Source organism: Panicum virgatum, chromosome 7K (assembly GCF_016808335.1).
Source record: "Panicum virgatum strain AP13 chromosome 7K, P.virgatum_v5, whole genome shotgun sequence".
Taxonomy (NCBI): Eukaryota; Viridiplantae; Streptophyta; class Magnoliopsida; order Poales; family Poaceae; genus Panicum; species Panicum virgatum.
The window spans coordinates 10,794,499-10,866,587 of NC_053142.1; the positions used below are offsets into that span (position 1 = coordinate 10,794,499).

Below are 72,089 nucleotides of genomic sequence, written 5' to 3' on the forward strand. Positions count from 1 at the left end.
CCACTAGTCCTGCTTCATAGTCGCCGATCCACCCTCGCGGTTACTCCTTACCAACGAGATTCTTTGTAAAGGCCTCGTAGTGTGCTTGCTAGCCATCTCACCTAAGGAAGTGTGATGAACAGCTAGCGTAGCCCACGACTTGTGGGTAAAGATGTGCAACCTCTGCAGAGTGTAAAAGTGGTACACTAGCCGTGCTCACGGTCATGAGTGGCCCAGATCCTCCTTTTGATTAGTGGGGTTTACCTTGGTGGTTTCAGTTTGGTTCTCAGTAGTTCATGGTTAATTTTGATTAATTACTATGTAACTGGGTTATGCTAATTCATCCACTTGTAGTAAATAGGTTTAATAAAATTTTGCCAAGATTAAAAGCTAATGCAGTTAAGTCAGCCAACCTTAGAGCCTCATAGTTTGTGTTATACTTGTTGAGTACAAGTTGTGTACTCACACTTGCCTTCTCTACTCTTTTTCCTCTTGTCCTTTTTGGGGATACTCTACTGCTGCTCAGTTCCTGCCGACGCGAGGGAGTTCACCCGGAGCTACTAGGATTACGAGGACTTCTAGGCGTTCATCTCCCAGTCGACGTCCCTGTGGCGCCCTGCTTCCGAGAGTTTCTCGTATATGTTTTTACGCTTCCGCTGTATTAGACATTTTTGTCATTAATGTAATAAATAACATTTGTACTCGCTTTATTATATCTTTTTACGTGATATGTGCTGTGATATACTATTCATTCTGCTATATATACATGTGACTTGATCCTGGCACGTATATGGGTTTATGTCCTTTTATAAACCGGGTGTTACAGCCAAGGTGGTCAGTGGCAGCGGCGGTTTGGTGTGGCTGACAGGTGGGGACCACCTGTCAGTTGCGGTGAAGGGAAGAGGCGTGGGCGCGGAGCTGGGCTGGCGAGCACGCGCGTCCGCGTGGGCGAGCTGGGCCAGGCCGGTGCGGAGCAGGCTGAAAGGAAAGGGTCCGGCTGGGTTGGCAGGCTTGCGGGTTGGGCTGAGCATGTGGAGCAGGCCGGGCTTGAGGCGTGCTCGGGCCGGGCTGAAGGAGGAGAAGGGTTAACTGGGCTGGCTTGGTTGGGTTGGTTAGCAGGCCGGTTGGCTAGCTGGGTTAGATTGGGTCTAGGTAGGTTTGGACTTGGGTCGGACTGGGTAGCAGGCTCGTCCGTGTTGGGGTCGGGGCTAGGATAGGTTAGCAGGTTGTTAGAGGTGGTTAGCGGTTTGAAATTAAATTGGGAGGGGCACACCTCAATTTAATTTCCACATAATTTTCACACAATAAAATAAATCCAATTTGAATTCGAATTAAACAAGGGAGAGCCAAATATATCCAAACAACTCCAAATATTCTCACACTAGCAAATATTATCCTTAATTATAAACAAAAATTTTAATTACTAGGATTATTGAGAAGGCAGAAATCCTACTTAGGTTGATAATTACAGCATTGCCACGAAATTTTTTTGAAATTCACATTTTTCGACTTTATAACATTCCGGGAAAATCCGGGATGTTACACGAAGGGTGAGGGATCCGTGGGCACTAGGGTAGTGACCTCATATGCGGACATGGTGCCCGAGTATGCGGGATCCCTCGGATATGATGGTGCTCCACAGTTTGACAGGGGTAGACCGCAGGTGGTGACAGCCCCGTTGGTCCGCCGGGAAGCTGCTTCTCGGTTAGCGTACTCCCCGATGTTCGGGTATCGTGTAGGAGTTCATGCAAAGATGAAACACGACTGGATGTTCTCCAGTGCGGGTCATTCTCCCCGATGTTCCTAATTTCCCGGCACCTGCAGCTCTAAGCATGTGACTAACATAACTCTTTGCTTAAATGACCTTAGGTGTATTCGTTTATTCTTTATTCACGAGAGTTGGTTGATCTATGTGTGTCACATTACCCTCGATTATCATTTATTATCACTTACCTCTGTATAATCAGCAGTCTGCACCATATCTCATACTGTTATGGTTATGTATTTCATGAGCCACGAATAAATCCGCAAACGCATGGAATACTGCTATAGCATTTTATGGTGGGGACACGCCAGAATGTACTCCTGAAGTCTCTCCCAAGCTTCAGGAATCGACTCATTTGATGCCTGCTAGAAATTCAAAATCTGTCCACGAAGAGCATTGGTTTTGCCTGTCGGGAAGAACTTCGCGAGGAACGCCTTGGCACATTTGTCCCAAGTGTCCACAGCAGCCTTGTTAGCGTAAAACCATTGCTTTACTCTCCCCAAGAGAGAGAACGAAAACAAATGGAGACGGATTGCATCTTGAGATACACCCTTGATAACAAAAGTACTGCAGAGCTCCAGGAACTGCTGGAGATGAGCGCTGGCATCCTCATTGACCTTGCCAATGAAAGGGCTGGCCTGCACCATCGTAATGAGACCCGTCTTGATCTCGAAATTTTCTCCTCGGGTGTTGACCTCGGGCCCGGTGGGGACCTGGTTAGTAGACGGAGCAGAGTAGACAGAGAGTGTCTTCTGGGCCATAGCTTGAGAAGCTGATGACGATGCAATGACTAGTTCGGCTGCGGAGAGTGGTCTCCGAGGTGATACGAGACGAGCTCGAGTCCTCCTCAGAAGTGACTCTGGATCAGAATGAAAGTTTTGCGGCAAGTCGAAACCGGTCATACACTACCTTGTTTCCATATCAATAAAGACAAGAAAACAAAGCCAAGTTAGCCTGTTTAGCAAGCGAATACCAATTTCGATTTTGTTCATAACTTTGTCTATATACTTCAATTTGTGCCTTCCCCAGCAACGGCGCCAAAAATGCTTGTTGGCGCCTACCAGCGTTACCACCGGGAAACATCTATGATGCCCGTAGACGCCAATTGGGGTGGCAGGTATTTCATGAAACACGAATAAATCCGCAAGCGCACGAAATCCCGCTGTAGCATTTTACCTGGGAGTATACCGGGGTGTCATTTATATTTCCGCAGGGAAGACGATGAGTGAAGAGATATAGACTAGTTGATGAACTTTATCTAGATTGAATATTTGAATGTATAAACAGGGGTAAGATATATAACATGGTAGGAGGTAGTGTGACACACACACACAACTGCCTTCAAGGTAAATAAAAGAAAAGAAGATGCTAAAGGCCGGGAGCAAGGTAGAAGTTAGAGCTCAATTTAACTATGCTAGGCTAGCTATATCTATGCTATCTTATGGTTAGATCGTTGGAGATTAAACTACACGACAGGGAGACCGCTATCGAAGTAACGAGAGAAGCCCGTACACCCCGACTGCTTTATGCACCTCCTACCCCCCATACCGAACATGGAGGATTACTAGGGCTCGAACAGGGCTGTCACCACCTACCGGCTACCTCTACAAATTGTGAGTATAGTTGTCATCTAGCAACTCTTAGCTAATCTGGACACCATGTCTACCTTAGTAAGCGATACTCTAGCATCCTGTGCAGAGCCCCCACCCTCCGGATGGACAGACATCACACTAGAGCAAACATACGAATACTGGAGCAGTTGATAGAGTTCTAAGGCCGATATGTTAACTATTGCAAGCACAGGACGATCATGCAATATAAACAAACGACCGAATATTACAAGAGAGAACTAGAGATGAACCCATACTAGAACTCTTGAGCAACTCCGGCAACTCGATGACTCCTAAACTTCTCCTAAACTCCACTAGGCCTAAAGACTATGCAAGATGAACTTGAGAAGAGGTGAGTGAGGTGGGTGTGTGTGTGTGTGTGTGTGTGTGTGTTCTCATTGTCTACCCCCCTTGTATTTATAGCAGGGAGCCACGGGGTTTCTGCAGCTGATCCTCGGTGAACCGCCATTGGGAGACAATGCCAAGCCTCCACGTGGCTGGTCGGCCGACCACGGTGGTCGGCCAACCAGGGTGGTCGGCCAACCGGCCCATGATGCCAACCGCCCCCAACCGCCGGGGGCTGGGCTGTCCTGGGCCTCCTCTTGTCTGATCATCGGGGATTGCCTTGTCTTGACTTGATTAGAAGTGGTTCTTGGGCTACACTTGTCCATTTGAGCCTGAATCTGTGCTCTAATATTTTCTGTGATTTTATGTCATGCCAAAGTGTGCTTGCGACCTGCATATTAGCTCAAAAACACAACTTGCATTTTCTAGAAGGTAAAGTGTGGTTTAGGGACTTTATTGGATAGAGATTTGTGTAAGAAATGCAAACTCTCATGATTTTCTGATCAAGTTGACGCCTGAAAATGGTCATTAGTGAGCGTCAACAAGATTGACGCCTGAAAATGGTCATTAGTGAGCATCAACAAGATCCCCCAAGTTGTCCTTTGCTCATCCCGAGCAAAGTAGGACAAATCAAGTTGTTGATCAGAAAATCACTTTGACTCATTGTTGACGGTCATTAATGACCAATTTTGACCGTCAACTCCTGCACAAAAGGGAACCATAAAGTGGAATAAATGCTAGCATAGGGTTTATTTATTAACAAATTCCACATATGGTGCTTGAGAATGTGTGCAGGTGGTTTTGACCTAATTTCGCAGGTTTCAAGTACACTTTGGCCCGACATAAATTGCAGAAATTACCAGAGCACCGATTCAGGCTCAAATGGAACAAGTGTAGCCCAAGAACCCAGTTCAGACCACTCAAGACAGGCCAAGACCAACTGGGTTAAGACAAGGAGGCCCAGGGCATGCTGCTGGACGAAGCTAGGGGCAGTTGTCCCACCTAGCAGGCCGACCGACCTACTGGTCGACCGACCAGGCCCATGGGCCCCACCGCCTCTGCTTCGACACGTGGCACCTCCCTGCTGGTTGCTTAAGTCGGTTCCAGTTGCTTCAGCCCGTGGCTCCCTCCTATAAATACAAGGGGAGGGGTTAGAGGAATGGACACACACACACACATCACACCCTCTCAACTCACCTTTCTCCCTTGGAGCTTGAGGCCTTCATCCTAGATGCTTAGGTAGACTAGGAGGTGTAGAAGAAGAGGAGGAGAGTGAGGAGGAGTCGGGAGAAGTGCCGGGTCTGTCGGCACTCTTCTCCGCTTGTACCTCGACGGATGCTTATTCGGTTGTAAGTGTTCGAGACTTTCTTTGTTTGTTTATTTGGAATTAGAGTTTAGATCGCAAGTTATCATCTCTGCCTTATATTAGTTGATGTGTATGCTAACGAGTAGCATTTGATCTTAGCTTAAGAACCCGGATAGAAAAGGGTAGTGTTGGCCAGGGCTAAGGTTAGTAGGGAAAGGCGTAGACGTGGTGTCTAGGCTGGACTAATCCACTCAGTTGTCTGATAGTCCCATGGTTTGTAGAGGTAGCCGGCAGGTGGTGATAGCCCTGTTCGAGCCTTTTAGTAATCCTCCACGTTCGGATATCAGATAGAGCACATATTGGAACTACCGGTTTGCATAAGTCGGTCGATACCTTTAGCTCGAAGTATAACGACGACGTGATCTCTTCTCCTAGGCATAGATTCTAGATATAGAAAGTCCTCTCTTCTGTCTTCTCCACACCGGCGCGTGTGTCCTTGGATGAGCCTGAACCTGTAGATAGCGTACTCAAGTTCCTCAGTGGATACATTACCCTGGAATACTCTTGGGTGAAAGCTACAGCGGTATCCGTGCGCTTGTGGATTTTATTCGTGATGTTGCAAAATACCAACAAGCTTTCTGGCGCCGTTGCCGGGGAACGGTATCTACATTATCTACGGACTCAGTTGTTCTCGTATCTTTTTTCTCTTTTTCCTTGATTCTACCTCAACCCCCGCTACTCATGGAGTAGCTATCCCTTTTATAGCTCTCTTCACCCAAGAGCGAGTTCTACGAGCCAGCACCCTCTGCTGACCCAATTCTTTCTACTAGCTATGAACTTGACTCAGGCTACATAGCCTTTGTTCAGGAAAATTCCTTTTCAGGAAGGGATTGTGAAAATACCTACCATCATCTGCCCGAGTTCGAGCAAGTATGTTCATGCAAGAAAATTTCGGCCATGACACACGAAACTCTTAAATGGAGTCTGCACTTATTGGTCCAGCATTTTTATGCTGGTCTTGACAAGGAGTCTGCACACCATCTCGATCTTACCTCTGGAGGATCTTTCACTCATCTTACCCCAACCGAAAGTAGGGAAGTCCTCGACAAAATCTTGACAAGGAGTGTGCACACCATCTTGATCTTACCTCTGGAGGATCTTTCGCTCATCTTACCCCAACTGAAAGTAGGGAAGTCCTCGACAAAATCTTGGACTGAACCTCTTTCGTTTATATCCACGAGCCAGTCCCCACAGAGGCTGAGATGCATCAAGCGGAGCCTTCAGAAATCGAATCGGAATCCCCTGAAAGCCAATCAGTAGATTCAATCTATGAGACCGCCCCTGGACATAAATCCGAAACATCGGAGGAAGAAGACCCTCAACCTTCGGAATTTCTCCGAAGTATCGAGCTAGATGTCTTTGAAGATTTCGGAAACACCTCAAGATACTTCTGCCAGAAGCGACCAACAAGCCCTGTCACTCCTACAGATCCCTTAGAGGAGAATTTTCTTCGGGAGACAGTTCAAGAGTTGACAACATTGATCAGGAATGAATGGCTGCAGGAAGGAGAGTCATCCGTATCTCCAATTTATCTAAACTCTCTCTCCACATCATTCCGTTGCCGTCTCCAAAATCAAAATGTGGACGCTCTCTATAGTCCCACTGTCGGAGCTAATCTCATGTCAGATGAGCTTGCCTTAGCTTTTCTAGGCAATTGCAAACTCACTCCAACAGACAGACAGCTCAAGAGACCTTCAGGTTCTCTTACAAGCAGCTATGGGATAATCACCGATGTGCCATTATGGCACAATGATGTTAAAATCTGTCGGAACTTCCATATCTTCGAAGATCTCAACTTCGACTTCTTGATAGGACATCCCCTTAAAGCTCTCTTTTCGGATGTTCCAAAGGACGGATGTTTAAACATCAAGTTAGGGAAGGACATATTCCACATCCCCGTGGATCGAGCATTGACATGCTCAGTGGAGGATCTCCCTATTCCAGAGCCGATCGAGGAAATAATGGCCACTTCCACCTCCGAGTTTTTTTGACTTGGGCCTAGAGGAGGATATCGAGGAAATGCTAGAAGAAGTCAGCGATGCAGAAGAAGAATCCGGTGAAACTTCTGAACTGCTCGCGACTGAGAAGCCATCATGACCTCCGATTGAGGTAAAGCCTTTACCTTCAGGGCTTAGATACGCCTTTCTAAATAGCGATGTAGAGTCTCCCGTGATCATCAGCAACAAACTCTTAGAAGAGGAGACGAATAAGCTCATCGCTGTTTTAGAGAAGCATCGATCGGTCTTAGGCTATACCCTACAAGACCTCAAGGGCATCAGTCCTGCCCTCTACACCCACTGAATCTCATTGGATCCCACAATAGCACCTTCTAGGGAACCCCAAAGAAGGTTGAACAATGCTATGAGGGAGGTGGTAAAGAAAGAGGTTCTTAAACTCCTAGATGCCAAAATTATCTATCCTGTTCCGCATAGTGAGTGGGTAAGCCCAGTCCAAGTTGTGCCCAAGAAAGGAGGCATGACGGCGGTGGAAAATAAGAAGAACGAGCTAATTCCCCAACAAACCGTCATGGGATGGAGGATGTGTATAGATTACAGAAAACTCAACAAGGCCACTAAGAAGGATCACTTCCCACTACCTTTCATCGATGAGATGTAGGAGCGGTTGGCGAAGCACTCCTACTTCTGTTTCCTTGATGGTTATTCTGGTTACCATCAAATACCCATCCATCCCGAAGATCAGAGCAAGACCACTTTCACATGCCCCTATGGAACATATGCCTACCTACGAATGTCGTTTGGGTTATGTAACACTCCCGCGTCGTTCCAAAGATGCATGATGTCCATTTTCTCCGACATGATCGAAGAAATTATGGAAGTTTTCATGGACGACTTCTCAGTCTATGGAACGACCTTCGATCATTGTCTAGAAAATTTAGACAGAGTCTTGCAGAGATGCCAAGAGAAGGACCTGATCCTCAACTGGGAGAAATTTCAGTTCATGGTCCGTGAAGGCATCGTTTTAGGACACTTAGTGTCCAAAAGAGGGATAGAAGTGGATAAGGCGAAGATTGAAGTCATTGAACAACTTCTTCCTCCCATCAATGTGAAAGGAATCATAAGCTTCCTTGGCCATGCCGGATTCTATCGAAGGTTCATCGCAAACTTCTCCCAGATTGCTAGACCCCTCACAAGTCTCCTAGCCAAGGATGCTCCTTTCCAATTCATAGATGACTGCCATAAAGCCTTTGACACGCTCAAAAAGGCACTCATCTCGGCTCCAATCATTCAACTCCCATATTGGAAGCTCCCGTTCGAGATCATGTGTGATGCTAGTGATTATGCGGTGGGGGCCGTACTTGGTCAAACCAAGGATAAGAAGCATCACGCGATCGCGTATGCAAACAAAATACTTACTGGAGCTTAGCTCAATTATGCCACAACAGAAAAAGAGCTCCTAGCAGTTGTCTTCGCTATCGACAAGTTTAGATCCTATTTAGTGGGTACCAATGTCATCGTCTATACAGACCATGCCGCACTCAAGTACCTCTTCACTAAAAAGGATGCTAAACCGAGGTTGATCAGATGGATTCTTCTACTCCAAGAGTTTGATTTGGAAATTAAAGATAAGAAAGGAGTAGAGAATTCAGTGGCGGATCATTTATCGCGTATGACCAATACGAATACCCAAGATTCGCCGATAAATGACTTCCTACGGGATGATATGCTTCTCAAGGTAACAGCTTCGCACCCCTGGTATGCGAATATCATAAACTTCATGGTTTCGGGGTATATACCTGTGACACCCCGGCCTACAAATAGTACAAGAGAAGTTGAGAATCTCTCAGACGAAACAGAAGAGTTATGCTCCAGTTCCTTTTTCCCGGATTTATGTAACACCTATCTGGAGTTAGCAGTAGTGATGCATGGGCAGTGTTGTCTAAATAAAATAGAACCTTAAATAGTGGAGTTTTTCTCTCTTCCTTGACCTTACTTGTGTTTCCTCTTTACCCAGCTCAGATGTCGGCAGAACAAAAAGACCTTGGAGACAGTGCAATGGGTGATGGTGAGAAAGCTTGCCCGTGTTGCCAATTCTATGGCGTTCCTTGTCGTCAAGTTCGTGCCACTAAAGATGAAGCCACAACTAGGAGGAACCAGAGGTTGTTCTCCAGTACAAAGAGGAAGAGGTCTCATCAAGAGCAGCTAGTAGAGGATTCCCTTTTCCTCGACAGTCCATCGGTCGATGAGCTACATACCATCCAGAAGAGAAAGGATCCTGAGTGCTCTAGAGATACACATGTCGAGAATCAAGCTCTCTATGATTATGTTGATGGGTTGACTATCACTATGAAGGTGATTCAGCCACGTGGCCGCAAGGAGCCCAAAAGGCAAGCAGCAGAAGTAATACAAGATGTGATGTTAAGTTCACAGGGAGGTCAACCAAGTAGCGTCATTCAACTCCACCGCAAGTGCTACAAATGCAGACAAAAAGGTCATTATGCCAAAAGTTGTCCTCAGAATCAGCTGTCACCAGTAGCACCAGTCCAGGACCTTTCAACAATCCTGCGTACCAGTGATGACAAGACCCACCTTATTTCTGGGAACTGCTCCAAGCAAGATGCCCAGAATGATCAGGCTCAGTAGCAGGTGATACCGGTGTGCAGTGATCGTACAAAGAGTGAGCAATCCAAGAAGGGACCAAAAGGGTACCTCCAGGGTAGAGTTCACCATGTGTCAGCAGAAACCATTCGGGATAATAGTCCAGTCATTCTTGGTATGCTTCTGGCCAACTCTTTCCCAGCCTCAGTGTTGATAGACCCTCGTGCTACACATTCATTCATCAGCACGCAGTTTGCTGCTAGGCATGAGATGTTAAAGCTGCCCATGAAGAATAGAATGGTCGTCAAATCATCAAGAAAAGAACAGATCTCCAATTACTTATGTCCTCGAGTCAGCATAAGGATAGGCGAGGCAACCTTCCCTGAGAACCTTATTGTAATGGAGTCAACAGGGATCGACATCATTCTTGGTCAAGATTGGTCAGCTCGAAACAAACTTGTGATGCAACCTACCAAAAGAATGGTAAAGGTCCAGACCTCGTTAGGAGAGCAGATGGAGCATGAGGTGCAACGTGTGTCCAACTCAAGACATATGGGTATGAGAATCTGACTCAAGCATGAGTAGAACTTAATCCCATCCTTTTTCACTTTGCTAGCCGGCCCAGAATCTCGAGACGAGATTCCTGTAAGGGGGTAGGATTTGTAACACCCTAACTTAATTTTCCTAGTTAATAATAAATTTAATTGGTTTATATAATTTTCTAAGGATTTAATTTGCTTAGCTTGCATTTTAATCTAATTTTGTTGCATAAGTAATTAAAAATTATTTTAGGGTCAACATGTTTGTGCATTCATGCTGGTGCATACTGTTAATTGATTGAGTGTGGTTTGAATTCAAAGTCAAATTTGAATTCAAATGGTTTGAGTTTGGTTTGAAATAGGAATAGAATAGAAAAAGGAAGAGGAAAACCCTTAGCTAAAACCCCACTCAGGAAACCCAGCCCAGCCGCGGCCCGAACCCCATCCCGCGCCGAGCGGCCCAGCCTCTCCCAATCCCGCGCTCAGGCCACAGGCTCTTCCCCGCACTGACAGGCCGGCCCCACGCCTCGCTCGCCCCACCTGGCAACCACCGCAGCCCAGCTCTCCTCCTCTCCCGGGTCTGTCCCGCACAGCAGCTAGCGAGCCGCTCGCCGCTCGGTCTGGCCCACTTCCTCCCGCATCACGGCCTAGCGACCCCGTAGCGAGCCGCTCAGCCCAACGCCGCGGCCTTCCCTGCTCGCTCACCCCGCGCTCCACTTGGCCCGCTTCCCCTCCCCGCACGGCCGCTCCACCACACGCTCGCTCTCTCTAGCCCCGCAGCTAGCAAACCTCGCTAGCGCCGCTCCCGCTGACGAGAAGGGCCCACGAGTCAGGTCCTTCCCTTTCCTCCGCCCGTGATCTTCGGCCGTGCTCTGTTTCGCTCCGCTCGAGTGCCTCGCCGAGCAGTGGGCCACATCGCTCGAGCCCGACCGCCGCGAGCCCGCCTGCAGGACCCCCCTCACCAGTGCACGCGCGCACATCCAGGACTCCGAACGGCGCTGCGCTGATTTCGGATCAGAGACGGAACCAGTACACGCGCACAGCGGCCGTGTCGTGATCCCCGTGATCCAAATGCCGAGATCACCGGCCCTTCCCCTACCTTATAGACCCCGGCCTTCCCCCTCTACGCCCATCTCGCCACGCCGAAGCCGCCCGCGAGCCCTAGAGCCACCTCCGCCTCGCCATTGCTGGCACGGAGCTCTGCGTCACTGTGGAGCCACTGTCCAGCTGCATCCAGAGCCACCACGACCCCCCCCCCCCCGCTTTAGCTTCGCCCCCGTCCGGTGGAACTCCTCGCGACCTCAGCACCGAGCCTGCGGCGCTGCATCACCGGATTTGCGCCCGAACCGCCGCAGCAGGTAGTTCGGTCCGCCGCCGTGATTTCACGCCGCCGGCGAAGCCCAGGCCCTTCTGACCCCTTGTAGAACTTCACAGGACCCGTGCGAACCTCCTTTGTGGATCAGTAGGCCCGGCGCACCCCTTCAGCGGCCACCTCTGCGAGCGCCGCCAGCGACCGCCGCTCGACGTCGACGACCGCCGCGCCCTGCACGGCCGCCTTGCTCGATTTCGAGCTTTGGTAAGCACCCCAAGCCCCACCGTCCCTTTTGCGCTAGATGGCTTTGCGTGGGACGTACCCTAGGTGCCCCGGCCACGCTCGCCGGCGCTTTCTACCACCGTAGTGCTGCCTCGCCACCCGAGACCTCTGCTCCAGCCACGGATAGCCCGTGCAACCCCTCCCAGTGGTTTATGCATGCGGCGGGCTACCTCCTTGACCCGAACCCGTGCCGAATCGAGCCCCGGAGCGGCCGATTAGCCAACTCCGGTGAAGCGCCGCCGCGGGAGCTTCGTCCCCGGCAAGCTGCGCCACCCCAAACCCGCGCGAGTAGCCTGGGCCGTTAGATCAAGATCAGACAGCCCAAAACAAACCAACCCGAGTCAAACAAAGTCAAAAAACGGTCAGCGTTGGTTAGTTTGTAGAAAACCCCCTGCTCTTTACCCGAATTAACCCGCAGTCCATATTAGTGTAAAAGTATTTCCAGTTATACCCAGGTTTTAACACTTAGGCCTCTGATCTTTTTAAAAATAGAACCCGCAGTCCTGGCTGGTCAATTTTATATGTTAGACCCTAGATCTATCTGTTAATTATGTTTAGGTCCTCGGTTTTTGCAGAAACCCCCCCAGAAACATAGTTTTTCTCGCAGATAAGCCCTGGATCTTGTTTTTGGCCTAGATTTTGCGTTTTTGCTCCGTTTTAGGCGTTCTTTATGTCCACAGAATCGTTGTAACGCGTAGAATAGTTCTAGCTTAGTTTTGTTTGCTGTTCTTATGTACTGTTGTACTGTTTCTTAGTGTTTTCTCTTGTTTGCATGTATGTATATGATTGTGGACTTGTTTTGGCGTTGCGAACGTGAGTAGACGTTGAGCTACCAGAGAAGCATCAGTACCAGTGCCAAGAGCCATCTTCAGAGCAGTTTGAGCAGTAGGAGAACTTTTGAGGAAGGCAAGTATAACATGAACAACACCTATCACCTTTAATTACAATTTCATACTGCATTTTAATATTGTATGCCTATAAGGCTTTCCTAGCCACATTTATCCTTTATATATATCCCCTGGGTTGCATTTTGGTTAGTTGTGCTAGGTGCCGCGCTATAACACACTTGGTCCTTTTTAATTAATTTGATTAATGGTATATGCAACTTAATTCTGAGAGTGTCCCTCTGTGTGGCTTGAGTGGCTCACTTCTCATTAAAATTGGTTTTTGTTAGAAACATGGTTTAGGGGGCCAGCACGGTGCTTACTGCCTGGTTGGCCACTCTCCGTAAGGACCGGTTCATAGAGCGACAACCTAGGACAACAGCGCTACCACAAGACTGGAATGGGACGGTCTTGGCTTACTAATTAGGTCATTTTGGTTTGGGAGTAACTTACCGACGGGGCATGGGGGGTGGTGAGCTTCAATGGTGGCCAGGCTACGAGGCTTGGTCTGCGTACCCCTCGAGGTGGTTACCATCGTTGCGGAGCCTGATTCCTTAGCGGTTACACCTTACCAACGTGTCCTTTGTAACGGCCTCGTAGTGAGTCGCTAGTCATCTCACCTAAGGAAGTGTGATGAACAACTAGCGTAGCTCACGACTTGTGGGTAAAGATGTGCAACCTCTGCAGAGTGTAAAACTGGCATACTAGCCGTGCTCACGGTCATGAGTGGCCCAGATCCTCCTTTTGATTAGTGGGGTTAACTCCTTCCGACGAGGGGGTGCCTCTCGGGGTTACCTTGGTGGTTGTGGTTTGGTTCTCAGTAGTAACATGATTAATTTTGATTAATTACTATGTAACTGGGTTTATGGTAATTCATCAACTTGTAGTAAATAGCTTTAATAAAATTTTGCCAAGACTAAAAAGCTAATGCAGTCAGTCAGCCAACCTAGAGCCACATAGTTTGTGTTATACTTGTTGAGTACAAGTTGTGTACTCACTCTTGCCTCTTGTCTACTTTTTCCTCTTGGATACGCTACTGCTGCTCAGTTCCTGCCGACGCGAGGGAGTTCGCTCAGCGCTACCAGGACTACGAGGACTTCTAGGCGTTCGTCTCCCAGTTGACGTCCCTGTGGCGCCCTACTCAGCTTCGGAGAGTTTTTATCGTATTTGTACTTCGCTTCCGCTGTATCAGACATTTTTGTCATTAATGTAATAAATAACATTCGTATTCGTTTTATTATATCTTTTTACGTGATATGTTCTATGATATACTGTTCATTCTGTTGTATATACGTGTGACTTGATCCTGGCACGTATATGATTGCTCGGTTTATGTCCTTTTATAAACCGGGTGTTACAATCCCCCAAGGGAAAGCAAAAAGAAGTTAGTGCACGAGACCAGACGCCACCTATGGGATGCACCATATCTGTACCGAGTCTGTGCAGATGGGTTACTCAGATGTTGTGTACCCACGATAGAAGGACAAAAGATCATAGAGAAATGCCATGCGGCACCATATGGAGGTCACTATGGTGTATTTCGCACTCAAGCGAAAATCTGGCAGAGTGGTTTCTATTGGCCATCTATGTATGAAGATACAAAGAACTTCATCCACAGATGTCCAAACTGCCAGAGGCATGGAGAGATCACAGCTCGCGATTCAATGCCCCTGAACTACAATCTTCAGGTTGAACTTTTTGATGTCTGGGGTATTGATTACATGGGACCTTTTGTAAGATCCCAAGGATGCGAGTATATTCTGGTCGCCGTAGATTACGTCTCCAAATGGGTCGAAGCCATGCCATGCAGAGCCGCAGATGCAAAGCATGCCCGTAAGATGTTCCATGAGATTATCTTTCCAAGGTTTGGCACACTACGGATAGTAATCAGTGACGGAGGGTCACACTTCATTGACTCAGCCTTCCGGAACATTCTCAAGGAACTAGGGACAAGGCACAACATCGCGACTTCATATCACCCTCAGCCCAGCGGTCAAGCAGAAACATCTAACAAGCAAATCAAGAAAATTCTGCAGAAGACCGTGAATGAGATGGGGAGGGGATGGAAGCTGAAATTACCGGATGCACTGTGGGCATACCGTACACCATACAAGACACCCATTGGAATGTTACCCTATCAGCTTGTCTACGGGAAAACTTGCCACTTACTCGTAGAGCTGGAGCACAGAGCGCATTGGGCTATCCGGAAGTGGAACATGGATCTTAAAATAGACGGAGAATACCAAAAGCGTCAAATCTTGGAATTGGAAGAATGGAGAGACAAAGCTTATCATAGTGCCTCGATTTACAAAGAAAGAACCAAGAGATGGCACGATAAGCGATTGAAGCCTAAGAACTTCAATCCCGGAGACAAGGTATTGCTCTTTAATTCCAGGGTCAAGTTATTTGGTCATGGGAAGCTATGAAGCAAATGGCAAGGACCGTATCAAGTCATCGACACATCACCACATGGAGCCATCACGATACAAGATGACGATGGTAACGCCTATAAGGTAAACGGTCAACGACTCAAGCTTTTCCTAGACCATAATAAAGCTCTTGATGAGGAGATAGACGTGATTGACTTAGTTGATCCTGTACTTACATTCAAAAAGAGCCATATAGGCCAAAAGGGCAGGTGGGCCCATCCTACCTCTCAAACTTATAACCCCACCAGTTGACCCGCGCAAGTTGGGGCCCACTGGGGCCCAGCCTAGGCCGGCCGACCTTTAGGTCGGCCGAATCTGGGCCAGCCCCAGTGTGGCCCAGCTTCGGGCACGGCATACTTGACCCACCTAGAGTCCAACTCCGCGAGGCGTGACGGCATTTCGTGACGAGAAAAGGAGTCTCGTACCCTTCTTCTTCTCTTCAGAAACCCTAAACTCCATACCTTGTTTCCATCTATTCCCCAAAATCTCCATTGGTTCCACCAGCATTCCATCACCTTCAACCCATGGCCGATAAGGAGATACTCCCTTACGTTGCGCCAGAATCCCGCCAGGACAATCCACTTAGCCCTATGGAGCAGTACTTCACAGAGGCTCTTCAAGAAAAAGCCTTCTCGGTGACAGCAACCTCGCCGGCAATACCTCGAAGCATCCCCAGAAGGAAGGACCCGAGGTGTGCTAGGGGTAGGTCAGCAGACTTCCCCACGAGCCCATTCGGCTCCAGGCTCCTCTGGTTGTTCTCCATCGCCTGGTGGAGCACTTCCCGATGAGGTACGGCGAAGCAAACCACGAAACAGGCCCTCCAAAAAGAAATTGGAGGTCTTTGCGGTCAAGTTGTTCCAAGACGAGAATGAACCCGGGCCAAGACTTAAGCCCGACGAAGAATATGTGCACTCGTGGATGACAATGGAGGGCCGGATAATCAGCCACGACTACCGGCGCAACAAGATATCTCCTGATGAGCTGCCACTCCAACTACGCCTCACAATCTTTGGAGTGAGGCCACCAGCAAGAGCGAAAGATTATCAAGACAAGTTTGAGATAAGGAAACTTTCCAATGAGCTTACAAAAGCTCATATGGCTGGTATCAGATTGGACACATCTCAGCAGAGGTTGAGAGAGGAGGTCAGAGAGATGCAAGGGGACCTCGATCTTTACCTCGAGTTTCTTGATGAGAGGATGGATCGTCTAGCAAAGGCACTAGGGATCCAAAACTTTTAGTAGGGATCTTAGATAAGACCCCTCTCGTTATCATAGGTTTAGTTAGGGCGCTAGTATAACACCCGGTTTATAAAAGGACATAAACCGAGCAATCATATATGTGCCAGGATCAAGTCACATGTATATACAACAGAATGAAAAATATATCACAGCACATATCACGTAAAAGATATAATAAAGTGAGTACGAATGTTATTTATTACATTAATGACAAAATGTCTGATACAGCGGAAGCGTAAAAACATATACGAGAAGAACTCTCGGAAGCAGGGCGCCACAGGGACATCGACTGGGAGACGAACGCCTAGAAGTCCTCGTACTCCTGGTAGCTCCGGATGAACTCCCTTGCGGCAACAGAAACTGAGCAGCAGTAGAGTATCCCCAAGAGGAAAAAGAGTAGAGTAGGTAAGAGTGAGTACACAACTTGTACTCAACAAGTGTAACACAAACTATGAGGCTCTAAGGTTGGCTGACTCAACTGCATTAGCTTTTAATCTTGGCAAAATTTTATTATATCTATTTACTACAAGTTGATGAGTTACCATACCCCAGTTACATAGTAATTAATCAAAATTAATTATGATACTACTGAGAACCATACCAAACCAAACCAAGCCACCCGGGGAAACCCTCCTAACCAAAGGAAGATAACCCCACTAATCAAAAGGAGGATCTGGGCCACTCATGACCGTGAGCACGGCTAGTATACCAGTTTTACACTCTGCAAAGGTTGCACATCTCTACCCACAAGTTGTGAGCTATGCTAGTTGTTCATCACACTTCCTTAGGTGAGATGGCTAGCAAACTCACTACGAGGCCTTTACAAAGAATCTCGTTGGTAAGGAGTAACCACGAGGGTTGGATCGGCGACTATGGAGCAGGTCTAGTGGGCGTCAAGAATACCATAGACGAGGCCACTCAGTACGAGGGCCATAGAAGCTTACCACCCTTGCCCCGTCGGTAAGTTACTCCAAACCAAAAACAACTAATTATTACGCCAAGACCGTCCCATTCCAGTCTTGTGGTAGCGCTGTTGTCCCAGGTTGTCGCTCTATGAACCGGTCCTTATGGAGAGTGGCCAACCCAGCACTAAGCACCGTGCTGGTCCCCTAAACCATGTTTCTAACAAAAACCAATTTTAACGAGACGTGAGCCCCTCAAACGGGCCACTCTCAGAATTAAGTTGCATATACCATTAATCAAATTAATTAAAAAGGACCAAGTGTGTTATAGCGCAGCAACCTAGCACAACTAACCAAAATGCAACCCAAGAGATATATATAAAGGATATAAAGTGGCTAGGAAAGTCCTTATAGGCGTACAGTATTAAAATGCAGTATGAAAATGTATTTAAAAGTGATAGGTGGTGTTCATGTTATACTTGCCTTCCTCAAACTGCTCCTGCTGCTGCTCAAACTGATCTGAAGATGGATACTCCGGGTACTGGTACTGGGGCTCCTCAGATGGATCAACGTCTACTCACGAACACATGGCCAAAAACAATAGACAACATAAACATACATGCAAACAAAGGCTAACACTAAGAAACAGTACAACAATACATGAAAACAGCAAACAAAACCAAGCTAGAACTATTCTACGTGTTACAACGATCACGTGGACATAAAGAACGCCTAAAACGGAGCTAGAACGCGAAAACTAGGCCTAAAACAAGGTCCAGGGGCTTAACTGTAAGAAAAATAGAGTTTCTGGGGGTTTCTGCAAAAACCAGGGACTAAAACATAATTAAACCTTAGTTCTAGGGTCTAACGTGCAAAAACAGAGGTCTGGACCGCGGGTTCTAAAAGGGAAAAGCACAGGGGTCTAAGTCAATAAAACAGGGCCTGGATGTAAATACTTTTACACAGGTTAGGACCGCTGGTTAATTTCAGGAAACCCCGGGGTCTCTTTAGCAAAACCGACAGCGCTGACCGGTATCTTGTATGTTTGACTCGGGCTCGGGTTGACTCGGGCCGTCCGATCTGGATCGTGCGTCCTGGGAGGGACTCGGCGCGCGGGCGGCGGTGTAAGGTCCCCGGAGCTGAGTGTCTGCGGCGGCGCGCGGCTGGAAGCTCGCCGGCATTGGCCGATCTGGCGATCCAGAGCTTGGTTCGGCCTGCGGTTTGGCTCAGAAGAGCAAGCGCGACACGCGTAAAACATTGGAGCACGCAGGATGGCGGCTCTGGGCTCAGGCGTGGCTCGCCGTGGCGAGAGGCGGCCCTGGGTCGCCGGCGTGGGGTGCTCGTGCCACAAGAGTGGCCTACACGCCTAGTTAGTGGTTGCAGAAGGTAGAAGGGGTTCGAGAGGTGCTCACCAAGGGGCAGATCGGGCTGGAAGGCCGGGTAGAGTCGACGGCGACGTTGTCCGGCGGCGGAGCGGAAGCGGGGCTCGTGGACAGGGCGCTGCGGAGGTCCTCCGGGCATCTGGGCTGTAGGGCTCGATTCGCGGCGTCGCTGGGGAGAAGCACCAGGGGTCAGAGAGGCATAGAGCTCACCAGCGCCGAGCAATTGCACGGCGGACTTGATCTCACCTCCGGGTGGCGCTGAGCCGATTCTGGCGATGGCGGGGTCCGAGGTCGAGGGAGGAGTACTCGGATGGCTTCCTGGTGCCGAGGCGGAGTTGCTGCGACGGTTTGTAGGGGCTTGGGGTGGTGGCGCAGCGTGGCCGCGGCGGGGTGCTCTGCTCCGAGTAAAGGCAAGGCAGCGGCTGATGCTATGGTTTGGGCGTGGCGGCTGCGGATGGGCTCTTGGGGTGCGACGCAGGTGATTAAAAGGGGCAGGGCCGGGGATCTCGGGGAGGCGTGCCCTGAGAAGGTGGTCGCGAGGATCACGGCGGCAATCTCGGGTGCGGCTCCGCGCGGGGAAGAGTCTGACGAGCGGGCCCGGCGCGGTTAGTGAGAGAGGCGACACGCGTGCGGGCGGCGCGCGGTCTGCGGCGCGCGGCGAGCGGGCCGTGGCGCTGGGCCGAACGAGGAAGAGAGGGAGTGGGGGAGCCTAGGCCGGGATGCTGGAGAGGCTGGCGCGCTAGGCCGCTACGCTGCGTGGGTGGGAGCAAGCCCGGGAGAGAGGAGAGAGTGGGCCGTAGGGGTGAGTGGGCGGGCCGTGGAGAGAGGGAGAGGGAAGCCGGGTTGGGCTGAGCGCGGGGAAAGGGAGGGGTGCTGCGGGCTGGGCCTCAGGCTGGGTTGGGCTGCTTTGGGTTTTCTATTTTTCTAGGTTTTCCCTACTTTTCTTTTTCAAACATCACTCAAACTAATTGAATTCAAATTTGAATTTGAATTCAATCCTAGCACTCAAACAAATAAAACAATGCACCAGCATGAATGCACAAACAAGTTAGCCCTGAAATAAATTTTAATTACTTTATGAAGCAGAAATAAATTATAAATGCAAGGCTAAGCAAATTAAATCCTAGAAAATTAAATAAAGCCAATTAAATTTATTATTAAAAGCTGAAATTTAAATTAGGGTGTTACAGTTAGTCTTAATCGAGTCATTTAGGTTTAGGTCAGTCTAGTCGCGCCCCTGTCTTTATTTCATCAGGATTTGTGAACTTTGGCTCCCCGGTGTTAATGCCGACAGAGACCCATTATCTTTCATATTTGGTTTGTTTTGTCTATGATCGAAGTGCAGGTCGAAAACAAGTGTGGGGGGAGATCCCATGACACTACACATCTACGATCACATTCACACGTCACGTGCACCTCCCGCTCTGACTCATAAGTTTGCACTACCTCATTTGTTTCCCCCCTTTAGCGTTTCTAAACATGAGCATATCTTTTAAAATCCTTGAGCCTGTTTAAGAAATTTGCTAATAAGAGCTCTTGATAGATGCCTTGCATAAATGTTTTTTATACCGCGCTTAAGTTTGTGAACCATATTTTATAGGACCCATGATACTTAGTTGTTGACTAACGTGACATGTCTGGTTAAAGTTGTTTGTCTCTTTCATGTTGACCAGTCTGGGATTTTTAGTTAAAAAAACAAAAACTAAGTTCTTGGTCTTATCTCTTTATCCACCATGCTACCAGAGCCATATAAAAATCCCATGCTATGTCTATCGGCTACATGATTGAGCTTGATCAAATTTTGTGACCCATCATGGTTCTGCTCTGTTTACGCAATGGATTTAAGGTTTTTTGTTCAGATGAATCTTGTGCTCCTTAAACACTGTCTGACAATGTTATCGAAAAAAAGAGAGAGAGATGAAAAGAAGGCATGCCAAAGAAGCATGACTCAAAGAGAGAGAGAGAGAGAGAGAGAGAGAGAAAGATGGCATACCAAAGAAGCATGACCCAGCAAATAAAATCAGACATGAAAAGGAGCACATATTTATCTGTGCACTAACCTGATCAGTCGTAAATATGAGCATACACCTGTGGATCCAATCTTTGATCTTGCAACAGATTTGGGCCAAATAGACGACATTCTACCTCATCCATCGAAACTCCATCTATACCATCAGAGCCGGTGAGGTAAAATAAGGAAAAATGCTGGTAAGAGGCTATGAGCAACTCTGAGAGACCCATGGAGGAGAGTAAGACCATGAACAATTTTATAATAATATTTTTCAAAATCCACAAGTTCGGTAACATGACAGGATGACACTTGAAGCCAAGATCATTCTGTTCTTCAACAACTCAAGATATCATGATAGACACACTCAAGTTCACAAGCAAGAGCAAGGTATGAAATAACTTTTGTGTAGGATATTCTATCAGGAAGCTATCGGCCCACCTTAGTCCTGACCTTTACTCGGGACGAGCAAAGGGCCAAGTGTGGGGGATCTTGTTGACGGTCATTAACGACCAATTTTGACCGTCAACTCCTTCACAAAAGGGAACCACAAAGTGGAATAAATGCTAGCATAGGGTTTATTTATTAACAAATTCCACATATGCTAGCAGGTGGTTTTGAGCTAATTTCGCAGGTTTCAAGTACACTTTGGCCCGACATAAATCGCAGAAATTATCAGAGCACCGATTCAGGCTCAAATGGACCAAGTGTAGCCCAAGAACCCAGTTCAGACCACTCAAGACAGGCCAAGCCCAACTGGGTTAAGACAAGGAGGCCCAGGACAGCCTGCTGGATGAAGCTGGGGGTGGTTGGCCCAACTGGCAGGCCGAATGACCTACTGGTCGGCCGACAAGGCCCATGGGCCCCACGGCCTCAGCTTCGACACATGGCGCCTCCCTGCTGGTTGCTTAAGTCGGTTCCAGGTGCTTCAGCCTGTGGCTTGTAACACCCTAATTCAAATTTCAGTATTTAATAATAAATTTAATTGGCTTTATTTAATTTTCTAAGGATTATTGTGTTAGTCTTGCATTTAATCTAAACTTTGTTCCTTAAGTGATTAAAATTTTATCTTAGGTTTAATATCGTTGTTGCATCATGCTGGAGCATTGCTTTATTTGTTTGAGTGCTAGAGTGAATTCAAATTCAAATTTGAATTCATTTGGCTTGACTTTGAGTTAGAAATAGAAATAGGAAAAAAGAGTTAGACTTAGAAAAGGAAAACCAAAAACCCATAGCAACCCAACCAAACCAAACCCAACCCAACAAACCGGCCCAACTCGCTCCCTCTTTCTCCCTCTCCCCGCAAAGCCCAGCAGCTCAAACCCATTTCTCCTTTCCACGGCCCGTCCTCCTTCCCTTCTTCCGCACCCGGCCCACCTCCCGCATTCCCGTTCGGCCTGCTCCGCACGCCGCGCCAGCCCAGCGAGCCGCATGACGCTCAGCCCGGTTCGCACGCCCCGCGCGAGCGCACTCGCGTTTCACCCCCCGCACGCCGCCTCCACGTTTGCTCTGCCCGGAGCAGAGCCCGCGCCGCCGCGGCCACGTCTCACCGCCGCACCGGAGGCCCGGCCAAGCCGTGCAGGACCTTCGCCGTGGGACCTGCGACGTCCTAGAGCCCACTGCTCCCCACTCCGACCTCGGGGTCGACCTCGTCACCGAGCTCCGGTCAAGCGCCGCCTCTGCGCCCCGCCCGGACTTCACCGCTGGCCTCTCCGCGCAGCATCTTCGGCCAACTACAGCCCCAGTGAGCTTTGCCCCATGGCCCTTTTCCTTTTAGGCAGAATCCCGTAGCCTGTAACTCGCCCCTGTAGCTAGGACACCGACGCCAACATGGCGCCACCGCCGTAGGGCCGCCTCTGCAGCAGCGCACGGCCCTCCCCTCCCTGAAACGCCACGATAATGCCCTAGGAGTGTTGCGCGTGCCACGTACGTCACCATGGCTCGAGGACCCGGTCGAATTAGACCCTGGAGCACTAGTTTTGGTAAACTCCGGCAAGCTGCCGCCGCTAGGCTCGCCGCCGGCGGCCTTCCGCCGCCGCCCGCACCCCAACTACCCTGAGCCGCCCGATTAGAAACCAACGGGTGAGATTAAATCCAGACCCAATCTGTTCTTAGCCATCTGATCCAGATCCAAGCGCCTAGATTCAAACATACCGGTTCGCCTGGCGTTTTTGTTAAAGAGCCCCTCGGTTTTCCTAGATTCAACCCGCAGTCCACCTCTAGTTAAAAGTATTTGCAGATTAGTCCAGAAATTAGCGCCCAGCCCCCTGAACTCTTTAGATTTTGAACCCGCCATCCTTGGCTGCTGTTTTTGCGAGTTAGCCCCTGAATCTAATGTTTAATTATGTTTAGGCCCTCAGTTTTTGCAGAAAACCCCCTAGAACTTCAGTTTTCTTACAAATAGGCCGCTAGAACTTGTTTTTAGCGTAGATTATGCGTTTTAGCTCCGTTTTAGGCGTTCTTTATGTCCACGCGATCATTGTAACGTGTAGAATAGTTTTAGACTAGTTTAGTGTGCTGTTTTTATATATTGATGTACTGTTTCTTAGTTTTTGTTAGTGTTTGCTTGTATGCTTATTATTGTGCATTGTTTTGGCCATGTGTTCGTGAGTAGACGTTGATCCATCTGAGGAGCCCCAGTACCAGTACCTGGAGCAGCCATCTTCCGAGCACTTTGAGCAGCAGCAGGAGCAGTACAAGGAAGGCAAGTATAACATGAACAACCTATCATCTTTAAATACAATTTCATACTGCATTTTAATACTGTATGCCCATAAGGACTTTCCTAGCCACTTTATATCCTTTATATATCCTTTGGGTTGCATTTTGGTTAGTTGTGCTAGGTGCCGCGCTATAACACATAATGGTCCTTTTTAATTAATTTGATTAATGGTATATGCAACTTAATTCTGAGAGTGGCACTCTGTGTGGCTTGAGTGGCTCACTTCTCATTAAATATGGTTTTTGTAGAAACATGGTTTAGGGGGCCAGCACAGTGCTTACTGCTGGGTTGGCCACTCTCCATAAGGACCGGTTCATAGAGCGACAACCTGGGACAACAGCGCTACCACAAGACTGGAATGGGACGGTCTTGGCTTACTAATTAGGTCATTTTGGTTCGTGAGTAACTTACCGGCGGGGCAAGAGGGGAGTCGAGCTTCAATGGTGGTCAAGCTACGAGGCTGGTCTGTGTGTCTTGTACCCCCTCGAGGTGGACACCATCGTTGCATTGACTGAATCCTTAGCGGTTACACCTTACCAACGTGTCCTTTGTAACGGCCTCGTAGTGAGTTTGCTAGTCATCTCACCTAAGGAAGTGTGATGAACAACTGGCGTAGCTCACGACTTGTGGGTAAAGATGTGCAACCTTTGCAGAGTGTAAAACTGGTATACTAGCCGTGCTCATGGTTATGAGCGGCCCAGATCCTCCTTTTGATTAGTGGGGTTATCTTCCTTTGACGAGGCAGGTTTCCCCGGGTGGCTTGGTTTGGTATGGTTCTCAGTAGGTTCTTGATTAATTCTGATTAATTACTATGTAACTGGGTTAATGGTAATTCATCAACTCGTAGTAAATAGCTTTAATAAAATTGTGCCAAGACATAAAAGCTAATGCAGTCAGTCAGCCAACCTTAGAGCCTCATAGTTTGTGTTATACTTGTTGAGTACAAGTTGTGTACTCACTCTTGCCTCTTCTCTACTTTTTCCTATTGGATACGCTACTGCTGCTCAGTTCCTGCCGACATGAGGGAGTTCGCTCAGCGCTACCAGGACTACGAGGACTTCTAGGCGTTCGTCTCCCAGTCGACGTCCCTGTGGCGCCCTGCTCAGCTTCGGAGAGCTTTTACCGTATTTGTACTTCGCTTCCGCTGTACTAGACATTTTGTCATTAATGTAATAAATAACATTCGTATTTCGATTTATTATGTCTTATTCGCGATATGTGCTGTGATATACTGTTCATTCTATTGTATATACGTGTGACTTGATCCTGGCACGTATATGATTGCTCGGTTTATGTTCTTTTATAAACCGGGTGTTACAGAGTGGTATCAAAGCCGTATCGACTATAGGACGAAGCCTAGATAGAACTGGTCGAGTTGTAGGACTTCTTCTCTCCAATCCTTGCCTACTGAAACTATTTTACTATTATACCCCTTGACTTCTATGACTTTTACTCATCTCGCCTTGATTTCTCTCTCTGAAGAATAGTTTCCGTAGATTTTGGCCCGAATCAGTCATCTGACCACCATGAGTATTAGCTAGGTGACCCTTTTATAATAATACGATAGTACGCTCTGCGACGCGTTGTGCTAGTCGAGTCGTGTGTTACACTCGGCTAAGTTGTGAAAATTGTCTGCTTATTATTATGCTACATGTTCGATTTGGATTTTTGAATGATTGCATAGCTTAGTAATTTAAAGTTGTTTAATAAAAATTAGTCTTAAGCTAAAGTTAATTAATTAATAAAATGAGTTAGATCGTTGGGGGTAAAACCATCCACTCTATCCTCTCTACCTTATCATGCCTTGGGTTTCGGTCTTGTTGAGAAGAAGGATAGCGCGAAGAGAAGGTGATATCCAGAGATTCACCGACGAGCACGTCGGTTCCTGTAAGGGGGTAGGGATGTGACACCCCGGCCTATAGATAGTACTGGAGAAGTTGAGAGATCTCTCAGACGAAACAGAAAAGTTATGCTCTAGTTCCTTGTTCCCGGATTTAAGTAACACCTATCTGGAGTTATCAGCAGTAATGTCTGTGCAGTGTTGTCTAAATAGGATAGAACCTTAAATAATGGAGTTTTTCTCTCTTCCTTGACCTTACCTGTGTTTCCTCTTTACCCAGCTCAGATGGCGGCAGAACAAAAAGACCTTGGAGACAGTGCAATGGTTGATGGTGAGAAAACTTGCCCGTGTTGCCAATTCTATGGTGTTCCTTGTCGTCAAGTTCGTGCGACTGAAGATGAAGCCACAACTAGGAGGAACCAGAGGTTGTTCTCCAGTACAAAGAGGAAGAGGTCTCATCAAGAGCAGCTAGCAGAGGATTCCCTTTTCCTTGATTGTCCATCGGTCGACGAGCTACAGACCATCCAGAAGAGAAAGGATCCTAAGTGCTCTAGATATACACAGGTCGAGAATCAAGCTCTCCATGATTATGTTGATGGGTTGACTATCACTATGAATGTGATTCAGCCACGCGGTTGCAAGGAGTCCAAAGAGCAAGCAGCAGAAATGATGCAAGCTGTGATGCTAAGTTCACTTGGAGGTCAATCAAGTAGCGCCATTCACCACAACTGCAAGTACTACAAATGCGGGCAAAAAGGTCATTATGCCAAAAGTTGTCCAGTACCTCAGGCTCCACGGCAGGCAGGACAGCAGGGGCGCCCAGCCCAACCCAGGGCGCCACGACAGGGGAAGGTGAACCACGTGATGGCTGAGTCAGCGGCCGAGGCTCCTAATGTGGTTATTGGTACGTTTATGGTAACTCTGATCCAGCTACGGTGCTTTTCGATATTGGTGCTACTCATTCTTTCATTTCCAAGTCATTTGCCGAGCAGCATCGTATACCAATTTTGTGTATGAGGACAGTGATGGTAGTTACCTCACCTGGGGGCCAGATACACACATGCTCTATATGCTCCAGAGTTAGATTGTCATAAGGGGGGGGGGCAGAATTCCGCACTGGTTTGATCGTCATTGATTCCTCAGAGATAGATGTGATTTTGGGCATGGAGACCCTTACTAGATGGGGAGTCCGTATTGATTGTGCTCAGCGGACAGTTCACTTGTCAACATCTGATGACCAAGAGGTGACAGTCAGTGCTACGGAGTCTTCTGGTCTTCTTCATTAGATGGAGGCTAGACCCACGGATGGTATTCGCGTGGTGTCTGAATGCCCGGATGTCTTTCCGGAGGACTTGCCAGAAGAAAGAAGAAGAGTTGATGGAGACATACCCGGATCTCTTTGCTAGCCAGCCCAGAATCTCGGGACGAGATTCCTGTAAGGGGGTAGGATTTGTAACACCCTAATTCAAATTTCAGTATTTAATAATAAATTTAATTGGCTTTATTTAATTTTCTAAGGATTATTGTGTTAGTCTTGCATTTAATCTAAATTTTATTCCTTAAGTGATTAAAATTTTATCTTAGGTTTAATTTCGTTGTTGCATCATGCTGGAGCATTGCTTTATTTGTTTGAGTGCTAGAGTGAATTCAAATTCAAATTTGAATTCATTTGGCTTGAGTTTGAGTTAGAAATAGAAATAGGAAAATAGAGTTAGAATTAGAAAAGGAAAACCAAAAACCCATAGCAACCCAACCAAACCAAACCCAACCCAACAAACCGGCCCAACTCGCTCCCTCTTTCTCCCTCTCCCCGCAAAGCCCAGCAGCTCAAACCCGTTTCTCCTTTCCACGGCCCGTCCTCCTTCCCTTCTTCCGCACCCGGCCCACCTCCCGCGTTCCCGTTTGGCCTGCTCCGCACGCCGCGCCAGCCCAGCGAGCCGCATGACGCTCAGCCCGGTTCGCACGCCCCGCGCGAGCGCACTCGCGTTTCACCCCCCCCCCCCCCCCCCCCCCCCCGCAGACAGTGCCTCGAGGCCCCACACATCAGCGCCAGTTCGCTTCCCTCACGCCCGCTCAACCCCGCTCGCGTGCTCGCCCCGCCTCTGACAGCCTGGACCCACCAATCAGGCCCGTCTTCCCCGCCGCGACGCCCGCGCTGAACATCTCCGCCGTGATCTTCGCGGCTCGATCCGCCTGGCATGCTCACCCAAGTTGACCGCAGCCGCCCTATAATTACCGCCGTGGCTCCCCTGAACCCTAAGCCGCCGCGCTACGCCCCCTCAAACCCTAGCGCCGCCTCCACGTTTGCTCCGCCCGGAGCAGAGCCCGCGCCGCCGCGGCCACGTCTCACCGCCGCACCGGAGGCCCGGCCAAGCCGTGCAGGACCTTCGCCGTGGGACCCGCGACGTCCCAGAGCCCACTGCTCCCCACTCCGACCTCGGGGTCGACCTCGTCACCGAGCTCCGGTCAAGCGCCGCCTCTGCGCCCCGCCCGGACTTCACCGCTGGCCTCTCCGCGCAGCATCTTCGGCCAACTACAGCCCCAGTGAGCTTTGCCCCATGGCCCTTTTCCTTTTAGGCAGAATCCCGTAGCCTGTAACTCGCCCCTGTAGCTAGGACACCGACGCCAACATGGCGCCACCGCCGTAGGGCCGCCTCTGCAGCAGCGCACGGCCCTCCCCTCCCTGAAACGCCACGATAATGCCCTAGGAGTGTTGCGCGTGCCACGTACGTCACCATGGCTCGAGGACCCGGTCGAATTAGACCCTGGAGCACCAGTTTTGGTAAGCTCCGGCAAGCTGCCGCCGCTAGGCTCGCCGCCGGCGGCCTTCCGCCGCCGCCCGCACCCCAACTACCCTGAGCCGCCCGATTAGAAACCAACGGGTGAGATTAAATCCAAACCCAATCTGTTCTTAGCCATCTGATCCAGATCCAAGCGCCTAGATTCAAACATACCAGTTCGCCTGGCGTTTTTGTTAAAGAGCCCCTCGGTTTTCCTAGATTCAACCCGCAGTCCACCTCTAGTTAAAAGTATTTGCAGATTAGTCCATAAATTAGCGCCCAGCCCCCTGAACTCTTTAGATTTTGAACCCGCCGTCCTTGGCTGCTATTTTTGCGAGTTAGCCCCTGAATCTAATGTTTAATTACGTTTAGGCCCTCGGTTTTTGCAGAAAACCCCCTAGAACTTCAGTTTTCTTACAAATAGGCCCCTAGAACTTGTTTTTAGCGTAGATTATGCGTTTTAGCTCCGTTTTAGGCGTTCTTTATGTCCACGCGATCGTTGTAACGCGTAGAATAGTTTTAGACTAGTTTAGTGTGCTGTTTTTATGTATTGATGTACTGTTTCTTAGTTTTTGTTAGTGTTTGCTTGTATGCTTATTATTGTGCATTGTTTTGGCCATGTGTTCGTGAGTAGACGTTGATCCATCTGAGGAGCCCCAGTACCAGTACCCGGAGCAGCCGTCTTCCGAGCACTTTGAGCAGCAGCAGGAGCAGTACGAGGAAGGCAAGTATAACATGAACAACCTATCATCTTTAAATACAATTTCATACTGCATTTTAATACTGTATGCCCATAAGGACTTTCCTAGCCACTTTATATCCTTTATATATCCTTTGGGTTGCATTTTGGTTAGTTGTGCTAGGTGCCGCGCTATAACACATAATGGTCCTTTTTAATTAATTTGATTAATGGTATATGCAACTTAATTCTGAGAGTGGCACTCTGTGTGGCTTGAGTGGCTCACTTCTCATTAAAATGGTTTTTGTAGAAACATGGTTTAGGGGGCCAGCACGGTGCTTACTGCTGGGTTGGCCACTCTCCATAAGGACCGGTTCATAGAGCGACAACCTGGGACAACAGTGCTACCACAAGACTGGAATGGGACGGTCTTGGCTTACTAATTAGGTTATTTTGGTTCGGGAGTAACTTACCTGCGGGGTAAGAGGGGAGTCAAGCTTCAATGGTGGTCAGGCTACGAGGCTGGTCTGTGTGTCTTGTACCCCCTCGAGGTGGACACCATCGTTGCATTGACTGAATCCTTAGCGGTTACACCTTACCAACGTGTCCTTTGTAACGGCCTCATAGTGAGTTTGCTAGTCATCTCACCTAAGGAAGTGTGATGAACAACTGGCGTAGCTCACGACTTGTGGGTAAAGATGTGCAACCTCTGCAGAGTGTAAAACTGGTATACTAGCCGTGCTCACGGTTATGAGCGGCCCAGATCCTCCTTTTGATTAGTGGGGTTATCTTCCTTTGACGAGGCAGGTTTCCCCGGGTGGCTTGGTTTGGTATGGTTCTCAGTAGGTTCTTGATTAATTCTGATTAATTACTATGTAACTGGGTTAATGGTAATTCATCAACTCGTAGTAAATAGCTTTAATAAAATTTTACCAAGACATAAAAGCTAATGCAGTCAGTCAGCCAACCTTAGAGCCTCATAGTTTGTGTTATACTTGTTGAGTACAAGTTGTGTACTCACTCTTGCCTCTTCTCTACTTTTTCCTCTTGGATACGCTACTGCTGCTCAGTTCCTGCCGACACGAGGGAGTTCGCTCAGCGCTACCAGGACTATGAGGACTTTTAGGCGTTCGTCTCCCAGTCGACGTCCCTGTGGCGCCCTGCTCAGCTTCGGAGAGCTTTTACCGTATTTGTACTTCGCTTCCGGTGTACCAGACATTTTGTCATTAATGTAATAAATAACATTCGTATTTCGATTTATTATGTCTTATTCGTGATATGTGCTGTGATATACTGTTCATTCTGTTGTATATACGTGTGACTTGATCCTGGCACGTATATGATTGCTCGGTTTATGTTCTTTTATAAACCGGGTGTTACATGGCTCCATCCTATAAATACAAGGGGAGGGGGTAGAGGAATGGACACACACACACACACATCACACCCTCTCAACTCACCTTTGTCCCTTAGAGCTTGAGGCCTTCATCCTAGATGCTTATGTAGACTAGGAGGTGTAGAAGAAAAGGATGAGAGTGAGGAGGAGTCGGGGGAAGTGTCGGGTCTGTCGGCACTCTTCTCCACTTGTACCTCGACGGATGCTTATTCGGTTATAAGTGTTCGAGACTTTCTTTGTTTGTTTATTTGGAATTAGAGTTTAGATCGCAAGTTATAATCTCTGCCTTATATTAGTTGATGTGTATGCTAGCGAGTAGCATTTGATCTTAGCTTAAGACCCTGGATAGAAAAGGGTAATCTTGGCCAGGGCTAAGGTTAGTAGGGAAAGGTGTAGACGTGGTGTCTAGGCTGGACTATACCAGTCAGTTGTTTGATAGTCCCACGGTTTGTAGAGGTAGCTGGCAGGTGGTGACAGCCCTGTTCAAGCCTTTTAGTAATCCTCCACGTTCGGATATCAGATAGAGCACATATTGGAACTAACGGTTTGCATAAGTCGGTCGATACCTTTAGCTCGAAGTATAACAGCGACGTGATCTCTTCACCTAGGCATAGATTCTAGATATAGAAAGTCCTCTCTTCTGTCTTCTTCACACCGACGCGTGTGTCCTTGGATGAACCTGAACCTATAGATAGCATACTCACGTTCCTCATTGGATACGATACCCTGGAATACTCTTGGGTGAAAGCTACAGCGGTATCCGTGCGTTTGCGGATTTTATTCGTGACGTTGCAAAATACCAACACTCATATCTACCTGTCATGTCATAGTCTGAAACATAGATGTTCATCTATAAGTTTAAATAAGTTGGCTATTATACCTTTGCACAAGTACCTTACTCCTTCATGGGGCTTCTTAGCTGTCTCCTTGTCTTGGGTTGTTGAGAGTTAGAATGGTGCATAAAGTAGTACTTACTTGTTCATTGATCTGCAATCCATCTGGAGATACTTTTTGAAGGATTTTTTTTTGAAATTATGGCAAAGTTCCCAAGATGATTCTCTCAAAGCACTCAACTTTTATTATCCTCACCAGGGCAGTATCTGCCTTCAGTCTTTTCTACTACTATAAAGCCTTTGTGGAGCACAAGGTAGGATAAGAACAGGGCATACATGCATTCCATATATTGTAAAGTCAAAGAGAGGATCCATGGAGAAACAAGTCATGCAATCTCGATCAAAAGGTGCAAGTGTATGAGTTGGTGGATGGATGGATATGGCTTACTCCTTTAAGGCATTGGTTCTCTCTCTTGAATCATCCCTTTCTCTTTTTTTTGAGACATGGTTACCCCCCCTCTTTTCTTTCTCTCTTTTTTTTGGGTCATGCTTTTTCGGCAATCCATCTTTTCTCTTTTTGGGCAACCATAATCTAACTTTATTTTATTTCAGGGATGTTCAATGAGAGAGATTACCAAGACATGGAGCATTATTGATGGGGAATGGATGGATGATGGTGCTAATTCCCAATGTAGGAATGTCGCAAATCGATGGGTCGTGTACGTGCTTATGATCGAGAAAGCATGAAAAGCGTCTCACTAGGTTCGTCCAATTTGACAAAAGTCAACAGAACGTCAAGCAGCATATGTGTAAGGTTTTTCATGGAATGTAATATATGGCTCTGGTAGGACTTGCTTATCACTAGGAAACTTGCCTTTTTAGCTTTTTTAAAACAAACGACTACAGATTTCAAGCATCAACAGAACAAACTTGTACAACTTTATTTACCATACCTATACTCACAACAACTTAGATTTGGATCAAGCATATGCAACCCATAGAACTTTCAGGTTCATTGGCAAGGTATTTACATAACCATACGCACAAGGACGCGTATAAGGATTTTGAAGACTGTCTGCGATAGTAAGTGACGACACAATTCCTTATGCACTCAAAATATTTAGGGAAAATTGCAAAGTTGCCCTTGTTTTGAAGTCTAACTACAAGTTTGCCCCTGATTTTTTAACTTTACATGTTTGCCCCTATTTTTAGTCTTCCAGTTGCAAGACTGCCCCTGTTTTATTGCAAAACTGACCATATTTTGCACGTTATAGGGGCAGTTTTGCAATAAAACAGGGGCAGTCTTGCAACTGGAAGACTAAAAACAGGGGCAAACATGCAAAGTTAAAAATCAATGGAAACGTGCAACTGGACCTAAAAACAAGGGCAGTTTTCCAAATGGCCCAAATATTTATTGAATTTATTTTTGACACTGGTGTTTCGTATACAGTGCTTACAAGAAATACGCAGAAGACCCCGATTCCTATGATCGGAGGTCCGAGAAAAACAAGCAGAAGAATGGCACAAAATTGCGCCTGAGACGAGATTTTACGGTATGCATGAAGAAGATTATGTTCTACTTTATTTGCATGCAATCTATGTGTCCTAACAACTATATCTTACATTAATGCAGTGCGCGAAGCAACCTGCAAACTCAGTATTGTGTGGATACTATGCTTGTATATACCTCATGACTGCCGGATGTTACAACAGAAGCTGGCGACAGCTCAAGAAATCTGTAGCATGGTGGCGCAGGTCAAGGGTGGACAAGTATGTCATCAACTGAATAATATCTGACATTTGTAAGTTTGTCACTGATGAATGTTGTCATGTTGGGGGTCTCGCGTTCTGTGACGAGAGCGATCTAGTATCGGACGACAAGTTCGTGAGGCTACACAACTGGAGAACCCAACTTAACATGAAGGACTACAAGTTGTCGGAACTCGATTAGATGCCTTTAGCTTTTGTAATCATTTGAACGCTAATGTCGAATTGATGTAATATATATTTGTGAATGGATGTAAAATACTTGTTGAACATGTACTATGCAAAATCGGATTGGAACCTAAATGGATGTAATATGTGTTTTCTGATTGGGTTTTCAAATTCGAATTGGTTTTTAAATTTGATTTCAAATTCAAAATCAAATATGCTTTTTTTTAATTTTGAAAATCTTAACAGAGGCGGTCAAGTTAAAGCTGACCGCCTCCGTTAAGATTCAATAACGGCGGCGGTCAAGTTAGACAAACCGCCTCGGTAAAGATATATTAACCGAGGCGGTTGCCCTAACATGACCACCTCGGTTAATTCTTTTACCGAGGCGGTCGGGAAACCGCCTCGGTAAATGCCTCCATTAACCGTGACGTTGTGTCCGAGGCGATTGGACTGCCCGCCTCGGAAAAGCCATTTTACCCGTCTCGGAAAAGGAATTCTGTAGTAGTGCCGTCCATCTTGGAATGGATGGTCTCCATAGATTTTTCAGTGTTGATGCTCACTAACGACCATTTCCAGGCGCCAACTTGATCAGAAAATCATGAGAGTTTGCATTTCTTACACGCATCTTTATCCAATAAAGTCCCTGTTGGTATTTTGCAACGTCATGAATAAAATCCGCAAGCGCACGGATACCGCTGTAGCTTTCACCCAAGAGTATTCCAAGGTATCGTATCACTGAGGAACGTGAGTACGCTATCTACGGGTTCAGGCTCATCCAAGGAGACACACGCCGGTGTGGAGAAGACAGAAGAGAGGACTTTCTAGATCTAGAATCTATGCCTAGAAGAAGAAATCACGTCACTGTTATACTTCGAGCTACCGGTTTCGACTGGCTTATACAAGCCGATAGCTCTAGTAATAATGCTCTATCCAATATCCGAATGTGGAGGATTACTAGGGCTCAAACAGGGCTGGCACCATCTGTCGGCTACCTCTACAAACTGTGGGACTATTGGACAATTGACTGGTACAGTCCAGCCTAGACACCATGTCTACGCCTTTCCCTACTAACCTTAGCCTTGGCCAAGACTACCCTTTTCTATCCGGGGTCTTAAGCTAAGATCAAATGCTACACGCTAGCATACACATAAACTAATATAAGGCAGATATGATAACTTGCTGTCTAAACTCTAATTCTAAATAAGCAAAGAAAGTCTCGAACACTTACAACCATATAAGCATTCGTCGAGGTACAATCGGAGAAGAGTGCCGACAGACCTGGCACTTCCCCGACTCCTCCTCACTCTCCACCTCTTCTTCTACACCTCCTAGTCTACCTAATCATCTAGGATGAAGGCCTCAAGCTCCAAGGGAGAAGGTGAGTTGAGTTGGGTGTGGTGTTTTGTGTTTCATTTCTCCACCCCCCCCCCGCTCTATATTTATAGGAGGGAGCCATGGCCGAGGGAGACGTCTTCTGCAGCTGATCCTTGGCAAACCGACTTATACATCCAATAAGCTTCCTCCACGTGGCAAGTTTAAGTCGGTGGGGCCCACAGGCAGGTCGGCCGGCCTCACAGTGGGCCCACCGACCTTCCCTTTTGGTCCATGGGTTCCTTCCTGGGCCCGCTTGTCATTGACACGGGTATTGGCTTTTGTCATGTCGGTTTCTTGCTCTGGTGGGCCCTCTACTCCATATTCTGACACGTGTCGTGTCCTGATTCGTTGGAACATCATGTCTTGGATCAAACCACACCATTATACTGCAAAATCAGCTAGAAATCACCTGCACACATTCTAGAACATCATCTGTGGAATTCGTTAGTAAATAAATCTATCCTAGCATTTATTCCACATTATGGTTCATTTTTGTGCAGGAGTTGACGGTCAAAATAGGTCGTTAGTGACCGTCAACAAGATCCCCCACACTTGGCCCTTTGCTCGTCCCGAGTAAAGGTCAGGACTGAGGTGCAATGGCAACTTCCTGATAGAACATCCTGCACAAAAGTTATTCCATACCTTGCTCTTGCTTGTGAACTTGAATGTGTCTACCATGATATTTTGAGTTGTTGAAGAACGGAATAATCTTGGCTTCACGTGTCATCCTGTCATGTTGCCAGACTTGGGGATTTTTTAAAGAATTTTCATAGAAAAAGATGTTCATGGTCTTACTCTCTTCCATGGGTCTCTCAGAATCGCTCATAGCTTCTTACCAGAACTTATCCCCTATTTTACCTCACCGGCTTTGATGGTATATGTGGAGTTTTGACAGATGGGGTAGAATGGGATCTGCTTGACTCAAATCTATTGCAAGGTCAAAGATTGGATCGATAGGTTGATACTCATATTTACGAACTGATTAGGTTAGTGCACAGATAAATACATGCTCCTTTTCATGTCTGACTTTATTTGTTGGGTCATGCTTCTTTGGCATGCCATCTTTTCTCTCTCTCTTTTTTTGGGTCATGCTTCTTTTGCATGCCATCTTTTCATCTTTCTCTCTTTTTTTTTGAATAATATTGTCAGTCAGTATTTAAGGAGCATGAGGTTCATCTGAACATATAACCTTTAATCAAGAGCGTAAACAAAGTAAAACCATGATGGGTCACAAAATTTGATCAAGCTCAACATGTAGCCAAGAGACATAGCATGGGATTTTTTCAAGTGAAAGGTAACATATGGCTCTGGTAGGATGGTGGATAAAGAGATAAGACCATGAACTTAGTTTTGTTTTTATAAATAAAATTCCCAGACTGGTCAACATAAGAGAGACAAACAACTTCAAACCAGACATATCACGTTAGTCAACAACTAAGCATCATGGGGTCCTATAAGATGTGGTTCACAAACTTAAGTGCAGCATGAAAAATATTTATGCAAGGCATCTATCAAGAACTCATGTTAGCATATTTCTTAAAAAGATTCAGATATTGAAACGGTATGCTCATGTTTAGAAACGCTAAAGGGAGGAAACAAGTGAGGTAGTGCAAACTCAGGAGTCGGAGCAGGAGATGCGTGAGACGTGTGAATGTGATCGTGAATGTGTAGCATCATGGGATCTCCCCCCTTCCCCCACACTTGTTTTCGACTTGCTCATTGATCATAGACAAAACAAATCAAATATGAAAGATAATAGGGCTCTGCCGGCATTAACACCGGGGAGCCAAAGTTCACAATCCTGAATGAAACCAAATAAAACTAGGGCACGACTAAACTAAACTAAACCTAAACGAAACGACTAAGACTAGCGCAAAACTAAACTAATGATAACGACCCTTTTTAGGAGGTGACTCCTAACAGAGGTCCTTGTGACCCGTAGCCTCAAACAAGCGTTTCATCTTAGCGCTCAACCCACGACGCAGAAGACGGAGGTCATCCCAAAGCTCCTCGACCTCGATCTTCCCCTCCTCAAGCTTGTCCTCGGGACGCCTGTTCTCCAAGCGCAGCTGCTAGACCATCGTGGTGAGGTCGGCGATGGTGGATCCCTCTGAAGTCATATCGCCTTTGGGCTTTGCAGGCGACGACTGGGATCTGGTCTTCTTCGGTGATGGCCTGGCGGCTGTGCTCCTCCTCTGAGTGTCCGGAGTCTGGGTCGAGGTCGCCTTCTGTGCAGACTCCGGAGAGCTCCTCTGTGGCACAGGGGTAGTCTGCGCAATCTGAGGCGGAGCGGGTGATCTTGTTGCTGCTCCATCTTTGAAGAGCTGCTGTACGATCGGCCTTGATGGGGCTGGAGCTTCCTTGGATGGCCTTCCATAAGGGCAATCACTAGGAATGGTTAATCCATAGCAACAGCGCCAGAAATGCCTGTTGGCAGTCATTAGTGCAATCACTAGAAATGAGGGCGCCAAACCCATCCTAGCAACTGCACCAAAGGGGTGCCACTCTCGTGGTATAATCAATACAATTACAGATGGATCCGCAAGTGCACGGATATACCATTGTAGCATTTCACCTGGAGAGTAAGGGTATCATCATTTATTTGTGTCCCAAAGGACGGTAGTGGCAAAGGTATTGTACTTAACATTAACCATGACATTGTGCCTCAAGCAATAGGCAAGACACTAACAGGGGTAAGTACAGATAAAGAATAAGCAAGGGTAATGCGACACAGCACACATCCACACTCCAAGAGGAAGGAATAAAGGAGAGAAACTATAAAACAAAGAACTACTCTATCCTATGTCAAGTCAGCTGGAGCTTAGGCTAGGTTAGGTGTCCTAGTGCTTTTATCCAAAGTTGGGGTCATGTTAGATCATGGTTAGGACTGTAGGTGCCAGGAAAATAGGATAGCGGGGAGAAGGTCCCGCATCGTAGTACATCCAGTCCCGTTACCTCTTTGCATGAACTCCTACACCGAACCCGAACATCGGGGAGTACGCTAAACGCAACACCGCTGTTACGCCGGACGGACAGGGCTGTCACCACCTGCCGTCTACCCCAGTCACACCATGGAGCACGGTCATATCCGAAGGATCCCGCATACCCGAGCACCATGCTCGTATATGAAGTCACTACTCTAGTGCCCCCAGGTCTCCCACCCTTCGGATGGACGAGTAAAACACTAGAGCAAGCCCGAAAGCACAACGAACCTCTATCCATACCCGGATCATTTGGCCTAACCAAGACCGTAGCATAACTTATGAATAAACTAAGCATGGATTGATAAACTATCAAGATAGTAAAGCAACCATGGCAAAACTCTATATTATGAATAGAAGTCTGACAAGTCGGATACAAAGCCATACCAGGAGTCGAGGATTGCTCAACGACCCCGAGGACTACTTGCTCGCTAAAGAGAACTAGCCTAGCTCCACTACCTAGCTAGGAGAGCAAGAGAGAGGAGAGCCTTCTTGGAGAGAATGGAATGAAGTGTGTGTGTGTGTGAGGGGTGAGAAGGGGCCCTATTTATACTAGTGGAGGTCGGTTCCCGCCAAATGCACGTATGGAAGGTAATCAGGAGACTTGGGGCTGACTCCTCCTCGAAATGCACCTGGACGGGAGGCCGGCCAGGTTCAGCCAACCCAGGGGGTCGGCCGGCCCCACCTGGCCACCTCTCGTCCTTATCCTTCTCTGGCAGGCTGACATGTCGGCCCTGATATCTTTCTTTGTATGCATTATGCGTGGCAAATGGGCCCTCCTTGTAAGTGGGTGACGCCGAACGCGATATTCTGCGTAGTTGTATGGCGTCTGCTGCGTGTTTTTGTCTTATTCCGCTCCTGCTCATATGAAATGTACAAAACTCGAAAACAACTATGGAGCAAGGTTAGCGATACAAATATGCGAGTAAGGCATTCAGTTTTCCTTTATTATTGAGTATAGTTGAAGGGTGATAATGGCACTTAAGCACCATCAACAACTCCCCCAAGCTAGCCCTTTGCTTGTCCCGAGCAAAGTTTTAGACTTAGGTTGTTGATCAGGGGTTGCTACAATGTTGCATTCCTGACTTATGCCCAAGGCACAACCGAGTGTTCTTACCTTTATTCTGAATAAGTTGGCCTTGTTCGCACCTTTTACCTTACTCCTGTGGGGCTTATAGCATCATCCTCATCTTTGGCGGTTAAGGGTCAGAACGGCTTGTAGAGTACCACTTACCACTCCTTTGTTCAACCGTCAATCCGGAGGTTTATAAAGTTTTTGAAAAGAAATTTGTAAGTTCCTCAGGTGTTCTCTCGGATCGCTAAAATGTGATTCATTCCTTACCAAGGCCCTTTTTTATGCGCCTTTCTTTTTCCACCCTACTTCTAATGGCTTCTTTTTGGTGGATCTGTAGGTATGGAGGATATGATGGCAACCTTGCTTCTCATATTTCGCTAAGTCAAAGACCGGATCCAAAGGAGAAACAAGTCATAAGCCTTGATCAAGATGTGCAAGTGTGTGAATATTTTTGGTGGATGATGGATGAAAACTCCTTTATATGAATTCTCTTTCCCTTGTAATGTTTTTGGTATGGGCTATATTTTCTTTTTCTCTCTCTCTTTTTTTTGACACATCTTGTGGGTGTGTGGCATATCTTCTTTGGGTATGCATATTTTCTCTTTTTTTTGACATGCCTTGTGGGCATGTGGCATACTTTCTTTGAGTATGCATCTTTTATTTCTTTTTGTATAGCCCATACATCATGATGATAACTTTGGAGAGAGATAAACATGGTACAACATGGAGTTTTATTTGTGGATGGATGGATGTACTTGTTATCTTCCAGGTGTTAGAAGTATAGCATGTGAGTGGACGTGTACGGGATCATGGGCGTATGAAGTGATTCTCACAAAGGGTCACAATAATTTGACAAAGCTCAATGAGAAGACATGTTGCATATGTAGAAAAGGCTTTTCAAACTTGTAACTCATATGGCTCTGGATAGGAATTGCATATCACCGAGGAACTTTATTTTATTTTTGAATTTTTGAAAAGAAATACTCCGGATATCAAGCATCACGTAGGAGAAGATCATAGCAACTCTTTTCAGTCATATTATAACCCACAACAACCTAGATTCGAATTCTGCTTTTCGCTACCCACAAGTTTCAAACTCAAGGTTTGAACATCTAGCCACCAAACTCAGAACTTAGGGAGAGCACAAGGTTGTAACTAGGCATATGAAAGGAACTAACAGAGCAACTATTCATCATCTCAACAAGGAAAAACTACACATGCTTACTACACATACTGGAAAGCAAGTAAATATTTTTGGGTTTTTAAAGGTTTTGTCAATTTTTATTTGATTTTAGTTATGCAAATTTTTTTGGATTTTTAGAATTTTGCAAATTTTTGTTTGGTTTCATGCAAGGTTTTGAAAAGCGGTAAAGGTAGAGTTTGATACAAGGTACCTCTCATGGGGGTCCTCCCCCAAGCTAGCTTCAGGCTCACTGCTGCTAGTTGGGATCAAACCCATCCCAACGGTAGTAGGCCCTCTAATCCTCCTGGGATTGCTGCTGTTGCTGCTCCAGGTTGCGGATTCTCTCGCCTATGTATCGCTGCCAGTTTTGAGTTGACTCGATGTGCTGGCCCAGCGACTCTTCGATGTTGCTGGTGCGCACGTTCAGCTCGCCCATCTGCCGAGTCAGAGTGGCAATCCCTCTGGACGAAGCTGTACGTCGCGGGGGTCAACTAGAGCTAGAACTGGTGGACCAGTGCCCTAAGGCCTGCCGTGCCCACTCGGTGGAGCTGGCACTCTGCCATGACAAACCTCCAGCCTCATATTGTTGTGGTTGAGGCTGAGGTTGCTGCTGCATGAACTGTTCTTCTTGTTCGTCTTGCTCATAATCCATTGTAGTCGGTGTTGGTGCAGGTTCGGGGGAATGATGAGAGCTCGACTCGCCCTGCGAACGGGACGAGCCCAACCTCGTCATCCTCTTGAGAGCTCCGAAAATTTTCCGCCCTATACCTCTCATGCTTGCAACGAGAACGAACAAGAACAAATGAGAACAACTCGATTCGGGTTATGTTAGCGAAATCAAAATGAATTTCTTACCCGAGAGTTGTTCCTCCAAAAATGTGATCAATCTTGCAGCAAAGAAATGAGAGAGAGAGATTTCTTGAAACCAAACTTAAGCCAAAATCCAATGGAAACTCGAGCAAGAATGTGTGAGAGGGAGTGTGAGTGAGTGTGTGAGTATGAGAGAGCTCAACACCGCTCTCGGCCCCTATTTAAAGAGAAGATGGCGCGTGCACCAGAGGAGAGGCAAGCCACAACAACTATGGAGCCATTGGAGAAGGTGGGGCCCAGGAGCCGTTGGCCCTGGTGCCCCCCTTCGGCCTGGTGCTTCCTCAATGGTTAAGTTCTTTGAAAATATGTTGCACGGCCAAAAGTTTGCTCGAAAAAATGTCCAAATTATTTTTCCCAAAGGATTAAAAACTCAGAAAATATTTTTGGTATTTTTTGTAAAAAGGGAAAAGTGCTAGAAAAAATTTCAGCATGCAGAAAACAATTTTGAAAATTTCAAACATACAGTGGAGAAAAACAAATAAGGTGCAAAGAAAATGTTGAAAAGCGGATGACACAAACATGAGATAAATACCAATTTACATTTGGCAAGGGCGCGTCGTTTAAAGTTCGACATGCACGACTTTTCTCCATTGTTCTTATCATTCGTCGGCTCGTCCTGGAGAACTGAACGAGGCCGAACTCTCGACCTTCCGCCACACCTTCTTTTCCTTCTTCTTTCTTTTAGGTGCGGAGGGTCATTGTTCTGGCTGGGGTTCTGATGCACCCCAGAGTGCTTGCCCTTCACTGTCTTGTTAGATCATGAAGCGCTGCTCTTCCTTCTTCTTGAACCTGAAAAACATATCCTCCCTTCCGACACGAAAACGGATTTCTCCCTTTCTGACATCGATCCTTGCCTTGGCAGACCTTAGAAAAGGTCGCCCAAATACGAGGTCGACTCCTAGGTCGCCCTCCATATCCATTACCACAAAGTCGGCAAGGACAAAGGAGTCTCGTACTCGTACGAAAACGTGTTCGGCTATCCCTTCGGGATACCGAATGGTTGAATCTGCAAGCTGTACGAGCATAGTTGCTGGGGGAAAGAGTAGGATATTCAAGTGCTTCATATATTACCTTGGGCATTATATTCACGCTTGCCCCTAGATCGCATAGGCATCGCTCGAAGTGTTTGATGTAGATCAAGCAGCTGATCATGGGGACCCCTGGATCCTCTTGCACCGCGGCCACCATTCCATCCCAAACGTTGTTCCTTGGGGGATAGTACCTACCTGCATGGTTAACGTGTGGTGGCCTCCGGGACGAGTTATCCCGTCCGGTAGACACCATGCTGACATTTTCAACGGGAGACTCGGGTTGCCCCTGGATCTTCCCGCTCTCAACAGCCGGCAACGAAGCAGCAATTTGAGCAAGCTGGGTTTCGATCATTTTGTTGAAACTTAACTAGTTTTTAAGAGTAGAAGACAAATCTTCAAGCTTAACATTTAAACTTTCCAGGGATTTATCATTGGCCAAGTGCTTTTTATTTATATTTTCGTTGATTTTAACTTGGCCAAGAACAAGTTCTCTCAAGGGAGGTTGGTTTGAATTGAAATTCGAATTATAAGAAGGATTGTAGTTATTACCTCCCTGAAAAGGTGGACGTGGCTGGTTCCACCCCTGGCCTCCTTGTTGTGGATGGTACCCGTTGTTGTTGTTGTTGAGGTAGGCGCAGTCTTCACGGGTTTCGGGGCAATCATTCCCCGAGTGTCCATCATTACCACAGACTTCACACGTGAAGTGCGATTCCATGGCACGAGCATAGTTTTCTCTATGCTTCTTGAATTCGGCCCTTTCGCTGAGATGCTTCAGTAGGAGGTCCAGTTTGGCAACGATCATATCCGTCTCCTTGACGGTATGCGTGCCCTTGGTGCGGTGTTGGAGTTGTTCATCGCTCCACCCCTGATTGGAGACCATCTTCTCGACCAATGCTTTGGATTTGTCTATGGTCAGGTTGAGGAAGGCTCCTCCAGCAGCGGCATCAATATTGGCTCGAGATGTCATTGTGAGCCCGTTGTAGAAGCTTTGCAGGACGAGCCACTCATCCATGCCGTGATGAGGACAGGCCAGGATGTATTCCTGAAGCCTCTCCCAAGCTTCTGGGATGGATTCTGTAACACCCGGTTTATAAAAGGACATAAACCGAGCAATCATATGCGTGCCAGGATCAAGTCACACGTATATACAACAGAATGAACAGTATATCATAGCACATATCACGTAAAAAGATATAATAAAGCGAATACGAATGTTATTTATTACATTAATGACAAAAATGTCTGATACAGCGGAAGCGAAGTACAAATACGGTAAAAACTCTCCGAAGCTGAGCAGGGCGCCACAGGGACGTCGACTGGGAGACGAAACGCCTAGAAGTCCTCGTAGTCCTGGTAGCGCTGAGCGAACTCCCTCGCGTCGGCAGGAACTGAGCAGCAGTAGAGTATCCAAGAGGAAAAAGTAGAGAAGAGGCAAGAGTGAGTACACAACCGTACTCAACAAGTATAACACAAACTATGAGGCTCTAAGGTTGGCTGACTCAACTGCATTAGCTTTTAAGTGTTGGCAAAATTTTATTAAAGCTATTTACTACAAGTTGATGAATTACCATAAACCCAGTTACATAGTAATTAATCAAAATTAATCATGTTACTACTGAGAACCAAACCACAACCACCAAGGTAACCCCGAGAGGCACCCCCTCGTCGGAAGGAGCTAACCCCACTAATCAAAAGGAGGATCTGGGCCGCTCATGACCGTGAGCACGGCTAGTATACTAGTTTTACACTCTGCAGAGGTTGCACATCTTTACCCACAAGTCGTGAGCTACGCTAGTTGTTCATCACACTTCCTTAGGTGAGATGACTAGCGACTCACTACGAGGCCGTTATAAAGGACACGTTGGTAAGGTGTAACCGCTAAGGATTCAGGCAATGCAACGATGGTACCCACCTCGAGGGGTGCGCAGACCAAGCCTCGCAGCCTGGGCACCATTGAGGCTCGACTCCCCTCTTGCCCCGTCGGTAAGTTACTCCCGAACCAAAATGGCCTAATTAGTAAGCCAAGACCGTCCCATTCCAGTCTTGTGGTAGCGCTGTTATCCCAGGTTGTCGCTCTATGAACCGGTCCTTATGGAGAGTGGCCAACCAGGCAGTAAGCACCATGCTGGCCCCCTAAACCATGTTTCTAACAAAACCACTTTTAATGAGATGTGAGCCACTCAAGCCACACAGAGGGCCACTCTCAGAATTAAGTTGCATATACCATTAATCAAATTAATTAAAAAGGACCATTATGTGTTATAGCGCGGCACCTAGCACAACTAACCAAAATGCAACCCAAGGGATATATATAAAGGATAAATGTGGCTAGGGAATCCTTATAGGGACACAGTATTAAAATGCAGTATGAAAATGTATTTAAGGTGATAGGTGGTGTTCATGTTATACTTGCCTTCCTCAAACTATTCCTGCTGCTGCTCAAACTGATCTGAAAATGAAAGCTGCTCCGGGTACTGGTACTGGGGCTCCTCAGATGGATCAACGTCTACTCACGAACACATGGCCAAAAACAATAAGCATACACGCAAACACTAGCAAAAACTACGAAACAGTACAACAATACATGAAAACAGCGCACTAAACTAGTCTAAACCTATTCTACACGTTACAACGATCGCGTGGATATAAAGAACACCTAAAACGGAGCTAAAACGCATATTCTAGGCTAAAAACAAGGTTCAGGGACTAAACTGTAAGAAAACTAAGGTTCCAGGGGGTTTTCTGCAAAAACCGAGGGCCTAAACGTAATTAACCGTTAACTCCAGGGTCTAACTCATAAAAGAACAAGTCAGGACGGCGGGTTCTATTCTGGGAAAGTTCAGGGGGTTAAGTGAAAAAAACAGGACTTGGTTTGAAATATCTTTACACGGGCGGGGACGGCGGGTTGATACTCAGAGAACGCAGGAGCTTTTATGCAAAAGACCGTGTGCTGACCGTTATGTGGTCTAGTTGACCTGGGCTAGATCTGTTTTGGGCCGTTCGATAGAGATCGTGCGGCCCAGGGCGGTCGGGCGCGCGGGGCGGCGGCGCCCGGCCGGAGTTAGCGGCTAGGACGCTACCGGGGTTCGTTTGGGGTGCGGTTTGGGGAAAAAGAACGAGCTCGGCATGGGTAGTCCACTGGGGTACCTAGGGAGGTGGTGCGGGACTGGGAGCATGGCCCTCGACGGCGAAGGCGGCTCGGCGGCGCAGGACTCGCCGCCGTGATGAAATCGGGCGATTTCGTCCTTGATTCGGCTTGGGATCGGGTTGGGCAGCTAGAGCGTGGCACAGGTGACCTTCCAGGGTGGTTTGCACGGGGCCGTAGGGAGCTGGATGGCGCGTGCGGCGGCGAAGGCGGGGCTGCAAGGCAGGGCTGCTCGACGAGGTTTGCCGGGGCGGGTGCTGCTAGCCTAAGGCGGTGCGGGGATGTGTGCAACGGGGTCAGGGGTATGCCCAAAACGCGGCTCGTCCTATGGTACGCCTTGCGGGGCCTAGCGTGCCGCGCAGGGGAGACCTCGCCATGGCGCGGCGGCGCTGGTCCACCGGCAACGGGTGTGCTGGCACCTAGAGTGGGTCACACACTCTAATCACTAGCGCACAAGTGAAAGAAGAGTGAAGTGAGGCTTACCGGGGTTGGGATTTGGACGGGAAAACCACGCAGGATCGTCGGTGGCGAAGGCCTACGGCGGAGGCGTGACGGCGTTCGCGGTCCAGATGACGTAGGGCTTGCCCGGGTTCCTGGCTTCACGGGTGGACGCGCAGTGTCTCTACAAATCAGAAACCGGGGTCATATGTGGCCGATCCGCATCGACGGCGAGAAATCGCGACGGCGGATAGTCCTCACCTCCGGGCGGCGCAGAGCAGGGCACGAACGGCGGCTAGGTTTTCGGGGGAGGTTGCAGGGGAAAAGTGTACTGCGGGGGGAAAGGACTCGGGTGAGTTTAAAGGGAGGATCCGGGGATCTCGGGCACGGTTGGGGAAAGGAAATCTCCGGCGGTTTCGCCGGTGAACTCGGCGCGGAGTTGCGCTGGAGAGCGAAAGGAAAGGGAAGGGGATAGTGCTGACGCGTGGGTCGGGAATGTCAGCGGGTGAGGCGAGAGCGTGCGGTGCGGGCGAGCGCTCCGCGCGGACTGAGCAGCGGCTGGGCCGCGGGGCTAACGCGCGCGCGGTGACGGGCCGAGCGGGAGAGGAGAGGAGCTGGGCCCAGGAGAGAGGGAGTGCGGGGTTTACTGGGCCGCGCGCGAGGGAGTGGCTGGGCCCGCGGGTGGAAGTAAACTGGTTTGGGCTGGGAAAAAAGAAAGTGGCCATGGGCCGCTTCGGGTATTGGTGGGCTGACAGGGTTGGGCTGCCAACAGGGTTTGGGTTTCTTTCTATTTCTCCTTTTCTATTTCTAAAACAAAGAAGCACCTTTGAATTCAAATACAAGTTTGAATTCAAACCACACACTCAATTAAAAACTATGCATCAGCATGAATGCAACAACAAGATTTAAACCTAGATAAAATTTTAATTACTTGAGGATCAAAAATTGGATTAAATGAAATTCTAAACACAATAAACCTTAGAAATTTAATTGAAGCCAATTAAATTTATTATGAATTAGGAAAACTAAATTAGGGTGTTACAGATTCCATCCCCGTCTGCTGGAAACTTGATATTTTCCCGCGCAGGGTATTTGTTTTGCCCAACGGGAGGAATTTTGCGAGGAACGCCTTGGAGCATTTGGCCCAGGTGTCGATGTCCTTTTCCTTATAAAACCACAGTTTCGCCTTCCCTAGGAGGGAAAAGGGAAACAGACGAAGCTTGACAATGTCAGCAGCGACACCCCATATGACAACGGTGTCGCAGAGCTCCAGAAAATTCTGCAAATATGCATTTGCGTCCTCATTTGGCTTGCCACAGAATGGGCTAGCCTGCACCATGTTGATGAGGATTGATTTGAGCTTGAAGTTCATGTCACCGACATTGATGTTGGGGCCAGTGGCCACATTGTCGGTGGAGGGGACGGAGAACTCGCAGAGAGTCTTTTCAGCCATATCCTCAAGAACGAGTGGTGCTTCCGAAATGGGTTCCTGTGCCAGGAGGATAGCGAGAGGAGGAATGACGCGATGTCGTGCCCTTCTCAAGAGCCTCTCTGGATTGTCTGTGTAGTTTTCTGGCAGGGAGAAACCAGTCATACACTAGCTTTGTCTTCTTTTCAAATCAAAAAATAAAAGAAGACATAAAGTGACATTAGCCTGAAAGAGTAAAGACTATATCCTGAGTACAAGGTCTAAGTTAATATCAGCACAATATCTTTGTTCACATGCCGTCCCCAGCAACGGTGCCAGAAATGCTTGTTGACATTTCTTAGCGCAATCACTAGGAATAGTTAATCCTTAGCAACAGCGCCAGAAATGCCTGTTGGTAGTCCTTAGTGCAATCACTAAAAATGAGGGCGCCGAACCCATCCTAGCAACTGCACCCAAGGGGTGCCACTCTCGTGGTATAATCAATACGATTACAGATGGACGGATAGGGCTGTCACCACCTGCCGTCTACCCCAGTCACACCATGGAGCACGGTCATATCCGAAGGATCCCGCATACCCGAGCACCACGCTCGTATATGAAGTCACTACTCTAGTGCCCCCAGGTCTCCCACCCTTCGGATGGACTAGTAAAACACTAGAGCAAGCCCGAAAGCACAACGAACCTCTATCCATACCCGGATCATCTGGCCTAACCAAGACCGTAGCATAACTTATGAACAAACTAAGCATGGATTGATAAACTGTCAAGATAGTAAAGCAACCATAGCAAAACTCTATATTATGAATAGAAGTTTGACAAGTCGGATACAAAGCCATACCAGGAGCCGAGGATTCCTCAACGGCCCCGAGGATGACTTGCTCGCTAAAGAGAACTAGCCTAGCTCCACTACCTAGCTAAGAGAGCAAGAGAGAGGAGAGCCTTCTTGGAGAGAATGGAATGAAGTGTGTGTGTGTGTGTGAGGGGTGAGAGGGGGCCCTATTTATACTAGTGGAGGTCGGTTCCCGCCAAATGCACATATGGAAGGTAATCAGGAGACTTGGGGCTGACTCCTCCTCGAAATGCACCTGGACGGGAGGCCGGCCAGGTTCGGCCGACCAGGGGGTCGGCCGGCCCCACCTGGCCACCTCTCGTCCTTATCCTTCTCTTGCAAGCTGACATGTGGGCCCTGATATCTTTCCTTGTATGCATTATGCGTGGTGCGCCCATTTGCTCTACCAAATGGGCCCTCCTTGTAAGTGGGTGATGCCGGAAGCGATATTCTTCATAGTTGTATGGCGTCTGCTGCATGTTTTCATCTTATTCCGCTCCTGCTCATCTGAAATGTACAAAACTCGAAAAAAACTGTGGAGCAATGTTAGTGATACTAATATGCGAGTAAGGCATGCAGTTTTCCTTTATTATTGAGTATAGTTGACAGGTGAAAATTGCACTTAAGCACCATCATTAAGCGCTCTGTGCGCGTGCCCAGGATCTTGCGATCTTGAGAGGCGAGGGGGAGCGTGCAGTGGAGTGGGGGCCCTAGATGTCGTGCCCCCTGGTCGGCGTGGTGGCTACGATTTTGGGATCTCCTTTGCTGGCCATGGGTTGATGATGATGGGATGCTGTTGGGATCAATGGATGTTTTGGGGAATAGATGGAAACAAGGTGAAGGGTTTAGGTTTTCTGAAGAGAGGAAGAGAGGTGCGAGAACTCCTTTTTCTCTTCGCGAACGCCGTCGCCCCTCGCAGAATTGGGCTCTAGGTGGGTCAAGGAGGCTGTGCACCGAAGCTGGGCCTCACTGGAGCTGGCCCAGGTTCGGCCAACCTGGTGGGTCGTCCGACCCAGGCCGGGCCCTATTGGGCCCCAGCTTATGCTGGTCAGCAGGTGGGGTCAGGTGTATGAGAGGTAGAATGGGCCCACCTGCCCTTTTGGCCTATATGGCACTTATTAGATATAAATAGGTGATCGACTAAGTCAATCACGTCTATCTCTTCATCAAGAGCTTTATTATGATCTAGGAAAAGCTTGAGTCATTGATTGTTTACCTTATAGGCATTACCACCATCATCTTGTATCGTGATGGCTCCATGAGGTGATGTGTTGATGATGTGGTACAGTCCTTGCCATTTGCCTCGTAGCTTCCCATGACCAAACAACTTGACCTTGGAATTGAAAAGCAATACCTTGTCTCCAGGGTTGAAGTTCTTGGGCTTCAACCGCTTATCATGCCATCTCTTGGTTCTTTCTTTGTAAATTGAGGCACTATGATAAGCTTTGTCTCTCCATTCCTCTAGTTCTGAGATCTGAGGCCTCCGGTACTCTCTGGCTAGTTTAAGATCCATGTTCCATTTCCGGATAGCCCAGTGCGCTCTGTGCCCCAGCTCTACGGGTAAGTGGCAAGTTTTCCCATAGACAAGCTGATAGGGTGACATTCCAATGGGTGTCTTGTATGCTGTATGGTATGCCCAGAGTGCATCCGGTAACTTCAGTTTCCATCCCCTCCCCATCTCATTCACGGTCTTCTGCAGAATGTTCTCGATTTGTTTGCTGGATGTTTCTTCTTGACCGCTGGTCTGAGGATGATACGGAGTCGCGATGTTGTGCCTTGTCCCTAGCTCCTTGAGAAAGTTCCGGAAGGCCGAGTTAATGAAGTGTGACCCTCCGTCACTGATTACCATCCGTGGTGTGCCAAACCTTGGAAAGATAATCTCATGGAACATCATACGGGCATGCTTTGCATCTGCGGCTCTGCATGGCATGGCTTCAACCCATTTGGAGACGTAGTCTACGGCGACCAAGATATACTCGCATCCTTGGGATTTTACAAAAGGTCCCATGTAATCAATACCCCAGACATCAAAAAGTTTGACTTGAAGATTGTAGTTCAGGGGCATTGCATTGCGAGCTATGATTCCTCCATGCCTCTGGCAGTTTGGGCATCTTCGGAAGTTCTTTGTATCTTCATACATAGATGGCCAATAGAAACCGCTCTGCTAGATCTTCGCTTGAGTGCGAAATACACCATAGTGACCTCCATATGGTGTTGCATGGCATTTTTCTATGATCTTTTGGCCTTCTGCCGTAGGTACACAATGTCTGAGTAACCCATCTGCACAGACTCGGTACAGATATGGTGCATCCCATAGGTGGCGTTTGCTCTCCTGAACTAGCTTCTTTTTGCTCTCCCCTGGGGGTATATACCCCGAAACCATGAAGTTCACAATATTCACATACCATGGGTGCGAAGCTGTTACTTTGAGAAGCATATCATCCCGTAGGAAGTCATTTATCGGCGGGTCTTGGGTATTAGTGTTGGTCATGCGCGATAAATGATACGCCACTGAATTCTCTACTCCTTTCTTATCCTTAATTTCCAGATCAAATTCTTGGAGTAGGAGAATCCATCTGATCAACCTTGGTTTAGCATCCTTTTTAGTGAAGAGGTACTTGAGTGTGGCATGGTCTATATAGACGATGACCTTTGTCCCCACTAGATAGGATCTAAACTTGTCGATAGCAAAGACGACTACTAGGAGCTCTTTTTCTGTCGTGGTGTAATTGAGCTGAGCTCCAGTGAGTGTCTTGCTTGCGTACGCGATCGCGTGATGCTTCTTATCCTTGGTTTGACCAAGTACGGCCCCCACCGCATAGTCACTAGCATCACACATGATCCCGAACTGGAGCTTCCAATCTGGGGGTTGAATGATCGGAGCTGAGATGAGTTCCTTTTTGAGAGTGTCAAAGACTTTATGGCACTCATATGTGAATTGGAAAGGAACATCCTTGGCTAGGAGACTTGTGAGGGGTCTAGTGATCTGGGAGAAGTTCGCGATGAACCTTTGATAGAATCCGGCATGGCCAAGGAAGCTTCTGATTCCTTTCACATTGATGGGTGGTGGAAGTTGTTCAATGACTTCAATCTTCGCCTTGTCCACCTCTATCCCTCTCTCGAACACTAAGTGTCCTAGAACGATGCCTTCACGGAACATGAACTGACATTTCTCCCAGTTGAGGATCAGGTCCTTCTCTTGGCATCTCTGCAAGACTCTATCCAAGTTTTCTAGGCAATGATCGATGGTCATTCCATAGACCGAGAAGTCGTCCATGAAAACTTCCATAATTTCTTCGATCATGTCGGAGAAAATAGACATCATGCACCTTTGGAATGACACGGGTGCATTACATAGCCCAAACGACATTTGTCGGAAAGCATATGTTCCACAGGGGCATTTGAACGTAGTGTTGCTTTGATCATCGGGATGGATGGGTATTTGATGGTAACCAGAATAGCCATCAAGAAAATAGAAGTAGGAGTGCTTCGCCAACCACTCTAGCATCTCATCGATGAAGGGTAGTGGGCAGTGATCCTTCTTTGTGGCCTTGTTGAGTTTTCTGTAATCTATACACATCCTCCATCTTCACCACCCCCCTCATAGCATTGTTCAACCTTCTTTGGGGTTCCCTAGAAGGTGCTATTGCGGGATCCAAAGGGATTCGGTGGGTACAAAGGGCAGGACTGATGCCCTTGAGGTCTTGTAGGGTATAGCCTAGGACTGATCGATGCTTCTCTAAAATGGCAATGAGCTTGTTCGTCTCCTCTTCTAAGAGTTTGTCGCTAATGATCACGGGAGACTCTACATCGCTATACAGAAAGGCATATCTAAGCCCGGAAGGTAAAGGCTTTAGCTCAATCGGGGCTCGTGATGGCTTTTCATTCGCGGGCAGTTCAGAAAGTTTCATCGGGGTCTTCTTCTGCATCGCTGACTTCTTCTGTCATTTCCTCGATATCCTCCTCGAAGTCTGAAGACTCGAAGGTGGAAGTGGCCATTATTTCCTCGATTGGCTCTGGAGTAGGGAGATCTTCCACTAAGCATGTCAATGCTCGATCCACGGGAACGTGGAAAGTGTCCTTCCCTAACTTGATGTTTAAACATCCATCTTTAGAAACATCATTAAAGAGAGCCTTAAGGGGATGTCCTATCAAGAAATCAAAGTTGAGATCTTCGAAGATATGAAAGTTTAGACGGACTTTAACATCATTGTGCCAAAATGGCACATCAGTGATTATTCCATAACGGCTCGCAAGAGAACCTGAAGGTCTCTTGAGATGTCTGTTTGTCGGAGTGAGCTTGTAGTTGCCTAGAAAAGCCAAGGCAAACTCATCTGCCATGAGATTAGCGCTGACAGTGGGACTATAGAGAGCATCCACATTTTGATCTTGGAGATGGCAACGGAATGATGAGGATGGAGAGTTTAGATGGATTGGGATTAAAGATGATTCTCCTTCCTACAGCCACTCGTTGCTTATCAACGTTGTCAACTCTTGAATCGTCTCCCGAAGAAAATTATCCTCTGAGGGATCCGTAGGAGTGACAGGACTTGGTGGTCGCTTCTGACAGAAGTATCTTGAGGTGTTTCCGAAATCTTCAAAGACATCCGGCTCGATACTTCGGAGAAACTCTGGAGGTAGAGGGTCTTCTTCCTCCAATGTTTCGGATTTTTGTTCAGGGGTAGTCTCATAGATCGAATCTACTGATTGGCTTTCGGAGGGTTCCGATTCAATTTTTGAAGGTTCCGCTTGACGCATCTCGGGCTCTGTGGGAACTGGCTCGTGGATACAAACGAAAGAGGTTCTGTCCAAGATTTTGTCGAGGACATCCCTGCTCTCGGCTGTGGTAAGATGAGCGAAAGATCCTCCAGAGGTGAGATTGAGATGATGTGCAGACTCCTTGTCAAGACCAACATAGAAATGCTGAAGCAATAAATGCTCAGGTAATGACAAGTCTGGGCCTGATTTTGCCAATAAGGTAAATCTAACCCAAGCTACACCGATTGATTCCTTATCATTCTGACGGAAAGTCAAAATTTTCGTTTCGTAATGCACATATTCGTGAAAGCGGGAAGAATGCAGAACAGAATCTGTCCCGAAGTTCAGTATAACTTCCATTCACACAGCCTACGACATGAATGTACCATTCCTTCGCCTCTCCCGAAAGGGAAAAAGGAAACAACTTCCATTTAAGAGTTTCGTGTGTCATGCCCGAGATTTTCTTGCATGAACACACCTGCTCGAACAAGCGCAGATCATGGTAGGGATTTTCACAATCCCTTCCTAAAAAGGAATTTCCCTGAACAAAGGCTATATAGCCTGAGTCGAGTTCATAGCTAGTAGAAAGAATTGGGTCAGCAGAGGGTACTGGCTCATAGAACTCGCTCTTGGGCGAAGAGAGCTGTAAAAGGGATAGTTGTTCCATGCGTAGCAGGGGTTGAGATAGAATCAAGGAAAAAGAAAAAAGAAGATACGAGGATGACTGAGTCCGAAGATAATGTAGCTACCGTTCCCCGGCAACAGCGCCAGAAAGCTTGTTGGTATTTTGCAACGTCACGAATAAAATCTGCAAGCGCACGGATACCGCTGTAGCTTTCACCCAAGAGTATTCCAGGGTATCGTATCCACTGAGGAACGTGAGTACGCTATCTACGGGTTCAGGCTCATCCAAGGACACACACGCCGGTGTTGAGAAGATAGAAGAGAGGACTTTCTAGATCTAGAATCTATGCCTAGAAGAAGATATCACTCGTTGTTATACTTCGAGCTACCAGTTTCGACCGGCTTATGCAAGCCGACAGCTCCAGTAATAATGCTCTATCCAATATCCGAACGTGGAGGATTACTAGGGCTCGAACAGGGCTGTCACCACCTGTCGGCTACCTCTACAAACCGTGGGACTATCGGACAACTGAGTGGTATAGTCCAGCCTAGACACCACGTCTACACCTTTCCCTACTAACCTTAGCACTGGCCAAGACTACCCTTTTCTATCCGGGGTATTAAGCTAAGATCAAATGCTACTCGTTAGCATACACATCAATTAATATAAGGCAGATATGATAACTTGCGATCTAATCTCTAATTCTAAATAAGCAAAGAAAGTCTCGAACACTTACAACCGAATAAGCATCTGTCAAGGTACAAGCGGAGAAGAGTGCCGACAGACCCGGCACATCCCCGACTCCTCCTCAATCTCCTCCTCTTCTTCTACACCTCCTAGTCTACCTAAGCATCTAGGATGAAGGCCTCAAGCTCCAAGGGAGAAGGTGAGTTGAGTTGGGTGTGGTGTGTTGTGTTTCATTTCTCCACCCCCCCCCTCTATATTTATAGGAGGGAGCCATGGCCGAGGGAGACGTCTTCTGCATCTGATCCTTGGCAAACCGACTTATACATCCAATAAGCTTCCTCCACGTGGCAAGTTTAAGTTGGTGGGGCCCACGGGCATGTCGGCTGGCCTCACAGTGGGCCCACCGACCTTCCCTTTTGGTCCATGGGTTCCTTCCTGGGCCCACTTGTCATTGGCACGGGTATTGGCTTTTGTCATGTCGGTTTCTTGCTCTAGTGGGCCCTCTACTCCATATTCTGACACATGTCGCGTCCTGATTCGCTGGAACATCGTGTCTTGGATTAAACCACACCATTATACTGCAAAATCAGCTAGAAATCACCTGCACACATTCTAGAACGTCATCTGTGGAATTCGTTAGTAAATAAATCTATCCTAGCATTTATTCCACATTATGGTTCATTTTTGTGCATGAGATGACGGTCAAAATAGGTCGTTAGTGACCGTCAACAGTCCCTAAACCACACTTCACCTTGTAGAAAATGCAAGTTGTGTTTTTGAGCTAATATGCAGGTTCCAAGCACACTTTAGCCCGACATAAAATCACAGAAAATATCAGAGCGACAATTCAGGCTCAATTGGACCAAGTGTAGCCCAAGAACCAACACAAATCCAGTCAAAGACAAGGCAAGCCCCGGTGAATAGACAATAGGAGGCCCAAGACAGCCTGTTGGAAGAAGCTGGGGGCGGTTGGAGCCTCGGGCAGGCCGGCCGACCAGCCTGGTCGGCCGAGCTGGCCGGTGGGCCCCACCACCTCAACCAGCCACATGTCACCTCTTCGTTGGATGCCTAAGGTGGTTCTGCAAGTTTCACCCTGTGGCTCCCTTCTATAAATACAAGGGGGGTGGAGAATAGGACACACACACACACACAACACCTCACTCACCTCTTGCATAGTCTTTAGGCTTAATGGAGTTTAGGAGAAGTCTAGGAATCTTCGAGTCACCAGAGTTGCTTGAGAGTTCTGGTATTGATTCATCTCTAGCTCTCTCTTGTAATATTCAGTTGTTTGTAATAGAATTAGACTATTGTTACCGATATCTGCTTGAAGTATGTTCTGAGTTATCGGATATATGCTTCTTGATCTAGTTGCGTTAATGTTCAACGCTTGCATTGCATGATCGCCCTGTGCTTGCGATGGTTAACATATCGTTCTTAGAACTCTATCAACTACTCCAGTATTCGTATGATTGCTCTAGTGTGATGTCTATCCATCTGGAGGGTGCGGGCTCCGCACGGGACACTAGAGTATCGCTTACTAGTGTAGACATGGTGTCAAGATTAGCTAAGAGTTGCTGCATGTCAACTATACCAACGGTTTGTAGAGGTAGCCGGCAGGTGGTGACAGCCCTGTTCGAGCCCGAGTAATCCTCCTCGTTCGGTATATGGGGTAGGAGGTGCATAAAGCTGCCGGGGTGTACGGGCTCCTCCCGTCGCTTCGATAGCGGTCTCCCTGTTGTGTAGTTTAGTCTCTGACAATCTAACCATAAGATGGCATAGATCACTACTAGAAAACCCGGCATGGGAACCGGTTGAAATCAACCTTAGGCACCGGTTTTCCAACCGGTTCCTGCAAACCGAGACCAATGGCCTCGCCTTTAGACACCAGATTTTTCAACCGGTGCCTTAGGCTTCCATTGGTAGCGTTTGGAAAGACCAACCGGTACCAATGACTTTTTTCCTTTTTTTTTCCCAAATCTAGTTTTGTTTGTTATATTTATTACTATTTATTCTTTTATAATTGCTAAACGCACTCAAGCTCTACAGTACTATACGTTCATTGGTCGTTCGTGTTCGTTTTCAGAGAATATTTGAAATTAACTAAAAGTGAAATGGGAGCATATAATTTACAAATTTACAAACATCAAGGCATAATGTTTAAAAATATTTACAAATGTACAAGTCATGTTTGTAGTCCAACTACTGGTCCCCTCAGGAGCTCGATGGAAGTCCTCTATGGATGTGACCGTCGTGGTAGAACTCGCCTCTAGGATCCAAGATCTCGTTCAAAATGAATCCGGCGAGCTGCTCGCACACGACATTGATCCGATCAGTAGAGTAACATTCATCCCCCATTTGATACATCTATCATTTAGGAAAAAAGGATTAACATCATGTGCGTTAGTACAATTATGAAAATATACTAGTGAACGGTTTGGACGTACTCTCATGTCTTCATCAGTAGTCTTCCCACATGGAGTCATGATGTACAAGTAGTCACATACGTAGTACCCGCACCAATCAGTTCCTTGTTGTTGTCTCGCACACTTAAGGAGAAACAAATAAATTTCTCAATTTAGAACAATTTGGGATTATGTACTTAACTAGACAAATCTTTATGAATCAACATACCAGATAATCCATGTTAACGTTCAGTTCGGGCATCCATTGACCACGTCCTATGTTATTTTCCACAAATTTTTTCCAAACCATATGCTCAAAGTTAAGTTTGATATTCATGAATTGTTATTAATAGAAAAAGGATTTGATTGTGCAAACTGAACTTACCTGTTCAAGGGGTCTAGGATATGTTGGATTGCGGACTTTGGATTTCTCATTGAGTCAAAGACTATAAGATTGCCGGTCTCTACGGAAAGTATGAGTAAAATCCAATGATAACTGCAGATATAGATAGGATATATACATACATGCATTAGGCGACTTAGTATTTATTTAGTAATATAACAGAGGACTGAGTCGACCAAGACTTACCCAAAGTTGTATGGTATGAATATATAGGATTTGTAATTTTGCCTAGTCAACGAATCGTACATGTTTTGGCATGTTTCCTTGTAATTTTCGTTGAGCACTTTCTGGTTAACTAGCAAAGGAGACATGAAGCCGATCTGATGGTGCCATCCATGTTTTCGGCTTCTTTGGGTCTCCTGTCTAAATGATACAATAGAAATTTTATAATGTACACATATAATTATGTTCTTGTTAACAAAAAGTATTAATGTAGAGGTAAGTGATACTTACAAAACCCAAATGGTGATGATAGAGGCGTCGAGGGCTTGTCGATGGTAAATGTGATATAAATTTTCGAAGTACACCCAGAAGTCGTCCTCCCCGCGGAAGAAATCATGGTCACGATACTTGACTCCAAACATTTTCCCTTCGTCATTCGACATTCGCAGGTACCATCTATGCAAATTGAACATCTGCGTGCCTAGACTTTTCTCCTCTTCCTCAGTGACAAAAGGTTTTCCATGCTGGAATGGAGTAAGAACGGGAGCGATAGGGATTTCTGCCTCCACTTGCCCCATTGGCTCCTCTAGCGTTAATCCAGTTTCAGAAAGAAATATCGCGGCCTGTAGGTCTGCCTGGAGTTGTACGTCCATCGGGTGTAGGAGTGGCAACCCTGGCACCCAGAGGGGCTCGAGTTCTTTTTGTTGTGTGCCAAGCTGAGGAATGGTCTTGCCACATTTTTTCTTCAGATTTCTGACCTTGTGTGCCTTTGTCAGAGTACGATCATAGTCCGAGGGTAAGCTTTTCGGTTTTGGTGGGTTGTCTAGGTTTGCGAGAAGCTTTTTCCCTAGTTCTAGAGGTACCTTTTCTGTTGGCGGGGGGACTTTAGGCTTCAATTGTTCTTTTATATATCGAGCAGTCTCCACTTCCAACCACTCAGCGGTTTTCTCATAGGTTAATTTTCTTTCGACCGTTTTCTGCTTCTTCTTTGAGGGTCCAGCCGCTGGGAGGGATGTTGTCTTTTTCTTTTCTTTTTCTGGTGCAGGAGGAGTTGGAGTACTCGTGGCCCTTTGCACCGGCGGAGACGGTGGTGAAGGAGGTGGTTGTGGGGACGGCGGTGAGGGAGGCCGCGGAGACGGGTGACCAGTCTGCACGGGAGCCGTTGTGCTTGCAGTAAGTTTGATGTCGGCCTTGCGCCATAGAACGACCCCGTGCACTGCATCTCCCAATGTCTTCTCTCCATCCCCTCCAACGAAGTCGAGCTCAAGATCCTCATTGTTTCCAACTATCTGCTCGACTGTGACGGAGGTGTAGCCAGGGGGTATCGGCCTTCCATGAATTGTAGTAGAAGGATTCAGGGGCAGGGCTGACCCGTATGCGACATGAATGGATATATTTCTTGTTCGCACATGAAGCTCGCACGGTGTCAGCATGGTGACATCATCCACTGGATACCTCTGGGTTGATGTTCTGCTTGTACGTCGGGTGCCACCGTGGATGCACAGCTGCTGTGTCGCTGAGAGGCCGGGCTTATCACAACATCCGGGTGCGACCCAGCAGTGGCCCTTTGGCTCAGAGCTAGCTGCACTGCCTCATTGACCCTGGCGTCCATCTGAGATTCCAAGGACACATACTTCTTGTTCATCTCTTCTTGTATGGCACGAAATTTCTCTTCCTGTTCGGCTTTGCTCTTTCGATGAGTCTTGTAAGAGGAATCTCCAGCCCAAGCAACTTTCCATGGGACCACGCCGATGCCGTGGGCTCGTCCAGGGTGTTCCGGATTCTTTAATGCCCTTGTCAGCTCATCATTCTCCCTTTGAGGCTGGAATGTTCCTTGTTGGGTCTCATCTATTAAAGTGACTAGATCGCAGGACACTTCTTGCATATGCTCGGGCACGACAAAACTTCCATCCAACTTGTTTAGTGTCACGCCATTAGCAAACAACCACCACTTGGATCTATCCGGCCAATCCCAAGTCGTCGGCCTGATGCCTCTATCCATAAGGTCCTGCTCCATCTTCTACCATTTTGTAACTGACTTCTTGTACCCCGGCAGCCCCAAGGTGGTGGATGTACTTCTTATTTGCTGCATTCACCTTGGCCTATTCGGATTTTTCTTGGGCTTCCTCTGATAGTTTGTATTGTTTGAACTCCTCCCAGTTTGGCTCCTTATCCTTCTTGATGTAATTGATGTACAACTTCTTCTTGAAAGTTGCAAAGGCAAGGGCCATCTTTTTCAAGGCACATTTCTTCACAAGTTCTTGGTCAACTCCTTCAGGAAGAGTGAACATATCCTTGAGTTCTGCCCATAGCATTTCCTTCTGATGTGCAGGCACAGCGTGTTGCTGTTCTTCGAGTTTGCTCGTTTTCCATAGTCTTGTGGTGATCGGAATTCTTGCCCGAACAATAACCCCACATTGGTTGACAAATTTTGTGCTAGCAGCCTCTAGAGCACTTGGACAGCCCTCTGCGTCCACTTCTATGACGACCTGTCTTCCCTCCATTTTCTTGGTTGGCCGGCGTCTCCCTTTTGACTGGCTCAACGAAGTCGATGCGGAGGTCGACTAAATTACAGAAAAGATATGTTAATCGCAAAACTAATCTACCGAAGTCACCATGCATATAGTTTTAAGATTCGCACTGGAACATGCTGCTGTTGATTGGGCGGCGGCACAAAGTCATCATCTTCTTCATCGGCATCCCCAGACATATTCAGGAACGAATCAGCTATCCGAGCATCTTCTTCAGCGATTGGCTGGGTGGTGTTGGCCCTCGTATCTTCGTTTATTGCGTCCAACATGTATTGCTTGGTGACCTCGTCATCACCGAAGGGGTCCATCCTGAACTGAAACCGTAAAAATGTGTTAGAGTATGTGTCCATCCTTAAATGAAGTAGGAAAATTCAATTCTTTGAATGAATATGCATGTTTGAGAGAGAGTGTGTGTGTGTATGTTAGAGGGACAGAGAAAAAGAGAGTTAGTGAGTGTGTGTGTGTGTCAGTGTGTGTGTGTGTGGGTGTGTGTGTCTGTGTGTGTGTTAGTGGGAGTGTGTGTGTGTCGTGGAACGGGGTCGAGGAACCGGGTCGAGGAACGGGGTTAAGGGTTGAGGGTCGAGGTCTAGGGTTGAGGGTCGAGGTCGAGAGTCGAGGGACGGGGTCGAGGGTCGAGGTCGAGAGTCGAGGGACGGCGAATGCGTGAGTTAGAGTGCGAATACGAACGGGTTCGAGCTCGAGAATTAATTTAAATCAATCTAAATTACAAATGCAATACATGTAATCAAGAATTGTACATAAAATTATTACTCGTCGTCGTTACTCGTCATTACTCGTCGTCGTCATTACATTATACAGTGAAATACATGTCGTCGTCGTCTAACCATTAAATACATGATTAAATAAAATCTTTGAATGACACAATTATACACTACATAAGACATAATAATAGAAATTCTCTCTAAATTCTCTTCATTTCCTTCTATATATGAAATAACTAAATTCTAGATAATATCAAATAATGGCAAAAAAAATAATGACTACATTCTCTCTAACTAAATTCTCTCCATTTCCTTCTCTAACTAATGTATATAAATAAATTAACATGCGATACAAGTACATCTAAATTACACATGTAAAGAAAAAGTAATAAATTATACATATATACATATATAATACAAACTAATTATACAGAAATTATTTAAATTCTATCTAATTATACATTATATAGTATATACATATACATAACAAACTAACACAGATAATACTGACATCTAACATGCACGAGTATTTTTCCTTCGAAGATCTAGATGCAACTGAACTAACAAAGTTGATTTTATATTTTTACCATTTTTCTGTGATTTGTTATGCATTTTACAAAATCTCAGCCGAATTAAACAATTTTGGAAAACCCTAAACCCTAAACAGGGGCTGACAGCTGGGCCCCACTGGTCAGTGAGAGGCCCAGCCCAGCCCCAGCTCGCGCACGCCATGGCACGGCGGCGGCAGCATTTCGGCCGGTGCAGGGCCGGGCGGCGGGAGTGCGGCGCGCGCCCGCGGCAGGGAGGCAACGTGGCTTCGGGGCGTGCGGCGGCGGCGTGCGGCGGCGCGTAGGGGCTGCCCGCGATGTGCGTGCGGCGGCGGGACGCCAACCGCGGCGGTGCTGCTGCGCCCCGGCAATGCGGTGCCGGAAAGAGAGGGGAAAGGGGTCGGAGAGGATGAGGAGGGTGTGGGGAAGCTTACCACGAGCTCTATTCGGGTGGAGGTGGACCGGAGCGGCTTCGAGGCCGGTGGGCGGCGGCGCCTCTCGTACGCGGCGGTCGAGGGGGCGTCGAGGCGTCGAGGGCACGCGTGGAGGTCGAGGTGGCGGGTCAAGGAGATGTCGCGGCGGCCGGGGCAGGGGCGCGAGCGTCGTCGAGGCCGGTGGCGCAGTGAGGCGGCGAGGTGGATGATCGGAGGCCGGCGGCAATCGCGAGAGGAGGGGGAAATGAGGAAGAAGGGCCGGTGCTTAACTACCCTAAGCCTTTGGCACCGGGTGATAATTTCAACCGGTACCTAAAAGCTCCTTAGGTACCGGTTGCAGTTCCACCCGGTGCCTTAGTAAAGCCATAGGCACCGGTTGCAGCTCCACCCGGTGCCTTAGGGGCCCAACGGGCGGGAATGAAATTTCCCACCGGGTGGAGAAGCAAAACCGGTGCCTTAGGGTCTTTGAAATTTGCTTTTGTAGATTGCTGGCAGTATGAGATCTAAAATCCCTCGATATCTCAATGGTAACTCTGTGTAATTTGTGCGCCGCCGCCACGGTTCGAACCCGCGGCCATCCCCTTTTTTTTCGAATTGGCTGCCTTAGGTTCCGGTTGATAATTCTAACCGGTACCTAAGGCTTTCTATTCTTTTCACCTTTCTCGTTTTCTAATAAATCTGTTAATTCACTAATAAATCTTTTAATTGCCTAATAAATCTGTTAATTCCCTAATAATAATAAATCAAATAATTGCTACATAATAAATCATTTAGGTGCATAACTAATTATTTTAATTGCATAATAAACCAAAATAAATCAAATAATTGCATAATAAATCATTTAACTGCACAATAATTTTAATTGCTACAAAATAAATTATTTAGGTGCATAACTAATTATTTTAATTGCATAATAAATCAAATAATTGCATAATAAATCATTTAAATGCACAATAATTTTAATTACTTCATAATAAATCATTTAGGTGCATAACTAATTATTTTAATTGCATAATAAATTAAATAATTACATAATAAATCATTTAAATGCACAATAATTCTAATTACTACATGATAAATCATTTAGGTGTATAACTAATCATTTTAATTGCATAATAAATCATAATAAATCAAATAATTGCATAATAAATCATTTAATTGCCCAATAGATCAATTCATTGCATAAGAAATCTGATAATATTCACAGAAAATATTACAAGACATAATCATTCAACTAAGGGAATATTAATGATGGTTCGCTTTACAATCGTCCCTTCATTATGATCATGACGTGCGTACGGAGCCTCCTCTTCGGCTAAAAGAATACTTGTGTCAACCTCCACTGCGAACGGAGTCATATCTTCAACCTTATTGTATTCTTCTTCATCTGTGACATCGTCGACTCCCACAATTTTCTTTTTTCCTGCCAGAACAATATGGCGCTTTTGCTCATCTCCGGCACCTACAAAACTTGATTTATTCCTGGACTTGTCCTTTCTCGGTTTGCTAGACATGTCCTGTACATAGAAAACTTGAGTGATATCTTTAGCTAGGACAAATGGTTCGTCTCGATAGCCAAGCTCTTTGAGGTCTACCGTTGTCATTCCGTACTCGTCGATATCGACACCTTTTCCTGTGAGTTTAACCCATTGACAATGAAATAGAGGTATCTTCAACGGCCCATAGTCGAGTTCCTAGATCTCTTCAATGTAACCAAAATATGAGTTCGTTTGGCCACTAGAGTCGGTGGCATCTATACGGACACCACTATTTTGATTGGTGCTCTTGTTATCTTGGGCTCTTGTATAAAATGTGTAACCATTAATTTCATATCCTTGGTACATCAGGATTGAATTTGCCGGACCCCAGGCCAACCAAGCTAGCTACTCCTGAATTTGATCGTTGGCCATGACTTCCTTCTGCAACAAGGTGGCGAATGTATCGTTATGATGTTTTGTAATCCATGTCTCAGACTTCAAAGGGTATATGCTTCGCACAATTTGCATGTGCACCTCCATGTATGGAGCCACTAAGGCTGATTGTTGCAGAACTGTGAGATGTGCTTTGCTCAACGTGGCATGATCTGTGGCATTTACTGATTTTCTTCCAAGTGTGCCCTTTCCAATCAGCCTCCCCTCATGACGTGATACTGGAATCCCAATTGGGCAGAGTTCTTCCACATAGTAAACACAAAACTAAATGATCTCCTCTGTGACGTAACCCTTCGCAATGCTTCCTTCTGGATGAGCCTGATTACGAATGTATTTCTTTAGGACTGCAAAGTATCGTTCAAAAGAGAACATATTATGAAGGAAAATAGGACTGAGAATACCAATCTCTTTGACCAGGTGAACTAGAAGATGCATCATAATATTGAAGAATGATGGAGGAAATATCATTTCAAGACTGACTAAACTTTGGACAACATCCTCTTGTAGCCTGCTTAAACTCGATGGATCGATTGCCTTCTGAGAAATTATGTTGAGAAAGGCGCATAGCTTTATAATTGTTGCTCGAACATTAGCTGGTAGAATACCTCTAAGTGCAACTGAAATCAATTGCGTCATCAATTGCGTTCAGTAGCCTCTTTATATTCGAAGAGTAGCCTGATGGGACCTTGATACTGTTCAAACAGTCGAACATACTTTGCTTCTCTTCCTTACTAAGAGTGTAGCACGCATGACCTAGATAATGACGTCATTTATCCCTTTTTTCTGGATGTAGGGCGGCCCAGTTCTTTCATACGTTGAAGATCTTGCCGCGCTTCCAATGTATCCTTTGGCTTACCGTAGACACCAAGGAAGCCTAGAAGGTTCACACAAAGATTTTTTGTTAGGTGCATCACATCAATTGCGTGGCGGACATCTAAGACTTCCAATAAGGTAACTCCCAAAAAATACTCTTCTTCTTCCACATAGGTGCACGTCCGTCATCACTCTGCACTGATCTGCTGCCGGGTCCTTTTCCAAATACTACTTTTATATCTTTGACCATTTCAAACACCATTTTCCCACAATGGTGCCTAGGCTTGGTATGATGATCTGCCTTTCCATCGTAGTGAGCATGCCTCCTCCTTAATGGGTGCTTGATTGGAAGAAATCGACGATGACCCATATACACGATCTTCCTACAGTGCTTGAGGTACGTGCTGTCGGTTTCTTCTAAACAATGGGTGCATGCCCTATAACCCTTATTGGATTGTCCGGAGAGGTTACTTAGTGTTGGCCAATCATTGGTAGTTATGAAAAGCAATGCACGAAGGTTAAAATGATCCTCTGCGTGTGCATCCCACATACGAACACCCTCCTCTTTCCACAACAATAGAAGATCCTCAATCAGTGGTTTCAGATACACATCTATATCGTTATCGGTTGCTTCGGGCCGGGGATAAGCACCGCATCAAAATAAATTTCTGCTTCATACACAACCAGGGAAGAAGGTTGTATATACAGAGTGTCACAGGCCAGGTACTATGGCCACTGCTCTGCTAACCGAAAGGATTCATGTCCATCCGTACTTAAGCCGAACCTTATATTCCTCGCATCATTTGCAAATGTTGGGAATGTTCTGTCCACTTTTCTCCACTGCGACCCATCAGCGGGGTGTCTCAACATATTGTCTTGCTTACGTTCTTCTTTGTGCCATCAAATCAATTTAGCATTCATTTTGTTCATGAACAAACATTTCAGATGTGGTATTAGAGGGAAATACGACATCACCTTGGCAGGCACCCTCTTCTTGACACGCATCCCCTCAACGTCGCCTGGATCATCTCGAGGGATCTTATACCGGCATGCATTGCATACAGGGCATGAATCCAAATTTTCATACTCACCTCAATATAGGATGCAGTCATTAGGACAAGCATGTATCTTCTATGACTCTAATCCTAAAGGACAAACAACTTTTTTTGCCTCGTATGTTGTCGCCGGAAAGGTGTTACCCTCATGGAGTAAGTTTTTTATAAGTTTCAGCAACTCCTCGAATCCCTTGTCAGACAAACCATTTGATGCCTTCCATTGCAACAATTCTAATGTCGTACCCAACTTCTTTTGGTCTTGTTTGCAATCAGGGTACAACAATGTTCTGTAGTCCTCCAACATACGCTTCAGATCTCTCGATTCCTTTTCTGTTTCGCAACCTTCCTCAGTTTCGCGCAGCATCTGACCAAGATCATCTTCTACAACGTATCCTTTAGTATCTTCTTCAGGCTCACCCATTGCAGTGTCATTGAAAAAGACATTATAATTGGCTGCAAAGTCAGGAATCCTGTCCTCTTCTACATTATTATCTAGCATAATTCCTCTTTCGCCATGCTTGGTCCAAACATAGTAGTTCGGCACGAAACCACTATTGAACAAGTGACTGTGGATGGTTCTTGATGATGAGTAATCCTTCTCATTCTTACACAATTTGCATAGACAACGAACGAAACCGCCATACTTGTGTTTCTCGGCCACTTCTATGAATTCATGCACGCCATCAATGAACTCCTTTGAACACCGGTCGGCCATGTACATCCATTGCCGACTCATCTGGGTCCACAATACATTTATATACATCATTGTAGTGTACAAATAGTTCATTCATACTACCAATTTATAACTAATATTGAATACGCTATTAATAAAACTGAACTACAAAATTATAACTGATGCATATGGCCTTCTGACTGCATGACTATGTAAAAACTGTGTTTCTCTATATGGAACTTTATATTTTTGTACAAGAAACGACGCATGTGGCCTTCTGGCCTAGCTGAGCTGTGGGTCTCGAATTGGCACAGCATGCATCTCGAATGTGGAATCTTATAAAGTTTTGGAATTTTGAAGGGAACTAAATAAAGCACCCTTGCATATGTAATTGATAATATTTCCATACAAAATTTGAATTCAAATATATAATTGATAATTCATATAACTATAATAAATAGATACTATTCACTTATCAAATAAATTGATAAAACATATAAATATAATAATTTGATAGTATTCATATATCAAATAAATTGATAACGCATATAACTACAATAAAATGCTACAACTAAAAATAATTATCACATGTATAAACTAAATTAAGTGATAACTGCTTCTAAAAACCAATTGCTAAGTTATGGAAAAAAATAACTAACCTTTTTTGAAAAAAAACCAAAATTCGCCTCCCCTCCCCTCACTCAGCTGCCATGAACAGTGAGTTCACGGCAGCTTGGAGGGGGGAGGGGTTGGGGTATTTATAGGCGTGGCTCAAAGGCACCGGTTGGTGCTCAACAACCGGTGCCAAACAATAGGCATAGGCACCGGTTGAGGTTACCAACCGGTGCCTTTGTTGTGGGCACATGGCGGCACTGGGTCATGGCAAAACCCGGTGCCATTGTCCTCCCTTTAGGCACCGGTTAGTGCCACCAACCGGTACCAATTCCTCCTTGTTCTTTTGGTACCAGTTGGTGGCACTAACCGGTGCCTATACTGGGGTTTTGGTACCGGGTAATGCTTTAACCCGGTACCAAACCCCTTACCTTCACGCATCAGTACCGGTTGCAAAAGCAGCTGGTACCTTTGGCCAGGACCTTTGGCCTGTTTTCTAGTAGTGGATATAGCTAGCCTAGCATAGTTGACTCGAGCTCTAAGTTCTACCTTGCTCCCGGCCTAAAGCGTCTTTTCTTTTTCTTTATTTATTTATCTAGAGGGTAGTTTTTGTGTGTGTCACACTACCTCCTACCATGTTATATATCTTACCCCTGTTTATGCATGAGAGTATCCAATCTAGATAAAGTTCATCAACTAGTCTATATCTCTTCACTCACCGCCTTCCCTGCGGAAAGATAAATGACACCCCAGTATACTCCCGGGTAAAATGCTACAGCGGTATTCCATGCGCTTGTTGACTTATTCGTGGTTCATGAAATATTGCCACCCCAAATTGGCGTCTCCAGGCATCGTCACTGCTTTCTCGATGGTGACGTTGGTAGGCACCAACAGTCTGTAGCGGCCAACTTCTTCTAAAGGGACTCATTGATCTTCGCTTGGCCGTAGACATGATCTCTCAAGGTAGGTTGGTTAGGATTGAAAGAATTTAAATTGTCATTACCTCCTTGATAGTATGGGCGTGATTGAATCCACCCCTGACCTCCTTGTGGACGAAACCCGTTGTTGTTACCATTGAGATATAATGCTTCTTCTTGGGTTTCCGGGCAATTATCTCTCGAATGTCCAACATTCCCACAGACCTCACACGTCATGCGAGTTTCCAAGGCTTGAAGTGTTTGCATTTATGCCTTATCTTGGGAATAATCCTCGAATTTCTTGAGGAGGGGATCAATCCTCATAGCGAGCATGTTGGCCTCCTTGACGGAGTCCATGCCTCGCTGGCGTGGTTGGAGGCGATCATCACTCCAACCTTGGTTGGATACTATCTTCTCGATTAATGATGTAGCTTTTCAATGGTCACGGGATGATTGCGTCAACCCGTTGTAGAAGTTCTGAAGAATGAGCCAATTGTCCATTCCATGGTGCGGACACACTAGAATGTGCTCCTGAAGTCTCTCCCAAGCTTCAGGAATTGACTCATTTGATGCCTGCTGGAAGTTTGAAATCCATCCACGAAGAGCATTGGTTTTGCCCGTCGGGAAGAACTTCGTGAGGAATGCCTTGGCACATTTGTCCCAAGTGTCCATAGCAGCCTTGTTAGCATAAAACCATTGCTTCGCTCTCCCCAAGAGAGAGAACAGAAACAGATGGAGCCGGATTGCATCTTGAGATACACCCTTGATAACAAAAGTACTGCAGAGCTCCAGGAACTGCTGGAGATGAGCGCTGGCATCCTCATTGGCCTTGCCAATGAAAGGGCTGGCCTGCACCATCGTAATGAGACCCGTCTTGATCTCGAAATTGTCACATCCAGTGTTGGCCTCGGGCCCGGTGGGGACCTGGTTAGCAGACAGAGCAGAATAATCATGGAGTGTCTTCTGGGCCATAGCTTGAGGAGCTGACGACGATGCGATGACTGGTTCAGCTATCGAGAGTGGTCTCCGAGGTGATACGAGATGAGCTCGAGTCCTCCTCAGAAGTGACTCTGGATTGGAATGAAAGTTTTGTGGCAAGTCGAAACCGGTCATACACTACCCCTATTTTCATATCAACAAAGACAAGAAAACAAAGTCAAGTTAGCTTGTTTAGCAATCGAATACCAATTTGGATTTTGCTCATAACTTTGTCTATATACTTCAATATGTGCCTTCCCCGGCAACGGCGCCAAAAATGCCTGTTGGCGCCTACCAGCGTCACCACCGGGAAACAGCGATGACGCCCGCAGACGCCAATTGGGGTGGCAGGTATTTCATGAACCACGAATAAATCCGCAAGCACGTAGAATATTGCTGTAGCATTTTACCCGGGAGTATACCGGGGTGTCATTTATATTTCCGCAAGGAAGGTGGTGAGTGAAGAGATATAGACTAGTTGATGAACTTTATCTAGATTGGATATTCGAATGCATAAACAAGGGTAAGATATAAAACATGGTAGGAGGTAGTCTGACACACACACACACACAACTGCCCTCAAGGTAAATAAAAGAAAAGAAGATGTTAAAGGCCGGGAGCAAGGTAGAAGTTAGAGCTCGAGTCAACTGTGCTAGGCTAGCTATATCTATGCTATCTTATGGTTGGATCGTTAGAGATTAAACTACACAACAGGGAGACCGCTATCGAAGTAACGAGAGAAGTCCGTACACCCCGGCGGCTTTATGCACCTCCTACCCTGCATACCGAATGTGGAGGATTACTAGGGCTCGGACAGGGCTGTCACCACCTGCTGGCTACCTCTATAAACTATGGGTATAGTTGACATCCAGCAACTCTTAGCTAATCTAGACACCATGTCTACACTAGTAAGCGATACTCTAGCATCCCGCACAGAGCCCCCACCCTCCGAATGGGCAGACATCACACTAAAGCAAACATACGAATACTGGAGCAGTTGATAGAGTTCTAAGGCCGATATGTTAACCATCGCAAGCATAGGGCGATCATGCAATGTAAACATCGAATGATAACGCAACCAGATCAAGAAGTATATATCCGATAACTCAGAACATACTTCGAGCAGATATCGGTAACCATAGTATAATTCTATTATAAACGGCCGAATATTACAAGAGAGAGCTGGAGATGAACCCATACCAGAACTCTCGAGCAACTCCGATAACTCGATGACTCCTAGACTTCTCCTAAACTCCACTAGGCCTAACGACTATGCAAGATGAACTTGAGAAGAAGTGAGTGTGGTGTGTGTGTGTGTGTTCTCATTCTCTACTCAGTTTCTGCAGCTGATCCTCAGTGAACCGCCATTGGGAGCCAATGCCAAGCCTCCACGTGGCTGGTTGAGGCGGTGGGACCCACGGGCCTAGTCGGCCGACCAGGGTGGTCGGCCGACCGGCCCATGGCGCCAACCGCCCCCAACCGCCAGGGCCTGGGCTATCCTGGGCCTCCTCTTGTCTGATCACCGGGGCATGCCTAGTCTTGACTTGATTACATGTGGTTCTTGGGCTACACTTGTCCATTTGAGCCTGAATCTGTGCTCTGATATTTTCTGTGATTTTATGTCGAGCCAAAGTGCACTTGCAACCTGCATATTAGCTCAAAAACACAACTTGCATTTTCTAGAAGGTGTAGTGTGGTTTAGGGGCTTTATTGGATAGAGATGCGTGTAAGAAATGCAAACTCTCTTGATTTTCTAATCAAGTTGACGCCTGGAAATGGTCGTTAGTGAGCGTCAACAGACGCGATACTTCAATGGCCCGGTGAGTTACGCCTTCAGTAGGATGTGAGATGCGCTGCAGCATTGCTGGAGCGTAGAAACAAGCAAGTGATGATGCTTGGTGCAAGTTGTATATATGTTGTGTGTCTGTGTTTGTTTAATTATATATATGTGATGCTGTGGTGATGTGTCGTATATCTAGCTAGCTATCTGGAATGTTCGAATTTGTATTATATTACATACATTGGAAAGTATATATATCTAGCTATCTGGCATGATCAAACATTCATGCATGGTCCACCATACATGCAGTGTCCCTAGACCTCATCTCATATGTGAGACCTGCATGTCAATATCACAGAACAGAACGCACGCAAGGAAGGCACATCCTAGTCAGCGCGACAGGTCGTCGCCCCATCATGCAGGGTGGCTGGCTGGCTTGTGTGAGAGAAAACAATGCTGATTTGATCTGACTGATGCAACTTGCATAGTGACATAGTGTGCTCTCTCTTGCCGCCTACCACGCCTACTGACGTAATAGTGACATATACTAGTGACGAGAAATGGGGATTCTTGAAAATAACCCCAATTTTTTTAAATGAGAAAGACAGTTCAGGAGGCGCCGCGTGTCGGGGGATGTAATCGGTCTCGGAGCAAGGTCACAAAGCAAAATGAACGAAATAATTCATGAATCGATCAAAATAACCGAAAAGCAATATACACACACATACATTAAAACCATTCATGAAGCAGAAGTAATAATGATACATATATATACACTACTTTTACTAGCTACTATTTCACTACTAATAATATTCCCTTTGGTCAAAAATCCCACAGAACATCTCGATTAATCCATGAAGCCGGCAGTCTTCGCTGCAAAATCGCTTTGTCATCCATGGAACTCGACCAAGGTGGATGTAGGTGCTGCAATTCTCACTTGCGCACGGATGATCTTCAGCTCGCGTTGGCAGCACAGCCTTCTTCTGGCGCGGCCAGTCCCACTTAATCAAACCCCAAATCATCTGCTAGGCCGCATGGCGATAATAAAGACGGTCCAACCACATTGTGCCTCCACCCCCTTCCGGCGCCGCCACTGAATCTTCCTTACCCATGGCCGCCTGTCTCATGTATTGCCTAGCAGTTGTGTCGATGTCAGTACTGCCATTGGCCATGTATAGGCGGACGGCAGCCACATAGGCCATGGCTTTGTGGCCGCCTCCGGCGGCACACTCAAGATTTTCGTCGAGGACTAGCCCTGGTGTTGTGAACACAGGTCCAGGGAAGACGGCATGCGTCCCAGTGATGAAGCATGCCTACGGATTGCCAATGTTGGTCAGCCGATGAAGGAGGGCCTGGTACGCATTAGTGCTCCTCCACTTATTGGAGCTGGACACCCGCCCTAAGTTGATGCACCGGTCGACTTCGGGGTTTCTGCACATGCGGTGCATGAAGCGACATGTCCCCCGAAGTGCGTGGAGGTCGTCCAATGGAAACCACGAGGTCGCAGCAATGTTGCCCGTGATCTGAATGACCACATCGAAAGGAAGATCCCCCAGCCACGACCGGCGGCACCGCTTTGCCTCCATTTGATTGCCGGCTTGACGACGAGTCGGAACCTGAAGCGGCGCGAGACGAGGCATGGATGGAGCTAAGGCGGGAGCGTGGACGGCGGGGAGCCGGAGCGGTGCAAAAAACCCTCGTTTTGAGCTCTTGAATGCATCGTCAGGAGGTGCTGCATTGGGGATGGTGTGCAGCCACGTGGACGTCGGCGAGCTGGAGCCGGTGATCGGAGAGGACGCGGTGGATTTTGGTGGGGCGCTGAACTACTCCTGCTCTCTCTTGCAACTAACACGCCGTCGCAGTGGAGAGTTGGGGATTTTTTTGGACGGGAGGGGAAGTTGAGTTCGCGCCGCGTCTCGGGGGATGGCAACGGTCTCGACAAATGTGGTTGGGAGGAGTAACTGGCCCCTCTTCGCCGGTCGCTGACAGGTGGCACCCGCATGTCAATCTCAGGCGTGGCCAGCCACACCTCCTATCTCAGATCATGATCGTGAAAGAAACTCTCGTTTGGAGCTCTTGAATGCGATGCCAGGAGGTTCAGGCGGCCCCGTGTCTCGGTGGGATGGCAACCGCATGCGGAACAGTAATCGGTACAGCTTTTGGTACGGGAAAGGTCACATAGTGCGATTTTTCTCGCTCGTGCTCGATCCTTTGGAGTAGAATAATCGTTTAGAAAATGGAAATATACAGTAACCGGTCGCAAGTCGCCGACAGGTGGGAGCCGCGTGTCAATCTCACAGAACTAAATGGACGTGACGAAGGTGCCTAGTCAACGCGTCGCGTCCTCGTCTCTTATTTGTGGCCCCTGGTTTCTGTGCCCATATGTCAGTGGCTGTTGGGTGGAAACAACTGGGGACACTGACAGCGTGGACGTAGTTTCCCCAAAATTCATGAAACAGAAGCAATAATACAGCATATATATCTACACTACTTTAATTAACTACTAATAATTATTTCACTCTAAAATTCATGAAGAAAAAGCAGCATAAAAGCAAAAGCTACACTACTAATAATTCAGTCTAGATTAAGCTCTCCTTTGTAATACTATAATGCAGTGGATAGGCAAAAGCAAAAGGAAAGTATTCGTCATCCCAATCCAAATTTACAAATTAAATTAAGCCCAAGAATAGATTGAGCTCGAAATGAATCTGGCAGTCCTCGCAAAAAAAACTCTTTGCATCCAAATTGCGGCCATGGTAGAACAACGATGTAATCACACTTATCGTGCTTGCACGGATCTAGATCGGTGCGAATCGGTAACACCACCGCCTTTCTCCTTATTCGGAGCCAGCTTCTCAGCATAGTGACCCTCTCACGGATCTAGTAACACTCCTCATTGCTCAGCATTTTGGCACTGCCC

At 46.9% G+C, this 72,089-nt stretch overlaps 2 non-coding genes across 2 annotated transcripts; both read left to right on the plus strand.

Moving 5' to 3' along the window:
* Positions 1 to 42,307: 42,307 nt before the first annotated feature.
* On the plus strand, positions 42,308 to 42,410 carry LOC120643209. The gene has a single exon (XR_005662899.1). It is a non-coding gene; the product is annotated as a small nucleolar RNA R71 (small nucleolar RNA).
* A 24,500-nt stretch (positions 42,411 to 66,910) lies between these two features.
* On the plus strand, positions 66,911 to 67,017 carry LOC120643212. The gene has a single exon (XR_005662902.1). It is a non-coding gene; the product is annotated as a small nucleolar RNA R71 (small nucleolar RNA).
* The last annotated feature ends 5,072 nt before the right edge of the window (positions 67,018 to 72,089 follow it).